Source organism: Lactuca saligna, chromosome 8, assembly GCF_052625555.1.
Source record: "Lactuca saligna cultivar CGN05327 chromosome 8, ASM5262555v1, whole genome shotgun sequence".
NCBI lineage: Eukaryota > Viridiplantae > Streptophyta > Magnoliopsida > Asterales > Asteraceae > Lactuca > Lactuca saligna.
The window spans coordinates 10682551-10754639 of NC_136424.1; the positions used below are offsets into that span (position 1 = coordinate 10682551).

Genomic DNA, 72089 nt, shown 5'->3' on the forward strand with positions numbered 1-72089 from the left:
CACACATATACATATATCGGGCACATATCAATATCATAACATCATATAAATAAACAAGAGGGAAAAGAATCATACCCGTCACTACATCGGGTGCTGCGTGTGCCTCCTCGGTGGTCAGCTGGAATGCTCGGCTCCTCACCACTAGGGCATCTGCCTTGCCCTGCCAGCCATCTGTGATCCACAGGGTCCCTGGAGTTGGCGCCTTCACCGGCGCTGAAGCTGTCAACTGGGGATAATTGGCCTTCTCGTGGCCCCTCTGGTTGCAGTGAAAACACAGCAACTCCGAGGTCTAAATAACTGTTGCCGGAGCAGTGCAATCCCTGCTATAGTGCCCAGTCTTGCCGCACTTGTAGCAGCCTGATGATCCCATCCTGCACGCCCCCTCGTGCGGCCTGCCGCATTTCCTGCAGCGGCTCGGTCCTGACTGGCCTTTCGGCCTACCATATGATCCCTTGGGCTTCTTCCCCAAAGCCCCTCCTGCCTGACCCTCTTCTGACTTCCGTTTCCGGATATGCTCCAAATCTATCTCCCTTTCCCTCGCCTTGGCAATCATGGAGTCCAGGGTGGGGCAAGCCAAAAAACTAACGTGCTCCCGGATATCGGCCCGAAGCATGTCATGATAGCGGGTCCTCCTCATGTCCTCATCACCCGCATATTGGGGCACCAACAGTGCCCTCTCCCGGAACTTGGCGGTGATCTCCGCCACCGTCTCAGTCGTCTGCCTCATATCCAAAAACTCCCTGGCCAGCTGCTGAATCTCGACAGCCGGCGCAAACTCTGCCCTGAACCTGGTCACAAAGTCCGACCAGGTCATAGCCTCGATAGCTGAGGCTCCCAAAGAATCACCCACTGACTCCCACCAATCTCAAGCTCGGTCTCGTAAACACCCTGCTGCATACCTCACCTTCGACCCATCAGGGCAGAAGCTAGTCAACTACGCAAACTCGATGTCTGCAATCCACCGCCTGTCAACAATGGGGTCCTTCACCCCATGGAAATCCGGCCCACCGCTGCCCCTGAAGTCCTTAAAAGACAACATGCGAGATCCCGACTGGCCAGATGCCATGTCGCTCCTGAACGCCCTGAGGCGATCCTCCATCAACTCGATGATCCCTTCCTTGATCGACCCGAAGATAATGGGGGTCGACTCAAGGATACCTCTGGTGATCTCTGACGCGATGAACTCGCGTAGCCTCTCATCTACTGGCTCGGAACCTGATCCCGAACCCGATCCCTCTCCTGAACTGCCAACTGCTGGTCTCGGCGTAGTACCACCATTCTGAAATACAAACAAATAACAACTGTTAGCGATACTGATACCCCTGGAGGGATCCCACCCACTACTAGCTCCCTAGTCTTATCTTAGCCTTCCTCGGTTCGGGTACGGATCCTCTGCTTTCAGTAGTACGGGCCCATACTACCTTCCACATCTATCCGTACCTTCCCCAAAGACCGCCTCGACTCGACCAGGTCCCTTCCCCTACTGCTGATCACTGCTACTCATTATCCTAGGCTTACCCTAGGAAACCTCTAACTCCACCCAACCCAGCCCTCAGCTGCTGAAGGCCTCTTGGTGATGCCAATTAACTATTACTTGAATACAATCACATGCGCTAAGGCTCGGATAATCCTTCGAGTAAGGGACTCATCTCTACAACGATTAAGACTCAAACAAGAGCTACGCAATATAGTCAAATCCAACACTCTGAGATTATTCAACCCTGATCACATGTGACTTAAACGTATTCACCTAACAGTTAACTCCCATCACTTAAAGGCACACATAGCACAAAGCAAACAACATTTGGACGTAAGAAAAACAATCTCAAGCAACTCTATCCTTGAAGAGAGAACTGAACTAGCATACAATGCTAAACTCGTACTATAAGGAATAACCTAAACAGGCTACCCTACTGCTGTCTACTTAGGTCTAGCATGCAGCTCTTTCATATACTGAAGCACATAAAGCAGGCACATAAGGCATTACTCCTAGATCCTTAGTCCTATTCTAGCATGCTGTTCTACATAAACTGATAAACATAAATAAACTTGTATGTGTACATTGGGGAATACTTACTTGAGCTTGGCCGATTGTGCACATCACACACATTATTCTTTCTTAAAACCCTTTACTTAACCCTTTTAGAAAACATTTTCTCTTTCCAAAATCTTTTAATCCCTCGATTTGAGTTCAAACACCCCTGAAGGTGTGTCCGAATCCCTCAAACCAGGGCTCTGATACCAACTTGTAACGACCCAATTTTCACGTCCAAAAATTTCGTTTTTAAAACATTACTTTAGAAAATGTTAATAAATAAAAACATTGTTTGATCAAACTACATCACAACATAAACCATGTTCAAAAGTCAAGTCATACAACCAATCGAAACATCAGAGTATAAATCCCAGGGAAATCTAGTAAATGCGGAAACCAATGTGTGCGCATGATGTGCCGCTACCGAGCCAGCTCCTTCCCCTTCGATGAAGAGGTACCTGAAACCAAAACTGTAAACTGTAAGCACAAAGCTTAGTGAGTTCCCCCATCGTACCACATACCATACAATACATATCATACATACTGCCAGGCTATTCTGGGGTGCCTGACTACCCGGTACGGCCATTCTGGGGTGCCGACTACCCGTGTCAAGCCATTCTAGGGTGCTGACCTACCCATGTCGAGCTATTCTGGGGTGCTAACTACCCTTCGGTCCTAACAACCAAACCTCGGGGACTATTTCACCCCCTACTACTACCATCACATATATCATAACACAAACGTAATATCATATATATCTGGGGTGTCTGACCACCCTTCGGTCCTAGCAACCGAACTCTACCACTATCACATACAACATATCATACCAACATATAACATATCTGATGGGTTTTGGTCATAAGACATCCTATGTGCTCATACAAACCCTAATGCTTGGATCTAGGTTTCTCTATTGTACATGCATTGAATCCAAGACTATAAACCCTAATTCTAGCATTCAAATAATCATATTAACATAAGAATGAGTTTATAATGTTACCTTGATTGTTATGTAGCAATAACAATCCCAAATCTCCTTGTATTGACTTTGGAAGGCTTAGAGTCACAAGTGTCACTCCTCTAATGGTTTACAAACACCATAAGCAAATGGAGAAGGTATAAAGAGAGAGGTGAGAGGTTAGAATTCGTATCTAGGACCTCTTGGGAAGGGATACACGAATTCATGACCCTAGGGGTGTTTATATAGGTGTAGAGATAGGGTTTCAGTCATTATCCTTATCTAGTTGATTATCCATTAAGCAACCAATAAGATAATCCTTGAATCCTTATCATACTCGAATTCTAAGGCTTTCCAACCTTAAATTCGTCCACCATATAAGTAAGATAATCCTTACCTTATTTTGTAACTATCACATAATTACAAATCAGCCCCTCTAGTTTAATTAATTACATTTGATCACAAAACTAATTCTTAATTAATTATTAACCAATATTAGTTAAACAAATATGATTTCTCCTTTAATATATTATTCTTATATCATATTAATAAATCATATTATCCTCTCTCTCTTTATTCATTTCTCCAATCAAGTTGCTTTGGTGAAGGCAACCCAAAAGGACCATGCACCATCGGGTCAAGTACATACCAAAATAGTTATGGACTTAGACACTAATCCAACAGTCTCCCACTTGGATAAGTCTAACAACTATTCTGCGTATGACTTCAGATCCTGATCTGCAATCGTAGCTTTCCAAAGCCGCTGTCAACTCTGATCATATCAGATACGCGTGTCCTTAGATAAGGGATCATATATTCCTCCATTCTAGATATCGTATGAGATATGATTTCAAATCATTCTCTTTGTACTATATCCTGATTTCCAATTTATAACAACAGACTAATTGAACAAATCAAATTAGCCCTAGCCAGGCCGAGAATTTACGTATGTCATCACTAAACCATCGAAGGGCCCAAAGATATCGCTTCTATCCTACCTTGGATAAAAGGAACGGATAAACTTTGATACAATGCTTGCTTGCACTCACTAACCAAATCACACACAACAATATGTTTTATAACACCAAGTTACTAGTGCGTTTACATATTATCAATGTGCAACCGATTAGCAAGATACAACTCACACATCTCGGTTTCAAGAATATAAGATGTTATCGTCTCACTAATCACTCGTGATACAATTCATGGAGTGATCCAAGTGAGCGTGGGTTTAATCCAATGCTCAAATCATATTCATAAGCACTCATGAACGTTGCAGCAAACATTTGCTTATGTCTAATACTCTTCTAGACAATCCACACACCAATTCACGACAGTCTTCATTCATATCTACTTCCAACATATGAACGACTGTGGCCCGTTTGAATAATTCGATTATTCTTAATAAACTCAATTATTCTGGAAGTCAAAACATGCAAAGTGAAACACAAGAATAATACTAATCCCATATGGCCTCAAACCTTTGAGTATAAACAAAACACGTTTTATTAATCACCATATCGATTACTCATTATTTGTCGTTTCAGGTAATCAACTTCTTACTTGAATTCCAACACTTGTCCCATGCTCCTGGCGTGCACACAATGTTTACCTATGGTTCTTACTTTTGTGAAATAGACAAATTGAACACGTTTCCAATCCTTCTCATTTTACAACTCCAAATCCATTTTCTTAAGTGTAAGAATATCAAATTCTTGTTACTTATAGAATATGCTAGATTCTAACACTTTATGCAACGATCCTTTTGTAATGTCACTACACCAAAGTCTCAAAGACTATTGCCAATGATATTACAAAGTCCTCTAACGTAGATTGTTACAAGAAAATTCCTTAGATATGATGTCTCTCACTCAAAGTACATTCCTTTGAACATCCTTTTGCATAAAAGTTTCTAATCTAGATTTTCAATATTTACTTCCCAATATAGATACATTTCCATACTTTCCATATGACAACTCATTTCTTAATAGAATCTTTTCTATTCATCATAATGTCAATATGGTCCATTAATACCATGCTTCCAACTACTCACAAGCAACCAATCCTTGTCGAACTTTGGATTGTTCTTTGACAGTTGTTTAATTATTTTAGTCAAAACCGATTCTAGTCCCTTTTCCCTCTAAATGCGCTAGACATTTGGAAAATTTTAGAATGGTCAAACATTAAAGCATTTACAATCGATCCTATACCCGAAGCGTATGGGACACGACGCACAATGTTTTATTTTCTATGTTCTCAAAATTCGAATTGTGAAGAGGAATGTCGTAATCATAATCGAAATTTTAAGAACACACTATGTACCCTTGACTAAGTTTATTAACATTTCACAACCTAATCCTTTAGATTTGAAATGAAGCATAATATTATCTCCCTTAATTATAGCAAAACAACCTTTCAACTCTTACAACTTTGCAAAGTATGACTCTTGTTTTCTATAATTAATATTGCCAACTATGCAATACTTGCCTTAATAATCATACAATCATAACATTTATGCTCCCACTATCATGGTGATTATTATAAAACATAACACTTATGCTCCCACTAGCTTCGAGATGTATTCATAAACATCTTAACTTCCAGAAAGACAATACCTATTGAATTTCTTAAGTCCATGTTTTTAATACTTAGTGCTTTGATAATCTTTTATCAAGACTTCTTAAACTTATACACTTTTGCCTTAGATAGTTCATATGTGTGTCTTAACAATTAAGACTAATTGCCAAACCTCACAATTCAAATTATGGAAATAGATGCCGTAACCATGATCGAATTCGAGAATGCAATTTTACAATCACTATCTTTTAAAATCTTTCTTAGTGAAAGCATTTTCTCACAATCATTTTCATGAAGGAGGAAATCTTATGACACTTAGATTTAAACGGTGTATGTGTTCCTATCCATGTGAATTTGTTAAAACCAAAGTTTACGACAAATTCAAACTCATATGGATCGAACTTCCTTTAATCTTGATTTCTTGCCTTATGGTAGCACAACTACCCACCACGTCTTCCAAGTAGTTAAGCATCTTACCTTTTTACTATCAATGCACCTTTCATTGATCAAGGTCCTTGCCTTTTACGCATTCAAATGAGAACTCATAGGACTCACATGCATAATTAACTCGATTGGATTGGCACAGAAACAAACTAATGTCTTCACGATAGGTTGTAAACCTCAACTCGTGTGCTAGTGATGATCGATAAGGTTTATTTGATTTGTTCTTGAAACTTTTCGAGACCATTAAGACTCCCACTGACTCCTTGACATATAAGATTCTTTTGTCAATAAACATTTCTTGACAAACAAATTTTCAAGAGTTAGTGTAGCTTGTATCAAAACACTTCATAAATTGGTAATAGTTGGTCTTTGTCTTATCCAAGACATCACAACTTTCCACATTTGATGAATGTTATAAACCTTTGATACTTTTCACTCATTGTCACAATCTTAACTTTAAGACTTGTTATTGGAACGAAGTATGATTGTCTTCTTGATTTGACCATTTCATCAATCTTTGATTCCTCTTCTTGGACATACAATTGTACCAAGACTCACTTAGAGGATCAATTGAGATATGGTTCTTAATCATTAAGACCTATCATAAAGCATAAAAGCTACTCTCCCTTCTTCTTAGAATGGAGAAACTCTTATCTTTCTGCCTACTTGATTCTTCTTATTCGTTTTGCTATTGATCTAAACCCTTTAATCAATTCAAAATTACACTTAATCTTGTAAGTGTAATCATATTTAGTAAGCCTTTTGTAAATCATGAAAAATATCTTTGTTACTCTTATGGTGAACTCGATCAACACACAACTTTGTGTACTCGATCTCCTAGTCCTTAACTTGACATTTCCATAAATAACATAACTAAGAATCGTTGTAGAAATATGCAAACATCAATTTTCACATAACGATTTCATTGCAAGGAAGTAAACAAATAAATAAGTCAAACAAATTTTATTTTATTTATAAAAGCAGCGGAAAAGCATTTGTCCTTACAATGCACAATCTATTGAAAACTATGTAAGAAAATTTCTAACAACTCTATCATAACTATCTAAGCTCAAAATCCAATCTTCAAGTCCATGCGATCGAGATCCATCTCTTGTGATTAGATTCATCTTGCTCTCTTATCAAGCTTCCTTTCTTTTCACCGATCCTTCAAAACATTCAAATGCAATCTTATCACATCATGTATTAAGAATCAATGAATAGGAACTTAATGGAGTTAGATAGTGGATTCTTACCTAAAGCGTAGTCATACTTTTGACTCTCCCATCTCTTAGATCTCTTAGGTATTTAGGGCAACTTCGTTTCCAATGCCCCTTCTCTTGGCAATAAAAGAAAACTGACTCCTTTGGAACAACACATGGAACTACCTCAGACATCGCCTTTCTCTTATGATCAAACTTTTCGATCATTGCATGTCTTTCATTGCCATTGTCTATATCCATAGAGGTCTTGAAGGCAGATTCACCAATCAACTTTGCTTTTCTATTGCGCCAAACCATTGTTGATTCAGCAGCAATAAGCATATAGGTCAGATCCATAAGGGTCACGTCGCGGTTCATCATATAGTACTCTCTTACGAACTCACTATATGAGTTAGGAAGTGACTGAAGAAGCCAATCAACAGCCATCGCTTCACCGACAATGGATCCCATCATTCTTAATCTATCAATGTGTGACTTCATCGCTAAGACGTGTGCACACACCGACTTGCCCTCTTTATGTTTACTTGCCAAAAGGGCTTGAGTGATATTGAACCTTTCAATTTTACAATCTTGTGGGTTAGGGAGAATAATTGGAGGAGGAGGAGGAAGTGAAGCATGATTTCTTGTTCCTCGATCGAATCGTGGAATATCATCTTCACGTGGAATGCTTGTTCCACGGGATTTGAGAAGACCATAGTTGTCGAACTTTGACATCGGGAGAAAAACGAATTCAAGTTAGTTGATTGATTGAGTCCTTGGTAAATCACCCAAATGAAATTCCAAGGCTAGGACCCAACACAATATCCTACAACTCGGGAGAGGAATGCCGTAACCCAAATCGCAGAACATTTGAAGGTAAGTGAATGACGATTCACTAATTTCCACCATGAAAAACGAAAAAGAAACTTAAGTTTTAAATCTATGAAAACTCCTAGATCCTTTGAGATTCATTGAACATTTCAATGGCATGTTTAAATCTCGATATGCCCCTCTTGTTTGTGACTGGGATGCCGAGGATCACAAAGCGGGTGTGAATAACCATGCAAACTACATGGTGCCCTCACATGTTACAATCACCTATTCGATGTGCCGGTAAACCACACACGCTCCACCGAACTATGACAAACATTGAGTCACCCTTTGCAACCTTTGCTTAGAACCATTTAGTGTGCCGGTAAACCACACACGCTCCACTAACGTCTTCGCAAGGGCACAAAGTGTAATTTCATGGAATTGCATCAATTCACTTTTGCCTAAGTAACTAAGATTGGGAATTTGAAAAACATTTAGTTACTTTGTATTTCATTATACTTATAATAGAAGGTTTCGTCCTATCCTACCCGTTCGGCTAACGACCCTCCACTAGTCAAGAGTGCGGTGGGTAAGACTGACTTTTACTCATACACATATATAATGTTAGACTTTTAATGTTATATATAGTATATGGTGCATTTTATACTTTTAAAATACTATGTGGTTAACTTTAACAATTACACTTTTAATTCAATTAAATGGTTAACCAAAACTTTTATGGATTTATTAAACCTCTTTTAGTTATACTCCTTAATTAATTAATAAAACCATAAGGGTGTGATTTGAACTTTTCAAAACATTACTAGGGTTTTAGAATTTAACATTTCTAATTAAACTTTTAATCAACTTTTAAATTCCAAAACTTGAGGGCAAGTTTTGAAACCTTTTTCAAAACATTAGGGTTTTAACTATTTAAATTTCAAAACTCCAAAACTTTTGGGTTCAAATTTAAACTATAAAACCTAAAGGGGAAAATATGAAACCTTTCATAACAACAAGGATCAAATAACAAATAATTTTAAATTAACATTTAATCACATAATTATCCATATTTGATTTATTTAATGATTTCTTGCAAAACAATTTATCAATTTACTCAAAATAATTAATCAATTATCTTATAAGGAAACAATTATCTTGTTAATTGATAATTATCTTTAATTAGATCAAGAATATAGTCATATATATCATAAAATCGGATTTATATTGATCTAATATGATAAGGTAATTATCCCAATGCAAAAACAGCAAGAAATCCCGAGATAAGCATTATCTGACGCTCGAACTCGCCGAGTACCACACTGTACTCGCCGAGTTGAGGTCTACTCGCCGAGTACACTGTGGTACTCGTCGAGTTCCTCAGCCATAAAGCCCAAAAAAAATGATTTTCCAGTTATACAATGCATCAATACAATTGAAACCAAGCTAGGCTCTGATACCACTGATGGGTTTTGGTCATAAGACATCCTATGTGCTCATACAAACCCTAATGCTTGGATCTAGGTTTCTCTATTGTACATGTTTTGAATCCAAGACTATAAACCCTAATTCTAGCATTCAAATAATCATATTAACATAAGAATGAGTTTATAATATTACCTTGATTGTTATGTAGCAATAACAATCCCAAATCTCCTTGTATTGACTTTGGAAGGCTTAGAGTCACAAGTGTCACTCCTCTAATGGTTTACAAACACCATAAGCAAATGGAGAAGGTATAAAGAGAGAGGTGAGAGGTTAGAATTCGTATCTAGGACCTCTTGGGAAGGGATACACGAATTCATGACCCTAGGGGTGTTTATATAGGTGTAGAGATAGGGTTTCAGTCATTATCCTTATCTAGTTGATTATCCATTAAGCAACCAATAAGATAATCCTTGAATCCTTATCATACTCGAATTCTAAGGCTTTCCAACCTTAAATTCTTCCACCATATAAATAAGATAATCCTTACCTTATTTTGTAACTATCACATAATTACAAATCAGCCCCTCTAGTTTAATTAATTACATTTGATCACAAAACTAATTCTTAATTAATTATTAACCAATATTAATCAAACAAATATGATTTCTCCTTTAATATATTATTCTTATAACATATTAATAAATCATATTATCCTCTCTCTCTTTATTCGTTTCTCCAATCAAGTTGCTTTGGTGAAGGCAACCCAAAAGGACCATGCACCATCGGGTCAAGTACATACCAAAATAGTTATGGACTTAGACACTAATCCAACAATATCAGGTAGTAGCAAACCTAAATGATATCACAAAGACAATCATCTAACATACAACTCCTACTGGTGGGCCGACATTATGGCCTTAGACCCACCGCTACTGGAAGGCAACTCACCTCGGAGTAGCTGCTGATATTCGTGGGAATAGTCTGACTGTTGTTGCTGCTGTTCTGGAAATCCTTCGGCTGTATTCCCACCAAACACTTAGTCAAAAACTGCTAACTGACCTTTGGGTACCATTTTACCCCTGATCATGCCCTAAGTCAAAGTCAGAGTCAACTTCCAGTTGACCCGACTCGCCGAGTCCATGTCCAAACGACTGTCCTGAATTCTGTTTCTACTCGTCGAGTTAGGCGTTGACTCGACGAGTTCTCCTTCCAAACTGATGTTCAAGTCCTTCATCCTACTCGCCGAGTTGTATGAACAACTCGCCGAGTTCATCTTCATCCGATGAACAAGTTATATTGTGACTCGCTGAGTTGTATGAACAACTCACCGAGTCTGATCTTGATCTAAGGACATTGCCTTGAACTCGCCGAGTCTGGGCATCGACTCGCCGAGTTACACTATGGGTGAGTTTTGGCTTCCAACTCACCGAGTCCCTCCTGGACTCACCACACGACTCGACATAACAAAAAGGGGACAAACCCGGAGACTCGCGACTGGACTCGCCGAGTCCGCTCCATGCAAGAGCTAAAAATGCGATTTTGCTCGAATCCAGTCCATGTCATACGTAGATCTGGGCTCCTAGAGCATGAGTAACACGTAAAGTTTCCAACTTTACATGTAAATATCCATCTATGGGGTTTTTAGGGTTCAAAATGCACCAAAAGAGTAGATCTAAGGTTTATATGCAATATGGGCTCATAAAGGTAGTGGATCTGAGCTCCTAGAGCTCAACTATGCTTGGATCTAGAGACCAATCAACTTATTTCGAAATATGATGCACATACAAGCTTGGAAATGAGCCATGATGGACTTTAATGGGGCCATAAGCATGGAGACAAGGGGGAAAACGAGCCATACCTTAGATATCACTCAGAAATTGCTCATAAGTGCTTGACCTCCTCTTCTTCTTGATCTCCTTCCCTACTCACTCCAATATCCAAGAGGACACACCAAATGGCTTCAAATCTACAAAACGAGGCTTAGAACGAGGTATATGGCTCTTAGGGTGAATGGGGGCTGGCTTGGGGGCGGAAAGGGGGATTAAATAGGGTGCAAACCCCTGAATCTTAGGGTTTCATCCAACAACGGTGACTCGCCGAGTCCAGGATATGGACTCGTCGAGCCGCCAACTTAAACGTGTCCCGGGTCCCGTCCCTATCGGAGAGTCGGACCTATGATTCGCCGAGTCCAAGGCTTAAAAAGGAAAAATACTCAATTAAGATTTACATACCAGGAACCAGGTGCTACATATCAATACAATCATCCCAATCAGAGTATCAAAATGCAGATGTTATGATTTCTGTATCATGTTTTAGGGGTTACCATCACTACATTTAATCCACAACTGTAAGTATAAAGCTTAGTGAATCATTCCCAAAATATCCAAACAACACAACATAACTAACAACTATGAGTTATCAAACAACCTTAGGGATTATAAACAATCCTAGTGAGCTAACAACACGTCTAGTGGATTACCATCATGTTTTAGGGATTATCAGCAACCCTAATGACTTCAATCCCAAAGTTATCAACAGTTTAATGCAATTCACATATAGAAACAAACAGAAACTAAGACTCGATTGGTCAACATATATAAGAACTATAGTGAGAAGACTCATCTCGTGAATAGCAACTAAAAATACAACAACTCTCACACACAGGGTAGATATGAGCAACAAGACACCTAACAACAGTAAAGAAACAATTGTATCGTGAGATCTGTTCTGGACAACTTTAAGCATTAAGCTATTAATCCCACAAGCTACTCCTTCAAACCTTCTAGAAGGTCTTCCCAACCCAAAAGACAATAAAAAGCGAAGCTTTTCAGTCATGCATGACTTGAACACTAACAAGATCAATAAAGAGAGAATGAAGCCAAAACTCATGCTTGGAGTCCAAAACCACCACCAAACCTCATATCTGAAACCTTAACTAAACAATATGCCTTAATGATCCATAAAGTTGCTAAGTTTATGGATCACATGCATGCTATCCGACCCAACCATGAAGAGAATAGAATAAAGCGTAGATCTAACATGCATAATAGAGAAAGGCAAGAACTTTAGGACCTACAAAGGTCCATAAACAATGAAAAGTAGTGGAGAAGGGACTTTATACCAAAAATGATGCACCCAAGGAGTCTCCTTCTTATTCAAAGAGCCAAAAGTAACCAAATGAGCTCTTCAAGATCACAAAGGAGGCTAATATTTATTTGGTAGGAGGAAGGTGATGGAGGTTGAGAGTGTGCAAACCCTATCCCCTCACTTCCTTTAAATAATGTGCAAATCACGAGATTAGGATAAATTCGTCTTCACGTTGTGACCCACGAAGATGGACACGCGTTTTAGCCCGATGGGGTTTTTAATTGGGGTTTTTTAATATTTAATTAAATCATACATTAAAAGATCAAATACATGCATCAGATGTTACCAAAAAACTAAAGGGAAAGGATCAATTCAGATCCTTCAATTAATGGCAGTTAACATTAGTTTTCAAATTTATCAGCATACTTAGTTTTTTTTTTTTCTTAGTTCATCAATTCAGTCTTTTGTAATTTTATTGTACTCGAGAACTGCCATCTCGAATTTGGCTTTTCTTTTTATCAAAGTTTAAATCAGTTGTCTATTTAATTTTATGGTCTTTATCAGTGTGAAGTATGTGATTATATAGGACTCATAATTTTTTTATGCATTAAGAAAATCCCACGAAAATCTATGCTAATCAAGTGGTTCTGTTTAATTGTTAATTACATTTGTTGATTATTTATAAATTAATATATTTTATGTTTTTAATCTTACTCACTAATATAAACAATGGTTTATTATGTTTTGATACTTATCATACTATTAATGAAATTTATTTATATATAAAAAATTATACTTAAAGATACATTTTATTAGGCTAAAGGATGTTGTAAAGTTTTTACCTACAAAAAAAGTGTCACATAAATGCCACATAAATTGTTATAATTTTTACCATAATTTACTTACGAGTGAGGTGTGATTATGTTTTTGCCTACTGATGTGTGTAAAACTCACTTAGTTTTAAACCTACTTTAATTATCAAATAACACACAAACGGCAGTGAACCTATCAATTGTGGTATAGCTAAATAAGCAGGGTATCGAACACAGGAAACGACAAATTAAATTAAAAACTAATTCTATCTAAGTTGATTAAGAAATAGGGGTTTTTCTCTAGTTTTACAAGACTAGAAACTTACTAACTATAACTAATTTAAGACTAGAAAATAACGATTTAACTAGATTCAATAATTGGAAAGGAACTTCTGTTTAGTTCAACTCGGTTAACTCTATGGTTGATTTTAAGGTAATAGTGCAATAGATTAATTCTTTCGTTGGTTACCGATTCAAGTGATTTGGTTCATGTTCACTACCCTAATCCTTAGCAAATAAACTAACTCAAACAGTGGCCAATTGTCTAATTTAATTATATTTACTAGATTAATTATTCGGGTTAAGTTAGACTTACAATAGCTAATTAATTTATTATGTTTAATCAACCTCTTGTTTGATGGTCATCTTACAAGCTTGCACATGAATTTACTCAATTTTCTTATTAATTCTAGTTTCATATTCATTAATCCTAGACATATAGTATAGTGGTCACATATCATATGAGGTTGATAATCAATAGATGTTCATGCTAATCAATTATCTTCCTATTAACAGAAAATTAATTATTATTCACACACAAGGTTCTTTAGCAAGCTAAAATAACAAAAATTCACCAACTTGGAATTAATCCTACCAATCAATCAAACCATATTGTCAACTTTGTATCCCCAAACAGAAGTCTAAAGATTTTAGTTCATAATTAAAGTAAATAACAGCAAACAAACAAGTTCAAGTTGCTTAATCATATTGATAAAACAAAAGAATAAGTAGAATGATGAAATTGTGCCTTAATTACTCCCGAAATTGAATTCTAGCTTTCTTCGTCGACTTCTAGGGTTTTTTCTAGCTTCTCAATCGCAGCAAAACACTTCTGAATCGTCCCAGAACTCCCTCCAATCGATCTGTGGTGTTATCTTTAAATAAGCGAATCGACTCGTCGAGTCAAGTGGTGACTCGTCGAGTCCCTCTCACATTCCCCGTATTGCGATAACTATCTGAAATTCCGAGTCATTATCTTTCTGATTCCTCGACCGGACTCGTCGAGTAGGCTATCTGACTCGACGAGTAGGTGCCTTTTTTAGTGTTTTTCTTCTTCATTCCATTCTCGAGCTCCTAACCGCTTCTCCTACTTCCTTTTGCTTCTGAGCTTCATCTTTGGACTGAAAAACATAATTTAACACTTTTAAGTACCTTTTGTCCATAATATGCGATAATTTAGCTAATATATGAATAAAAAACTATACTTAATACACACTAAATATGCACATATCACCTACCAATTTTTTCCTTTCCCTTGAAACTCAAAAATATAAGAATCACATAAAACAAAAGATAAATATTAATTAAAAAAAACATAACATTCATTAAAATTAAAAAGCAGTACATTTTTTGCTTTAATAAACATAAAACATGATTTAAATTAACTAACTTAATAACATAGAACCGCTACCAAATAACATAAAATATTTTGGTCCGAATATTCGTCAATATCATTTTCAATTGACACATTTAAATCAATTTTATTAACTTGATATATATGCTTCACATCCCGACGTTGTCTGATATATTCAGAAATGTTAGTAACCCATTCGAAAATCAACATCGGAACAAGTATTCCCCATAAACAGAATTATCGTTGAAGTGGTGTACCGTTAGACGGGTGTTTGTGACGATCTCTGAGAAACATTTTTGCGTCCTATTTTATGTAGGTTCGACTTCATCTTCTTCTTGTACCATTTCTATAATGGTTTGTCATGATTTCGCAACATTCTGACTAACGGTTAGCAACAACTTGCAAGTTTATAATAGATTTGCCATTTTATATATATATATATATATATATATATATATATATATATATATATATATATATATATATATATATATATATATATATATATATATATATATATATATATATACCGATGGTAAAAACCTTTCCGCTCTGTATAGTTACAATGCCTTCAAAATCAACTAGAGGACAAAATAAACTAACCACGTTGCGGTTTTCCTTTATAATTTCCAACGTATGTTAATTGGAATTTGGAAGTAACTGCAAGGGGTTGGTGAGGCAACTGATGCCGCGTATTAGGGTCCAAATTACCTGGAAATTACATGCAAGACAAAACGTACACGTATTTGCTTTTTTGTTCACTCGTTCCTCTATCCTCACATTTATCCATATAATTATTATTCTATATTCCATTAAACTGATTGTTGATATATAATAGAATTTTAAATCTATTTTCTTATACACTTATCATCGATAGTTTATACATGTGACAAACATGGCTTAGCAACAATCTAAACAGCTAAACTGTATTTGTTTAAATAATTAAAACATGGTACATAATTTATGGATTTGAATTAAGGAGGAATGAGAAAGTCCTTACATTTTTAAGTAATTTTCATTAGATTTTATTTTAATTTTAAAAATAAATAAATAAGTAACTAGAAATAGAAATGGTAGTCGTTGTAGTTTTGCCTTTGTGAAACTCGTGTATAGAGAAAGATAAGCTTTTAAAGAAACACGTCACCACATCACTAGAAATGTTCCTCCTCAGAACAACCACCGCCACCACCACGCCGGCCTCTCTCCCTCTCCTCTCCATCTCCTCCCACCTTTCTCTCTCTAAGCCCTCTTCTTTCCCGATAACGTCCACAAAACCTCTCTTCACCCTTCGCCACTCCTCCTCTACCCCCAAAATCATGAGCTGGCTAGGCAGGCTAGGGTTCGGTACGCGCAGCCCCGCCGATGCGTCCATGGATCAGTCCTCTATTGCTCAGGGACCCGACGATGACATTCCCGCACCCGGTCAACAGTTCGCTCAATTCGGTGCGGGTTGTTTCTGGGGCGTCGAGTTAGCGTTCCAGAGGGTTCCAGGTGTTTCGAAGACTGAAGTCGGTTATACACAAGGATTTCTCCATAATCCGACCTATAATGATATTTGCTCCGGTACTACCAACCATTCGGAGGTTGTTCGCGTTCAGTATGACCCCAAAGCTTGTAGTTTCGACAGTTTGCTTGATTGTTTCTGGGAGAGGCATGATCCTACCACACTTAATCGACAGGTTAGTAGCTCTCTTCCGAGCTCTTCAAATTTATGCAATCGCTGAGGTTTAGGGTTTTTTCGATTACATGACCAATCATGTAGTTAAATCTCACAATCGTATGCAGATCATCTGAGTTCAGGCGATGTTATCCAGTTTTTTGACTAATCAAACCTAATTTTGAGTTTGAATTGTTAGATTTGAGTGAACTGAACAAAAACGCTTTCAGTTGATCTCTTTTTTCCAATTTACATTGTTAACTTGAATTAGAATTCAACCAAAAATGGTTCAATCGATATGATTAGAGTAGTAAGTTTAAGCTTATCCAAATCTCCATTTTAGAAAAATCTGTGTAATGCTCTTGAATTACATGAACCATTAGAACTCATTTTAAGATTGATAAGCACACACTAACACACCACTCAAGAGCTTCAATCATTTGTGTACATCTATGGCGAAATTCTTTTTATACCAGTGGGTAATCCTTGTATTTGATTTGAGTAGGGGAATGATGTTGGAACACAATATAGATCTGGGATATACTTTTACACACCTGAGCAAGAGAAAGCAGCAATAGAATCAAAGGAACGACACCAGAAGAAACTGAACAGAACAGTTGTGACAGAGATCTTGCCTGCAAAGAAGTTCTACAGAGCAGAAGAGTATCATCAGCAGTATCTTGCAAAGGGAGGTCGATTTGGGTTCAGGCAATCTACTGAGAAAGGTTGCAATGACCCTATCCGTTGCTATGGCTAATCTGATATGTGTCTATATGGAACATGATAAATTTTATTATCACAGTCCTCGCTCTTGCTTATAATGAATGTATAATGATTGTTGATATGTGTCTTGAAGTTTGAATGATTTTGGGTGTCCTAGAACATATTATTTATGTGTAGTGATGGATGAAAATAAACATAAACAAAGCTTTTACTATACTGTTGTTTACCATTATGGTCTATGGATATTTAATTAACAAACTTCTAAGATGTAAATTAGATACACAGAGAAATCCTTGGTACATATCCAATGATGAAAATGATGCCACTTCTTCCCTACAAAACCAAAGGTTGTTGTTTGTTAATAAGGTCAACAACAAGTGAAGATTTACATGTCCTTTGGGATATATGTAGAGGAAACCAGAGTGGGCTGTGAAGGTTATGATGCTTAATGTTTGTGTGATATTGGTAACCTCAAGAAAAGTGAGCCATATGCTTCACTTAGAGTTCACCATATGTTTGTGAAGGAAAACACATGTCCTTTGGGATATATGTTTGTGTGAAGGAACTTGTATTAACAGCATTCACAATAGAAGGAGCATTTGGTAAAAAAAAAATCATGAAAAAACTTATTCTATCCCTTTAATATGAGAGTTTTTTCAATTTGCTTATTTATGTGGCTTACTAATATTTTATTTAATCATTTTATTGTTGTTTGTATGTATATAAGTTGGTTTTTAAAAGTCTATTTGGTTTATAAAATAAAAAAAAATAATAAATAAATAAATAAATAAAAACTAGGGGGAGTTGAGGTCGAGAGGTAAAGAGGATTAACCGGTTAACCATATTCATTAATCTTATAAATTAGCTGAATAAAATAAAATAATAGATTGTTATCTATAATGTTTATGCTTGCTTTAAGGTTTAACTAAGTTAGTTTTTTCCTCTAGAATGGGTAATTATGATTGTGTGAGTAAAATGTCGTATATATGATATTTCTTTCTTTCAGACTTATTTTTAAACTATTGTGAAATAGACTAAATGACCATATTATTTTTATATTACAAAAAATCTATTATACACATCGATTTATAACATGAGAGAAGTTAGTAGAAGTTAGTAGGAAAAATAAGGGAAATAGGTAAAGTTAGTGTCCTAATGCATTAAGCTATATTTTACTTTTTGGTTTAACCTAATAAATCATAAACTTCATATTATGGGTGTTTGAGATTACTTTTTAAACCCAAAAGTTGTTTTCTTTTTATGAAAATTATTTTCTTAAAAGGTATTTTAAGAGGTAAAAGTTAAAAGTTGGTTTTAAAAAATGTTTGGATGATATTTTTTTACTTTTAAATGTTTTTTACCTTTTAAAAGGTCAAAAATCACAAAATATACAATTTGATGACTTTTAAAAAACTTTTAGCAAAAAAGTTATTTTGAAAAGTTATTTTTTAATTCTCAAACATCTTTTAAATTTTTTAATTTTTAGAAAAGTTATTTTTTATTATTTTTTAATTCTCAAACATCTTTTAAATTTTTTAATTTTTTTGAAAAAACTAAAAATCAAAATGTTGATTTAAAAACAATCTCAAACACCCTCTAACTCAAAAGAAACAACCATATATAATTGTCAAGACTAACCACTTAACCCATTAAGCTATATTAATAACCACCGTATAGTCAATATATTAAAAACCAAACTGCTATACAGTCATTTTAGATAGAGCTGACAATGAGTCGATGTGGGTTTAATAGGGTTAAAATTTTCAACCCCACTCAACCTGTTTATTTAAAAGAGTTGATATTTACAATCCAACCCAACATTCCAAATAAATGGGTTGTCACCGAGTTGACCCGTTTATGTAGTTCCCAAGCCAACCTATTAAATAAATTAGTTAAATTTGGGTTGACTTATTTAAAATAAAAATAAATAAATTCATTAACTAAAAAGATTACACCACTTAAATTAGTTATAGATTTAAATAAATTTTCAAAGACAAAAGCACAATCTCAATTCAAATATACAAAGAAATTATTTAAATAACATTAAATATATGTAATTTTTGAGTGATTTTTTAAAATGGCTAATGTTGTCGATGCCAAGAAAATATGTAGGAATTGGGATTCCATTTTTTAAAACATAAATAATAATACGAACATTATAACTTATAAACTAATACTTAGATTAATACATGATAAAATTTAAATAATTATTGAATTAAATATAAATTAAAGTTAATTGGGTTGGTGGGTTTAAATGGATTGATAATTTTTACCCGATCTAACCTATTTAATTAAATGGGTTAGACGGGTTGACTTATTTAACTTAAATGGGTTTGAAATCTCAACCCAACTATAACATCCCGAGATTTTTGCAGGTATTTCTGAACCCCCTTTTATCATTACTTGCCCATTTGTAGTCCTTGGGCCTGGAGTGTAGAGCCAAGATAAGTATAAGGGCCAAGGTTGCAACATTGGGCCAAGAAGGAGTACGCTAAGCGTACTAAGGTCCGCTTTAGTATGTTGGGCGTACACTTGTGTATGTTAGGCGTACTTATGTCTGAATGAAACCCTAATATATAGGGTTTGGGGACTATATAAGCAACATGATGAGCACAAAACCCTCCCTTACCCCAACCTCCATTGCTTAGAGTCGTTTCCCCCAAACCCTAGCCATTTCCTTGAGTGTTTGAGCTTATTGAGTGTTTCTTGAGTGTTTTAAGAAGGTGTTGCATCAATGAGTGGGAGAAGAATAGCAAGCTTGTAGATCTGAAGTTGGGTTGTGCCCTAGAAGCTCCAGAAGGTAAAAAAGCTTCAAACTTTATGCTTATATGTATAGATCTTTCCATTTGCTTTAAAGAACTCTCTCTTGTCCGAAAAAATCTCAAGATGGTGCATGTTGTGATTTGGACGAAATGAACTGTCCTTCTAGACTCTTGAAGGGGTTTTAAGTGATAACAATGAGGTCCCAATAGCTGAATGTGTCCTATAAATGGAATAATAAGGTCTTAATGGGTTAAGACCAAGTTTTAAGAGCTTTCTGGACATCCAAAGTGTTAAAGTTCGTAACTTTATGAGTCCTAGGCACCTTAGGTCACTGGATCTGAAGTTTGGGCTTAAGGGCTTAAGCCATTAAGCACTTATTAAAGTTTTGGCAAAACCCCTCGTACGCTCAACGTAAATCCAGTACGCCCAGCGTACTGGATCAACCACCCCGATGGAGGTCAATGTTAGAACGAGTACACCCCGCGTACATCCTCTGTTGGGCCTTTGACATTTAGGCTTCGGGTTTTGGGCTGTTTATGGACTAGTTGGATTTGGGCCTTTGCTGGACTTTATGAACATGATGTTTTGGGCGAAGTTTTGATAATGAATCTTGAAATTAAGCCCAATTAGGAAGTTAAGTTGGGCCCAATTTGGTAAATTGGGCCAATAATGAGCTTTGCATAAAGACTTTCAAGATTATGGATTTGGCATTGGGCTTTGGGCCAATAAAGAGAAAGGACATGATGGATTGTGAGGACTGTAGTCAAGACTGTTATTTGTGCATTGACTTGGTATTTATTATGTAATAGTTCGGGATTTCCGGTGAGATAGTGATCAAAGATTTACAGTACTTCGTGTGACGTCCCCATTTTTACGACTAGAAAAGACCGATTTCGTTTATGCTTTTTAATAAAAATCAGAGTAACTTCAAAAAAAAGTATTGCGAAATTTGTTCCAAAAACAAAATATGATATAAATTTATCAAAGCATTTCTTAAAGAAATGTATTTTCATTTCATTACAAAAACTTGGGATGTCAATCATCGATACAGACCATAAGCATAAACCAAAAAGAAATAAACATCTTAGGCCACAAAACATAATCTGGCCTCAAATCCATAATCTCTCGTCAAGTCATCTAATTATGTTTTTGCCACTACCTGTAATACAAGAAACTGAGTGGGTCAGGTTGGAGAGTCTGGTGAACATATAGGGTTTTCAACCCACAATAAATAAGTTTATTATTTTCAACAATCAATAAACCGATTACCCGTTCTCGTTATCCTCACCTTACGCCCCTAAAAAATCTATCATAAGGTATGACATCCCCAAAATCTCGGCCAGAAAAGACCGATTTTATTTATGTTTTTTAAAATAATTTCAGAGTAAATCCTTTTGATTTAAACGAGTTGCGGAATTTGTTCCCAAAAACAAAATATGATAAAATAATATTTATCAAAGCATTTCATCAAGAGATGCAATTTCATTATATAATCAAAACTCGGGATGTCATGTTCTGATACAGATCATAAAGCATAAACGATAACGTTACAAGTCATTCAACAAATATATGCATATATAGACTTGTAAACAAAACAAGTTGATGATTCATCCATCTTATGCCCTCACGCCACTACCTATAATACAAATAAACTGAGTGGGTCAGGTTTGGGAGCCTGATGAGCATATATGGTTTTCAACCCACAATACATAATTATATTTAATTTCACCAACCAACAATAACCTGATTACCCATTCCCGTTATCCTCACTTTATGTCCCTAAAACAACATCTATCTCAAGGGACCTAATATAGGATTTTCATCGGGACGGACATTACTGTTAAGGGGTTTCCTCAACAATAGATATCGTAAAGGCAACCATGAGGGTGATAAAGTACACCGGTGAACACATCGTTCACAACACCTACAGGTTATGAACCTGCTAGCGTTCCACAAGACTATCTAGAAAGAGTGTGGTCGTCATCCATACTCCGCTAGATGACTAGGTCAACAACAAAATCGAGGCCTCTCATCAGTTTATCACACATCAACTATCTACCCAAGTTCTACCCAACATTTTGTAGATAACAATATACATATGCAACTTAAAAACTGATAAGATATTCATTTAATACTTGTTCTAAATATACAGATTCATTCAAAGTAACAGATAATATATATCTATATACACATAGCACGTATTAACTCGAAGATGCTTTATATCTATGTGTTAGAAGAAAAGGAATATACACTCACTTGATCAGAATATGATCGGACAACACTACGACTTGTAGAAATAGTTTCTTGGGTGATCTGGAAGATCTTCACAAAAATTGGGCTTCTCGCGGGCAGAACTTCAGCTCGAATTGCACTTCTCGAGATCTTCGGGGCTTCGGGACTTGCTTCGGGGCTCGGGATTAATGTTGGGGCTTCGGGATAATTCTTGCACGAAAAACGAGGTAAAACGAGAGAGAGAGAGAGAGAGAGAAGAGAAATTGAGCAAAAGAATCGGTTGCACTCGACTTTCTTTTATAGGGTCTGGATCCTCGATTTATGTTGGGCGTAAATCTAGGTACGCTGGGCGTAACCTGGATAAGGCCGCTGACGTTCACAAACACCTACAGGTTGCGAGCCTGCTAGCGTTACACTGGGCTTCCTAGAAAATTTTGTGGTCTGTCATCCATACTCCGCTAGATGAGTGGAACAACGTCAACATTGTGGTCTCTCATCATTTTTATTTCACCACACACCAACTATTTTATCTACCCATGTTCTACCCAACATATTTGTAGATATAAAATACATAAATGGTCCAGATTTGTAAATCAAAGCTTACATCTTTTATCCAACATAACTTTCAAGGCATAAAATACATATACAATCTAGATCTGAGGAAAAAGTTCAGATCTTTCATCCAACATAGATCTCAAAGTACACAGTTTAGATCTGATGAAAAAAGTGTAGATCTGAGATGAGAAAGTGTAGATCTGAAGGAAAAATTTTAAGATCTGAAAGAAAGAAGTATAGATCTTTCATCCAGCAAACATCTCGAGTAAACATATAACATATATTTACACATAGCACATAAATTATATAAAATATTTCATATCTATGTGCAAGATGAAAGTGACTATACATTCACCTAATACGGAGTGATTCGGACAGCACCTAGCTTCTAAAAATAACCTTCTTTGACGAAACCTGGAAGTTTGCTTGAAAACCGGGCTTCGTGCAGACAGAGTTTCAAACCGAAAGAATTCTTCTTGGGGGTTTCCTTCGGGTGTTAGGGGGTTTCCTTCGGGTGCTAGGGGGTTTACTTAGGCTTAGGAGGGTTTAGAAACCTTAGAGAGAGAAAGAAGTTAGAGAGAGAAGAGAATTGGTGTGAAAAACTCAAAAGAATTCACAGCATTACGTTGCGCGTAGCTTCGGATAAGGGTCCAGCTCGCATACAACTGGCTCGCTCCCGGACTCGGAAGGGATAAGGCCGAGGTACATTGAGCGTACCCAACCTCGGACGCGGGGCATAGCAAAGGGTGATGCGTTGTTCATCGGATGCAAGGCTGATCTTCATCAGACGACCCAGATTGAGCCACGCCATCACTATCGCAACAGGTTTCGCAAATTGCACCATCATTTTTAAAAATTCGTATATTTCGCATACGAGCTCCGTTTTCGACGTTCTTTATATCCACACGTAGGCGGGAACGTACTTTACAACTTTCGTTTAGACTCCGTCGGCTAATTTTGAATTTATTCTAAAAGTTATATATTTAACAGGCCGGGACAAGATTGGTCCATTAAAAATTCCTAACTTTTTCATCTGACGTCCGTTTTCGTGTGTCTTTTTGTCGTTACGCTACTATTAACGAGATATTCGATTCTCATTTAGGTTATGTCGGCTAAAAACCACTCGATCTAATATTCAAACTTTGGGTTGTACACCGCTAAGTCCAAACTTCGAAAAAATCATAACTTCCTCAAACGAAGTCAGATTTGGGTGTTCTTTTTATGGACACTCTCGGTTTAACATATTCAACGACTTTCGTTTAGATCGCTAAGGCTAAAACTTGTTCTATCGTAAATTCACTATTTCGCTTCTCGGTGTCGTGCCGGTTCCGTCGCGAAACTTCGACGGGTCATAACTTCTTCGTTATAACTCGGATTTTGACGTTCTTTATATCCCTGAAATCCTTATTTTGACCACTACAACTTTATGTAAAGATATCGGGCTTATCTCACACTTTAATTTTGATGCTTATTTTTATTCTTTATTTATTACACATTTATAAATAAGTAATAAGCATATAAATACACATAATTCACATAGTATTCAAAAAATTCTTTTTTATTACTTCAAAAAAAGTTACAATAGTTGACCTAGACTATTACATCGTCTAAAAATGCTTAGCCCCGAAACTCGAGCGTTACACTTCGACACTACTTGCAAGGTACGTTATCCTCACTATATATACTCAAGGGTCTAAGGCACCAAGGCCGAACCTTTGGAATGTTATCTGGATATGTTATGCTAATATAATATGTTAAATCGGTATCCTGGTAGATATGATAGTTTTGTGTGTTATGTGATATGATCCGTTAGATCGATTTGTTTGTCTATAGATTGTTATGTGATTTTCTGTTATATGTGCACATGTTTGTTTGGCGGTTGATGCTTATCTACTTTATGCGAAAGCCAATAGACCTGGGCATTCCAACCTGTTGGTTGTGAGCCATGAGTATTCCAACCTGATAGTTGACTGGACTCATAGTATGTGGGCATTCCAACCTGTTGGTTGTGGGCCTGGGGTATTCAATACCGAAGATGATTGGACCCGTAGTATGTTGGCATTCCAACCGGATGGTTGATTGTACTCATAGTATGCTGTTTATGATTATATGTGTAGTTTTGTGTGTATGGGTATTTTGGGGGAACTCACTAAGCTCTTGGGCTTACAGTTTCCGTTTGTTGTTTCAGGTACATCAGGGGATCGCGACAAAGCAAAGGCGTCATTTTATTGATCCTCACTTTTTATGACTTTGTTTCTGGAAGACTTTGATATAAACTATTTTGAAAACAAGTTTGTAATGACTGTTGGTTTTTAAATGTTTTAAAAAATTTTAATTTTGCATTATTTTTTTATGGGTGTTACACCAACCTGCTAATTTTGGGTTGGGTTTAGCTTGGGTTGGTGGGTTGGGTCGAGTTTTGTCAGCTCTAAGTTAGAGTTTAAGCATTTCAACACACGATGACGATTTCACACAAAGTAATAATGCAAAACGAAAAAAAAAAGTTAACTATAAGGTTCATACGATCAGTTAGTCCACATGCGAACATGAGCGAGAGATATTTATTGCTTCTATCGAATAGCTTTTTTGATACATTAGGTTAGACTATAGAGGTGAGCAGGTTTTAGGTTCTTGGATCGATATGTGATGTGTATGGTACAAGTCGATGAAGTAGTTTTTATCCAATGGTTTAGATGAGTTATTTGATACCCCCTCTTCGAGGGACATTAACTCAATGAATATGTAACCAAAGAGCTTATAACTCAACGACACTTCGAGGGACATTAACTCAATAAATATGTAACCAAATAGCTTATAACTCAACAGTATCATGTTGTACTGCTCTTCCTCCTTGAGGTCTAGAGTTCAAGTGTCGTCTGGCACATAAATGAAATTAGAAGTAAATTATGAGTAAGGTTAGATTTTTCATTCAATATATATATATATATATATATATATATATATATATATATATATATATATATATATATATATATATATATATATATAAACTCGATAAATATGAAACAAAAAACATGAAATTACATAATAAAGTAAAATACACACACTAAACTACATGTTCGGAAAGATAAACGTGAGTTATGAAAATTTAAAGAACTACACAAATTATCCGGTCACACCCCATTTCTGGTATCTGATTTAAATAAAATAATTTTCAATTCTTAAAGGGGGTACTCGACGAGTCTGTAGCCCAACTCATTGACTAGAGACGGAATTTGCACGCGGTTTAAGTTGGCTACTCGACGAGTCCATATTTTTTGGACTCGGCGAGTCTAGCAGTCTGGATGAAACCCTAATTTCAAGGGTTTACACCATATTTAAACAACATTATGCGCCCCAAACCAGCCTCCATCACCCTCAGAACGTCCCTTACTAAACCCTAGCCTTCCTTTAAGCATTCTTGGAGTATTTCTCATCTTGTGAAGGATTTTGGGGCATTTTGGAGTTAGAAGAAGAAGAGAGAGGAAGGGTTTTCAAGAGGAGCAAAGAAGATCTGAGTTTCTTGTGTCATTCCAGTTTTCATTGAGGTATAAAGCTCGAATCTTTGCTTGTCATCATGTAGATCTCTTTAAAAGCTTGCTAGTGTTGTTTTTGAGCCATTTTCTAGACATTGATGTCAATTTAAGAGTAGTTAAGATGAATGGGTTTCAAATCTAAGCCTTTCAGAACTCCTTAAGCTCAAGGTTGCCACCTTTATTGAGCTAAACTCCCATTCCAAACCTAGATGTCCTCTTTTAGCTCTTTATTGGGCATTTGAGCTTCTTATGAGCATGCATGCATGTAAAGTTAGAAACTTTACGTGTGAAATCAATCCTAGGAACCCAGATCTATGAATTGGATGCACTGGAATCAAGCAAAATCGACTGTATAGTAATGGCATGTTTGGGACTCGGCGAGTTGTTCTTCAGACTCGACGAGTCGAGTCGCAAGTCCCCGGTTTTTCCTTGTTTGAGTGTTTAGGGTGAATCAGTGAGTGGGAATGGACTCGGTGAGTTAGAGTTCAGATCTAGTATTGGAGGGACTCAGTGAGTCTATGCCCTGACTCGACGACTCTAGTCAACTGAAAGTTGACTTTGACCGGGGGTAAAATAGTCATTTTATCCTAAGAACAATTATCAGTATCTGATTTAGTGTTTATGGGATTGTAGCCGGGGAGTTCCAGAGCAGCAGTCAGCCAGCTTCAAAGTTAGCATCTCAGCAGCCAGCATTATGAGGTGAGTTTCCTTCCAGTAGGAATAGGTCTACGACCACGATGTCGGTCCGTTTATTTAACAGTAGTTCTAGACTTCGGTCCGATGCAGTAGTTCAGTGTGCTTGATGTCTTTGTGATTCAAGCATGTCTTTGTGTTATGTGTTCCAGACTTCGATCCGATGCAGTATGCAGTATATGTGTTTATGCTAGTAATTATGGTTATGCTATGTTATGTTCAGTCAGTTTCCGGACTTCGGTCTGATGTAGTTTCCAGAGTTCGGTCCGATGCATAGCGTAAGGCCCTGGTTAGTTCCGGACTTCGGTCCGATGTAGTTTCCAGACTCCGGTCCGATGCAGAGGGCTAGACTCTGGTTAGTTCCGAACTTCGGTCTGATTCAGTTTCCGGACTTCAGTTTTGAATTGATACATTTATTATGACATTTTGAGACATAAGATACATTGTTTTATTATATAACATTTGATGTTGTGGTTTTTAGTAATATTAAAACAAAAATTTTTGGGTTGTATTTTTCGGACGTTGCATATACATCATGCATAAATGCAAAATAATAATAATAATAATAATAATAATAATAATAATAATAATAATAATAATAATAATAACTTTGATATCCCGTCTTCGGGGGATTGTAACCTAATGAATATTTAACCAAAAAAATGTGAAATTACAAACATTCAGCTACACGTCGGGAAAGATATGATACTTAAAAGTGATGAGTTAAGACAATTTAAAGAATTTCACATATTACACAATATATAGAAAAGTTGAAAACCTTTCAACTTTGATACCCCATCTTTAGGGGACTGCAACTTAATGAATATGCAACCAAAAACGATGGAATTACAGCCTAAAAGAATATACAAACTAAGGGGTGAGCATTTGGATCTCTGGATCGGTTTTTTAGAATAGAGTCGGTTCTCGGTTCTATGAATCAAGCAAAATCGGCCCGGGTACAAAATCAGCCGGTCCTGGGTAAAAAACCGATTTGGACCGAATTAATAAAAGAAATCTTTAGCAAATCTTTTCTACATATCTCATTCATTTGAAGTCAGATTAGCATACAATTTTTTACAGCGTTTACTGTAATGTTTGTGCATATTTTAGATTATAATTTCGTCGTTTTTTTGTTTTATATTCAAAGACTTTGACTTAAAGTCTGACGAAGTTAGGATATAAAAGCTAGAATTTTTCAGCTTTTCAGTAATTTTTTAGACTTTTTTGCAACATCTAGTTTAAAGTTTGTACATAATTTTATAATATAACTTTGTCATTTTTGGTTTTATATTCAATGACCTACAATTCCCCAAAGTTAGGATATCAAAGCTTGAGTATTTAAGTTTTTCCACTAATTTTTAGACAATAATTTTCTTGTTTTTGGGTTTGTATTCGTTTTAAGCCTCGTAATAGATAAACTAACTTTCGGTAGGGTTTCAATGAGTTGTATTGTATGACCTAACGTTGTATCGGTCTAACGGGTGCATGAACCGGAAAACTCAGACTCAAGACCTGGACTCGATAAACCTCGGTAGGTCCAAGGTCCACCAATTCTGTCAAACCGCTCAGGTCCGATCCAGTCTAGTCCCGTTTGATCCAAATGTTCACCGCATAATATAAACACTACACTACACATCTCAACCTTCACAGGTTACTGGATATGCGGAAAAGTTGACAACCTTTCAACTTGGATATGCTATCTTGTCTTGTCTTATCTCATCTCATGTCACATCTCAGGGACGAAATTAGAGGGGACAACCGATGAAAACAATATCACATAGATTAGGATAAAAGATTTGAAAAAGATTACGCCTCTTAATATTCCTATCTGAAAACTGGAACCGGTAAAAAATGGAGTCCACGACGACACAAAGGTACCAGAGTCTAGTCTGGTCTACCGGTTCGGATGCTCAACCTTTGGTTACACAAATTTAAAGGGATATAAATACTAATTGGTTGACTAAAATGCAAATAAGGCCAAACATAGAACCACATGAAAACTTAGCCCACGACGCAAACTTAAGGGAATCTCATATAGGGAAACCATGCTTGATCTGTCTGTCTAGCGTGGGTCAAAAGGAATCAATATCTACAACTTAACAATTTAAAATAGATCTAAAAGTCTTGCTTAATAAGGAAATATAATTAAACCAAGTTTTACATAGATTCAAAAAAAGCGAAGAAAAACACTAAGTCGAAATTAGGTCAAAATTACAGCTAAGAGACTCTCAAGAACAAATATAAAATACCAACCATAGTTCAAAAAACGACATATAAGTATAACTAACTATATATAGTTAATCACTAAAGCATTTGAAAGGTGGTATGATGGTATAAAACGAAATTACCTGGTATAGCATTGACCCTTTGCTGAAAATTCGGTTGGCCAGGCACTCTATGCAATTCAAACATGAACACCATCTTCCCTTCTGAACTTCTTTTTTGTGTACAATGCTCCACAGTGTACAATCCATCATACACAAACACATTGTTGTTGTTTCCAACTCCAAAAACTTTCCTAATCACCCTAACATGATTTTTCTCAATCATACTGTTCTTCAAAGCAAGATTACCTCTTTCAAGTTTTTGATCATCGGGTGGCACCTGTGGCTTATACCCAAAGCACCCGGCCCCACCACCTTCACCACAATAAGTAAGCACATCACACGATTGACTTTTGTTTGAGTAACGATGAGAGTTAACTATACTTATAGCAAGATTCTTCTCATTAATGCTGGTGTAATCTATACCACAATGTGGTTGACAATGAAGACCTACTATATGAAGTTGTGACCTAAATCTGAACATGTCACCAGGTTGGACACCGAGGATTTCACCAAATGTCTTGTCAACATTCATCCATTTTAGCTTTTGTTTGACTATCTTTGCAGCCTCCATGGGTAGTATCCAAATAGCTCTCTTTTCTCCCTTTTGTTTTGATCCGTTGTCTTGTAATAACTGAGTGTAAATTGTTTCAAACAAGATCATTGTCTCACGGATCTTTTCACGTCTAATTTGTTCATTTCGTGATCCGATAAAGTTGGTGTCTTTTACTTTCGGGGCATTATCGTCATTTGAAGATGGGATCCTAGGATCCCAAAATTTGACTTTACCGGTTGACCTTGAACCAAAAGGTTTGCTGATCCCTGATTCTTTATGTTTGAAGCTATTGAGTTTGGTATTCTCCAAAGGATGACAACATTCCATTGACTTTGAGTCAACATTGTCTAATTTCTTGAAAGGCTTCCTTTCTTGTATGATTCCACAAACAGGATGTTGTTCCTTGGGATTCCCAAATTTCATTTTAGGTCTTGAGCCAAAAGAAGGTTTCTTGAACCCTAATCCTTCAGGTTTAAGGCAGTTATTGAGTTTATTATCTTCAAAAGGCTGAGATTTCACCATCTTATCCTTGCCATGGGAGGTCACGTTCTCAATATTTGATTCAACATTATCTAATTTCTTCAATGGATTCTTCTCTACTTTAGTCACAAGAGAATCGAGAAAGATTCCACAATCAGGAGGGAAATCACGGACTGCTTCTGCTCCTCTGATCTTATGAGGGGGATACTTTCGCATCACCATTTTAGGTTTTCTGAATTCATCAAGTTTACAGTCATCAGAATCACCCAACGGCCGTTTTGTGGATATGACAGGCTGAGATATCTTCTCCGGGAACACCATTTTTAGGTTGAAGCTTCAGTTTGAGGCTAAGTTCATAAAAAAAGAAAATTGAACGGAAAGAAGATTCTGTAATGAGTAATCGATATTTTTAGAAAAAGATTGCGTTTAAACTTCAAATAACGAAGAAATAAATCCTATGTCTGCAACTCTACATATACTAACAACCTAAAACACGATTAAGAGGGTAAAATTTAATCAATACAGCCGTTGGTAATCATTATACGAAGATGTAAACGCTGGCTCTCATAGATAAACTAATTAATTTAAATCTTAAATACGATTTACGCAATTACACTCATCATAAATGCTCTTAAAATCTCTAATTAGGCAAGAAAAAGTGGAATTATACACAAAAATAAAGTGACTTTTAAGTTTTTTCTAGCTTCCGTCAGCGTACGGATTTCGATTCCGATGCACGCAACAATGGAGCAAAACTCTGACCACAAGCCATTGTTAAGTATCTATCCGAACATGAAAACGCAAGTTTTTAAAAGGTGTATTCTACTATTCATCAAATGGGTACATGAACAATGAAAAAGATTAAACAAGAAATCCATGAAGATTCGGCAAGACTAAAAAGATACTTGAAACGAAGATACATAAATCACTTAAAAACAGAGGAAATCAACCGAAATTCTTACTAGGGTTTGGGGGAAGCAGTAGAGCAAACGGTTATATTTCGAGGAGGAGATTAAGGGGGGAGGGAGAGTGTGTGGGTTGCAAGTTTTGAAAGTCGGCGGCTTTTTGTATTTATTCTATCGAATTAAAAAAAAAATAGTATATATTGAATAAAGTGTGATTTTTTATTTATCGAAAACCAAAACAAACGGCTTAAGGCTTAAGCAAATTAAAAAACACTATGGTAAGCCGATTATATTGTTCATGTATTATTAACAACAAAACATAACTTACAAGAAAAGATTTTACCTTTCGATTTTGATAAATAGTGACTAGAGTTCAAAGTGTTTTGATAAATAGTGACTAGAGTTCAAAGTAGAACATGAGCATTGTACCTCTTAGCAAACAAGAAACCTTCTATTTGGAAACCCTAACAAAATCGTCGAGAAGGAGGACGACTTTGAGGGTTCCAAAGTTTTATAATTTTCTTTAACCCTACCTCTTTATATAGGAGATGAAATTCAAAAAATTCCTTATTTAAATTTAGAAGATACCTTATTTGAATTTAAGAATTATCTTTTAATTATATAATTTATATATTATATTATTATCCATTAATTATAAACAATTGATATAATTTTCTAGTATAATTAATTAATCTCACTTATTGATTAATAAATATTTATTAACATTTTAAATAATAAATCAACTTATTAATTTCTAATTACTTATTTATACTTCAATAAATAATAAATTAATTCATCTGGTTTAAATTCTTACTAAACAATCTTAAGCCAAATCTATAACTCATACAAACACATGCAATTATTGTATCACTAACATGATGCAACAACAAACATATTTCAAACGATACTTGTTCGAGTCATAGCATCTTTATAGTCTTTACTCATATTTACACATGACATGTCTTTTTGACAAACCAAATGGCCTTTAACCTAGCGATAAAGAGTAACTCTCTCAAATGAGCGGTCATGGGTTCAAGTCTCATTAAGAGACATATGTAGTGTTTAGGATTAGATTAGGAATAGGATAGATTGCTCTTTCAAAAAAATGTCTTTTTGACAAATACTAAGACCATCTAAACCCCTATAGATGTTTAGTCCTATGTATCACCACCACAAACATAACAAACAACATGCATAAATGAGCCTTCAGCATGACTAGACTGCATCGTAGGGCCTACAACCTATTTGGATCGCTCACGAGCCTTCGACATGACCGGACCGCCTCACAGGGCCTACAACCTGTCCAGACCACTCGCCGGGCCTTCAGCCTGACTGGAACGCCTCGCAGGGTCTACACTCTATCTGGGTCGTCCTGGATATCTTGGCCTTCAGCACAAAGTAGGACCGCCTCAACCCAACCATACATAACATGTCGACATATACAACATAACAAATAAACATATAACCAATAAACATACAAACATGCAGATGTACAGATCACTAGCACATGCTAGCATCCTATATACCAATATACAAATCTAACAGATCACTACAACGTAGCAACATACGATGAACCATGACATTAATCCAATGGGCCGGCCTTGGTGCCTTCGACCCGTAAGTATAGTGAGGAAAACTCACCTTATAGCTTGTCGAAATATTGATAACTACTCTGATCCCGAATACCTGCTCCACCCAAGTCCTGAATGTCCAAACATGTCCCATCAATAAAATAATGACAATGTCCTAAATTACCCTTAGTCAAAATTGGTCAAAATTAACATGTCCAAAGAGGTAACACATCCGAGTCGACTCATGCTTCGTACGCGGGGTGTACTTCAGCTTGACCGTAGAAGGGGTGGTTGACCGCGTACGTGCTGCATACTCAGGGTTACACAGGGTGTATGCCCAGACTTCCCAAAACTACATTAAGAGCTTAATGCATTAAGCTCTCACGTCCAACTTTTAGATCCAAGCCTAGAATACTACTAAGAGTCATCAAGTCTCAAACTTTATGACTTTGCATGTCCATAAAGTGCTTAATCCACAAAATCTCAACCTCGTAATGCTTTAAGACCTCCAGTGACATGCATCGAGCAAAACCAACCATCAAGACCATGCCTTTATGACTTAAGACCCTGCAAGGTCTGAAAGGACGACTTAATGAGTCAAGAACATATCGTGCTCAAGAATCACCATCTTAGGGACCAAAAAGTGTCTTAAAGGGATGAAATTCTTAGATCTACAAGATGAAATGGTAAAGTTACAAGCTTTTTACCTTTTGGAGGTTGTTATCAAGATAGAAATCACAGATCCAAGGTACTTCCCAATTTTAAGCTCTTCACTCTACACTCTTCTCCTTCAAGGACTCTTCTAAACACTCCAATAGGCTCCAAAAAGGCACTCTTTCACTTAGAGTTTGCTTAAGGGTCATTCACATATAGGGAGGCTGAAGTAAGAAAGGGCCATGAGGTTATAGTGACGTTTATATAGGGCCAAAACCCTAAAAATTAGGGTTTGGGCATCCTATGTGTATGCCATGTGTACGAGGTGTACACCCAACGTACTAGGGTCCGCCCTGGTATGCTCAGCATATGCTTCGTATGCCCAACGTACTAACCCAAGCCTAATTTTTTTTACCATAATGCCACTAAGGGACATTCATGCAATCTTTTCCCTTTCCAAGGGCTAAATTACAATATTATTCAAACATAGGATCGATATTGAAATTAAATTGACATCCGGATGTTACACCTCGGAAATACGAGATCATTCATAACAAGAACGCCTAAATCTGATTTCATATGAGTAAGTTATAATTTTTCGTAATGACACGATACAATAGTATGTGTCATAGAGTACAAAATATAGATTGGTCACTTGTTAGACAAAACTATACAAACGAAAGTTGATGTTTATGAAAATAGGAATCTATCGACATAGAAAACATGGAGAATGGAGCTTGCATGCGAAAAATATGGATGAAACTTTGTCCCTACTCTTCAGATGTGGTGAAATCAATACAAATTTATAAATTTGATATTGACTGAGATATAGCTAATGGAGTCTAAATGAGAGTTTTAGTACTCGTTGGTACGAAGCCATAGATATAAGGAATGTTGAAAATGGAACTCGTATTCAAAATATATAGACGAAACTTGGTCCCTACTCTTCAGACGCAACTAATTCGATACAAATTTGTAAATTTAAGATATAATGAGAATTAGCCAAAGAATTCTAAATGAAAGTTGTAGTAAGTCAGTGATATAAAGAACATTAATAATGGAGCTCGTACGAGCAAGATACAGACAAAAAATACTAGAAACATTTTCTTTATTTCTTGTTTAAAATTATTCAAACTCTCTCGGGAGTTCTTCTTTCTTTCTTGTCTGATTACTTCTAATTTTAGGGTATTTTAGCTAAGATCTGAGTCGTCAGAGATCCGACAAAAAAAAGTTTTCAAATTTGAAGTTCTACCCGCAAGCTTTCTGAACTTCTGTTAGAAAATCTGGTAAGTTAAGTTGCACTTATTATGCTTTAAGTACAACGTATATTTATGTTTATAATCATTATTATGAACTTATAAATAAGATTTATCAATAATACTAGTCGTTATATTGACCGATCTACATTTGGTAATGATACCAAGCCTATATTTTGCGAGGGTTTAAAGTGGTTTTTCCAAACAATATATCTTTATATGCCAAACAGATCATACTTCCGATACGGTCTTACCTGGTCGTTTCTTATCAGAATTAATCCAATATTCTTTTGGGACTATTGATAAATATGAGAAAGACATTATAACGATGAAACCTTATATATACAAATGAATACTAAGGCTTAGTAATATTCGCGTTTAGGTCGTTTTAAAGGGAAATCTGAAGTGTCGGTCTTCCCGCGAGTCTTCCAATTATATAATGTGAGTTCTTAGTTACTTTCATGAACATTATTTTAATACAACTATTTATTAAAAGTATTAAATATATGTTGAAATTTATACGTGAATTAAAATTGCTTATTATCTGGAATATGTGTTAAACAAAAATTTGATAAAATGCATTCTTTGAACCAGACATGGTTATTACTTAAAAATAGTAATGCATATTAAATACCTAATATTCTGTGTCGAATATATACATTGAATTTTGACAGTGTTGTTTGAATAAGGTTAGTAGCGAAGATTGATTCTAATGATTATAGCCTCGTCTAGTTTTAAACTAAGACATATTAAGGACTTTTAGATCTCATTAATTTGGATAAAAGTGTAGTCATATGATAATATAGTATAAACATGAAAACAGCTTGGAAAAATGGTTATAAGCATTATAGTATTGCTTAGTAATGAAATAATACTTATAAAGAATGTTTAGTTCAGGTTAAGTTGAAAGGATGTTAGTTGTACCCTGCATTGTAAAGATATTACATAGGCAGAAAATTTGTATTGATTATAAGTATTGTAAACTTCTTTAGTTATACCCTAAGACCATAAGAGGATGCTTAGTTCAATTAAGTTTGGATATTGGGTAGCATCATATTAAAGGTATGGGTGATATTGGTACAAAGAGGAGAATTTTGTTTCCGTACCACTATTATGAGCCCTAGGGAGGGTTCCATAAAAGTCATTTGTTGGAGTATCATACTAGTATTCATTCATTCATTTTAGATAGTCGGATAGAATGTATCTATATCAGACCACTTCTAGGTATGTCTAAGTCATCTAGAAGAGTATAGATGACCACCCTTGACTAAATTCAATCTTATGGTGTTAATGAACCATACTAATCTAGGGAAAAGGATTGTATGTTCATTCGAGTGCTCTATCCACCCTATGGTTGTCTTTGTTAACTAACGCCTACCGCCAAAGTTTCCCCAAAGCAATATAGTCAACTCGGTGTGTAACACTCGGGTCAGGTGCACATTTTTATGGAGCTTAAACTTTTGATTTTGTCCCTTCTCATGACGTGAAGAATGCTTGCTCACATCGTGAGGAGTATTTGGACTTGCACGTCATTTTGAGGCTCACGCTGTGAGAAATCCAATGCTCACAACATGAGATTAGTCTAAGGACTAAAAACCCTAATTTTTGGTATTTAAAGGAAAAAGGGGGCTAGGGTTGTTCACCCTCCATCTCTTTCACCCTCTAAGCCCCTGAGAACCTTGAGAATTATCATCCTTGTAGTCTTTAACCATTTTGGTGCTATTTCTGTCTTGAATAATAAGAGAAGAAGAGGAAAAGAGAAATCTAGTGGTGGAGTGGACAAAGTAGCAACATTATCATCACCTCTTCTTGATTTTGGAACTTTGTATGTATCAAAGATCCCAACTTTATTACATTTCATGGGTAGATCTAGGATTTTGTCCACTTTTCTTCATGATTAGCATGCTTGAGTGAAGCAAATCCATAACATTAGCAACTTTATGGATTCTAAAAGTTCCTTATCCATCAAATTGTTTAGATCTAGAAGTTGGTGAGGGATAAGAGGCATGCATGGGAGTTTGAAGCATATTTATTCACTTTTGACCTAGAATGGGTTGGATCATACTGATGGGTTTTGGTCATAAGATATCCTATGTGCTCATACAAACCCTAAAGCTTGGATCTAGGTTTCTCTATTGTACATGCTTTGAATCCAAGACTATAAACCCTAATTCTGGCATATGGCAATCAATATTAACATATAATTAGGTTTAAGATATCACCTTGATTGTTATGTAGCAATAACAATCCCAAATCTCCTTGATTTGACTTTGGAATGCTTAGAGTCACAAGTGTCACTCCTCTAATGGCTTACAAACACCAAGAGCAAATGGAGAAGGTATAAAGAGAGAGAGGAGAGAGGTTAGAATTCGTCCTTAGGACTTCTTGGGAAGGGATACACGAATTCATGAGCCAAGGGGTGTTTATATAGGTGTAGAGATAGGGTTTCAGTCATTATCCTTATCTAGTTGCTTATCCACAAAGCAACCCATAAGATAATCCTTGAATCCTTATCATAGTCGAATTCTAAGGCTTATCACTTCAAATTCGTTCATCCTATATTTAAGATAATCCTTACCTTATTTTGTAACTATCACATAATTACAAATCAACCCCTCTAGTTTAATTAAGTACACTTGATCACAAAATTAATTCCTAATTAATTATTGACCAATATTAATTAAAAAAATATGATTTCTCCTTTAATATATTATTCTTATAACATATTAATAAATCATATTATCCTCTCTCTCTCTCTCTATTTATTTCTCCAATCAAGTTGCTTTGGTGAAGGCAACCCAAAAGGACCATGCACCATCGGGTCAAGTACATACCAAAATAGTTATGGACTTAGACACTAATCCAACAGTCTCCCACTTGGATAAGTCTAATAACTATTCTGCATATGACTTCAAATCCTGATCTGCAATCGTATCTTTCCAAAGCCACTGTCAACTCTGATCCTATCAGATACGCGTGTCCTTAAGATAAGGGATCATATATTCCTCCATTCTAGATATCGTCTGAGATATGATTTCTAATCATTCTCTTTGTACTATATCTCGATCTCCGATTTATGACGACTGACTAATTGAACAAATCAAATTAGCCCTAGCCCGGCCGAGCATTTACATTTGTCATCACTAAACCATCGAGGGGCCCAAAAGATATCGTTTTTATCCTTCTTTGGATAAAAGGAATGGATAAACTTTGATACAATGCTTGCTTGCACTTACTAACCAAATCACACACAACAATATGTTTTATAACACCAAGTTACTAGTGCGTTTACATATTATCAATGTGCAACCGATTAGTAAGATACAACTCACACATCTCGGTTTCAAGAATATAAGATGTTATCGTCTCACCAATCACTCGTAATACAATTCATGGAGTGATCCAAGTGAGCGTGGGTTTAATCCAATGCTCAAATCATATTCATAAGCACTCATGAACGTTGCAGCAAACATTTGCTTATGTCTAATGCTCTTTAGACAATCCACACACCAATTCACGACAGTCTTTATTCATACCTACTTCCAACATATGAACGACTGTGGCCCGTTTAAATAATTCGATTATTCTTAATAAATTCAATTATTCTGGAAGTCAAAACATGCAAAGTGAAACACAAGAATAATACTAATCCCATATGGCCTCAACCCTTTGAGCATAAATAAAACAACTTTTATTTATCACCATATCGATTACTCATTATTTGTCGTTTCAGGTAATCAACTTCTTACTTGAATTATTACACTTGTCCCATGCTCCTAGCATGCACACAATGTTTACTTATGGTTCTTACTTTTGTGAAATAGACAAATTGAACACATTTCCAATCATTCTCATTTTACAACTCTAAATCCATTTTCTTAAGTGTAAGAATATCAAATTCTTGTTACTTATAGAATATACTAGATTCTAACACTTTATGCAACGATCCTTTCGTAATGTCACTGCACCAAAGTCACAAAGACTATTGCCAATGATATTACAAAGTCCTCTATCGGAGATTGTTACAAGACAATTCCTTAGATATGATGTCTCTCACTCAAAGTACATTCCTTTGAACATCCTTTCGCATAAAGGTTTCTAATCTAGTCATAGATTTTCAATATTCAATTCCCAATGTGGACACGCTTCCATATTTTCCATATGACAACTCATTCTTAATAGAATCTTATCTATTCGTAATGATGTCAATATGGTTCATCCAATACCATGCTTCCAACTACTCACAAGCAACCAATCCTCGTCGAACTTTGGATTGTCCTTTGATAGTTGTTTAATTATTTTAGTCAAAACCGATTCTAGTCCCTTTTCCCTCTAAATGTGCTAGACATTTGGAAAATTTTAGAATGGTCAAACATTAAAGCATTTGCAATCGATCCTATACCCGAAGCGTATGGGACACGACGCATAATGTTTTATTTTCTATGTTCTCAAAATTCGAATTGTGAAGAGGAATGCCGTAATCATAATCGAAATTTTAAGAACACACTATCTACCTTTGACTAAATTTATTAACATTCCACAACCTAATCCTTTAGATTTGAAATGAAGCATAATATTCTCTCCCTTAATTATAGCAAAACAACTATTCCATCCTTACGACTTTGCAAAGAATGACTCTTGTTTTCTATAATTAATATTGCCAATTTGCAATACTTTCCATAATAATCATACAATCATAACATTTATGCTCCCACTATCATGATGATTATTATAAAACATAACACTTATGCTCCCACTAGCTTCGACATGTATTCATAAACATCTTAACTTTCAGAAAACAATACCTATTGAATTTCTTAAGTCAATGTTTCTAATACTTAGTACTTTGATAATCTTTTATCAAGAATTCTTGAACTTATACACCTTTGCCTTAGATAGTTTATATGTGCGTCTAAACATTTAAGACTAATTGCCAAACCTCACAATTCAAATTATGGAAAGGGATACCATAACCATAATCGAATTCGAGAATGCAATTTTACAATCACTATCTTCTTAAAATCTTTCTTAGTGAAAGCATTTACTCACAATCATTTTCATGAAGGAGGAAATCTTATGACACTTAGATTTAAACGGTGTATGTGTTCCTATCCATGTGAATTTATTAAAACCAAAGTTTACGACAAATTCAAACTCATATGGACCGAACTTTGATTTCTTGCCTTATGGTAGCACAGCTGCCCACCATGTCTTCCAAGTAGTTAAGCAGCTCACCATTTCCTATCAATGTGCCTTTCATTGATCAAGATGCTTTGCTTTTTATGCGTTCAAAATGAGAACTCATAGAACTCTCATGCATAATTAACTCGATTGGATTGGCACAGAATCAAAATAATGTCATCACGATAGATTGTAAACCTTAACTCGTGTGCTAGTGATGATTGATAAGGTTTATTTGATTTGTTCTTGAAACCTTTCAAGACCATTACGACTCCCACTGACTCCTTGACATATAAGATTCTTTTGTCAATAAACATTTCTTGACAAACAAATTTTCAAGAGTTAGTGTAGCTTGTATCAAAAACACTTCATAAATTGGTCCTAGTTGGTCTTTGTCTTATTCAAGACATCACAACTTTCCACATTTGATGAATGTTATAAACCTTTAACACTTTTCACTCATTGTCACAATCTTAACTTTAATACTTGTTATTGGAACGAAGTATTATAGACTTCTTGATTTAACCATTTCTTCAATCCTTGATTCCTCTTCTTAAACATACAATTGTACTAAGACTTACTTAGAGGATCAATTGAGATATGGTTCTTAATCATTAAGACCTATCATAAAGCATAAAAGGTACTTTCCCTTCTTCTTAGAATGGAGAACCTTTTATCTTTCTGCCTACTTGATTCTTCTTATTCGTTTTGCTATTGATTTAAACCCTTTTTAATCAATTTCAAATTACACTTAATCTTATAAGTATAATCATATTTGCTAAACTTTTAGTAAATCATGACGAATGTCTTTGTTACTCTTATGGTGGACTTTGATCAACACACAACTTTGTGTGCTCGATCTCCTAGTCCTTTCATTTGACACTTTGTCAACGAATTAGTCTAATTTCCAAATATGAAATTTCTCATTCATCATGCAACCAAGTTGCGTGATTTCAAATTTCCGTCCAATTGAAATTTGGGTGATGAGAAACTCTCCCTTTTGGTAAATTCTCGACTTTTTCCATAAGAATCATATCCATTTGTTGAAAAAATATTCAAACATCAATTTTCATAACGATTTCATTGCAAGGAAGTAAACAAATAAATAAGTCAGATCAAAATTTATTTTATTTATTAAAAGCAGCGGAAAACATTTGTCCTTACAATGCAAAATCCATTGAAAACTATGTATTTCAAAATGAAAATTTCTAACAACTCTATTATAACTATCTAAGCTCAAAATCTAATCTTCAAGTCCATGCGATCAAGATCCATCTCTTGTGATTAGATTCATCTTGCTCTCTTATCAAGCTTCCTTTCTTTTCACCGATCCTTCAAAACATTCAAATGCAATCTTATCACATCATATATTAAGAATCAATGAATAGGAGCTTAACGGAGTTAGATAGTGGATTTTACCTTAAGCGTAGTCATACTTTTGACTCTCCCATCTCTTAGATCTCTTAGGTAAATAGGGCAACTTCGTCTCCAATGCCCCTTCTCTTGGCAATAAAAGCAAATTGACTCTTTTGGAACAACACATGGAACTACTTCAGACATCGCCTTTCTCTTATGATCAAACTTTTCGATCATTGCATGTATTTCGTTGCCATTGTCTATATCCATAGAGGTCTTGAAGGCAGATTCATCCATCAACTTTGCTTTTCTATTGCGCCAAACCATTGTTGATTCAGCAGCAATAAGCATATAGGTGAGATCAATAAGGGTCACGTCGTGGTTCATCATTTAGTACTCTCTTACGAACTCACTATACGAGTTAGGAAGTGACTGAAGAACCCAATCAACATCCATCGCTTCACCGACAACGGATCCCATCATTCTTAACCTATCAATGTGTGACTTCATCCCTAAGACGTGTGCACACACCGACTTGCCTTCTTTATGTTTACTTGCCAAAAGGGATTGAGTGATATTGAACCTTTCAATTTTACAATCTTGTGGGTTAGGGAGAATGATTGGAGGAGTAGGAGGAAGTGAAGCATGATTTCTTGTTCCTCGATCGAATCGTGGAATATCATCTTCATGTGGAATGCTTGTTCCACGGGATTTGGGAAGACCATAGTTGTCGAACTTTGACATCTACAAAACGGGAGAAAAAAAATTCAAGTTAGTTGATCGATTGAGTCCTTAGTAAATCACCCAAATGAGATACTAAGGCTAAGACCCAACACAATACGCTACAACCTAGAAAAGGGATGCCGTAATCTAGTTGCAGAATATTTGAAGGTAAGTGAATGACGATTCACTAATTTCCACCATGAAAAACGAAAAAGAAATCTAAGTTTTAAATCTATGAAAACTCCTAGAACCTTTGAGATTCATTGAACATTTCAATGACATGTTTAAATCTCGATATGCCCCTCTTGTTTGTGACTGGGATGCCGAGGATCACAAAGCGGGTGTGAATAACCATGCAAACTTACATGGTGCCCTCACATGTTACATTCACCTATTCGATGTGCCGGTAAACCACACACGCTCCACCGAACTATGACAAACATTGAGTAACCCTTTGCTACCTTTGCTTAGAACCATTTAGTGTGTCGGTAAACCACACACGCTCCACTAACGTCTTCGCAAGGGCACAAAGTGTAATTTCATGGAATTACATCAATTCACTTTGCCTAAGTAACTAAGATTGGGAATTTGTAAAACATTTAGTTACTTTGTATTTCATTATACTTATAATGGAAGGTTTCGTACTATCCTACCCGTTCGGCTAACGACCCTCCACTAGTCAAGAGTGCGGTGGGTAAGAGTGGATACCCATTCAATCGCCATTTTATAGGCAATTTCCTTAAACACCCCTTATAAACTAGCTTCGTGAATGAGGCCTACTAACGGTAAGACTGACTTTTACTCATACATATATATAATGTTAGACTTTTAATGTTATATATAGTATAGGGTGTATTTTATACTTTCAAAATACTAGGTGGTCTAATTTAACAATTATACTTTTAATTCAATTAAATTGTAAACCTATACTTTTATGGATTTATTAAACTTCTTTTAATTATACACCTTAATTAATTAATAAAACCATAAGGGTGTAAATTGTACTTTTCAATTCATTACTAGGGTTTTAGAATTTAACATTCCTAATTAAACTTTTAATCAACTTTTAAATTCCAAAACTTGAGGGCAAGTTTTTAAACCTTTTTCAAAACATTAGGGTTTTAACTATTTAAATTTCAAAACTTCAAAACTTTTGGGTTCAAATTTAAACTATAAAACCTAAAGGGAAAAATATGAAACTTTTCATAACAACAAGGATCAAATAACAAATAATTTTAAATTAACATTTAATCACATAATTATCCATATTTGATTTATTTAATGATGTTGTTGCAAAACAATTTATCAATTTACTCAAAATAATTAATCAATTATCTTATAAGGAAACAATTATCTTATTAATTGATAAATATCTTCATTTAGATCAAAAATATAGTCAAATATATCATATAATCGGATTAATATTGATCTAACATGATAAGGTAACTATCCATATGCAAAAACAGCAAGAAATCCCGAGATAAGCATTATCTGACGAGTTGACTCGTCGAGTCAAGCCTGGAGTCGTCGAGTCACCCTGGACTCGGCGAGTTCAGCTATGGACTCGGCGAGTCCAGCCTCCAGTACACCAAAAATCCAATTTTTTAGATATACAATGCATCAATACAATTGAAACCAAGCTAGGCTCTGATACCACTGATGGGTTTTGGTCATAAGACATCCTATGTGCTCATACAAACCCTAAAGCTTGGATCTAGGTTTCTCTATTGTACATGCTTTGAATCCAAGACTATAAACCCTAATTGTAGCATATGGAAATCAATATTAACATATAATTAGGTTTAAGATATTACCTTGATTTTTATGTAGCAATAACAATCCCAAATCTCCTTGATTTGACTTTGGAATGCTTAGAGTCACAAGTGTCAATCCTCTAATGGCTTACAAACACCAAGAGCAAATGGAGAAGGTATAAAGAGAGAGGAGAGAGGTTAGAATTCGTCCTTAGGACTTCTTGGGAAGGGATACACGAATTCATGAGCCAAGGGGTGTTTATATAGGTGTAGAGATAGTGTTTCAGTCATTATCCTTATCTAGTTGCTTATCCACAAAGCAACCCATAAGATAATCCTTGAATCCTTATCATAGTCGAATTCGAAGGCCTTATCACTTCAAATTCTTTCACCCTATATTTAAGATAATCCTTACCTTATTTTGTAACTATCACATAATTACAAATCAACCCCTCTAGTTTAATTAATTACACTTGATCACAAAATTAATTCCTAATTAATTATTGACCAATATTAATTAAACAAATATGATTTCTCCTTTAATATATTATTCTTATAACATATTAATAAATCATATTATCCTCTCTCTCTCTCTATTTATTTCTCCAATCAAGTTGCTTTGGTGAAGGCAACCCAAAAGAACCATGCACCATCGGGTCAAGTACATACCAAAATAGTTATGGACTTAGACACTAATCCAACACATACATGGTGCAAGCATGACCATAAAGGAAACATTTTTATGGACCTTAAGAGTCCCTTTTAGCTTTTAGATGTGATGGATTCGAGGACTTAATGGATTAAGGACTTAAAATGGTGACTTTTAGCTTCATATTGTGCTCACGACGTGAGACCTAAGTGTTGGATTAATTTTTAAGTCCATAACTATAATTGGTAAGACTTTACCCAATCCGGCATGGTCCATTTGGGTTGTATGGCATCGGGACAATTGGATTGACAAGATGAGGAAAAAGGATACTAGTGATTTATATTAATATATTATAAGTTCTAATATATTAATATATAATCATATAATTTAATTAGTATTGATCAAGAATTAATTTATAATTAATTAAGTGATCAAAAGGAACTAATTAAATATGGACTCTTAGATATATATGTGTGGTGGGCCAAGTTCATTTAGGTTGGGCTAAGCTTCATGGATAGTCCATGGAGTGTTTAACCCATGGATTATATGAAATGAAAGGTCATAGGTTTAACCCTAGTCTCCACACTATATAAAGATGTCCTTGGTTGGTGAAATTGGCACTTGTGTGGGTACACTAAGAGGGCGAGCCAATTTCACTAGAGATAACCAAAGTACTCTTATTTTTAAGGTTATTACAAGTGTTCATGGCGTTGTGTGAACCATTTGAGGTGTCACACTTGGGGCACTAGGCACTCCAGCTTCATGAAGACAAGTTATAACAAAGAGGTATGTATTTTAACTTGTTATATTACTATGTATCAATGTTTTGGTATGCTAGTTAGGATAATACCTTGGATATTCATATTTTCATGTATAATAGAGAAAACCTAGATCTAAGGTATTTAGGGTTACATGTACACTTAGGAGTGTTAGAATGATCATAACCCAATAGTGGTATCAGAGCCATGGGTTGTTTTCTGTTATATTGATGTCAATGTTTGATTTTCAAAGTTGAAAAAAAAAAAAAACAACATGACGTTTGTCAAATTTTAACATAATTACTTGTTTTTGTGAAAAACTAATTATTTGTAAATTTGAATCATTTGCTATATGAGTTGAATTAGGTCAAATTTAGTAAAAGATAAAATGATATGATTATTTTATAAGTTTTAAAAGTTTGATCGAAAGAGTGTTTTTTTTAAACCTCCATAAGTTATGGATATGAAAAGGTTTTTAAAAAAAATTGATTCAAAGTTTTTTATGGGGTTACAAAATTTGGTGTTAATGTTTTAAAGAATTCCATAATTTATTCTTAAGTTATGAAACATGAAAAGTTTCATCATAAAAGAAGCATTTAACTCCATAAGTAATGGATTACCAAAAGTTTTATGTTTCCTTGATTTATGAGTTAGTTTAGATTAATGAAAAAAAATTGTGTTTTAGTTGTTTTCAATCCTAATTAATCTAGAGGTAGTTCATAAAATGTGTTTTTGTAACTTGTCCTCAAGTTACATAAAAGGTCACATTTATGAATCTTAAAACTCATAAAAGTGGCATAGGTTACATAAAAAATGAAGAGTCTTTTTCATTAAATAGTATTATGACTTCATAACTTGTCCTCAAGTTATGGATGTTTAAGAGTCACTTCTTTAAAAGTGTTATTAAAGAATAAGAGCTTACATAAAAAATGAAGAGTCTTAATTTTAATGAACCATTAAACTCGTAAGTTATGAAATGAAAAGTTTTGAATAGTTTCAAAACTTGCCCTCAAGTTTTGGAATTTGAAAAGTTTTCTTTCATGAATACTTTAATTCCAAGTTAAGCCCTTAGAATTTTAAAAGTTAAAATTCAACCCTTATACTTTATAATATTATAAGTTAATAATATATATATATATATATATATATATATATATATATATATATATATATATATATATAAGAGCAATTCGTCTTACCATTCGTAGGCCTCATTCACGAAGTCGGTCTATAAGGGGAGTATAAGGTTACCGCCTATAAAATGGCAGTTTAATAGGTGTCCACCCTCACCCATCGCTTCTTTGGCCGGTGGAGGGTCGTTAGCCGAACGGGTAGGATAAGGACTCTAATTCTCCCTTCATTATAAGTATAATGATAAATACTAAGTAACTAAACACTTATAAATTCTCAATCTTAGTTACTTAGGAAAATGTGAATAATGTGCTAATCCATGAAATTACACTTTGCACTTTGTTTAAATTGATTAGTGGTGTGTGGTTAACCGTCACACTAACTCGTATTTAACAAGGTAGGCAAAGGGTAACTTAATGTTTATCATAGTATCGATGGAGCGTGTGTGGTTAACCGACACATTGATTGAAGGTAAACACTTAAGGGTACCAAGTAATTTGCATGGTTACTTCACACCTTGTTTTGTGATCCTCGGCATCCCAGTCATAAAACCTGGAGGGCACACTCGAGATTGAAACAGGCCATTGAAAAGTTTAATGAATCTCAAAAGAATCTAGGAGTTTCAAAACCAATTAAAACCTAATAATACATGTCGTTTATCTTGGTGATATTGGTGAATCGTGATTCACCTACCTTCAAATATTTTATAGCTTGGATTACGGCATCCCTCTTCTATGTTATAAAATAGTTTGTTGGGTCTTAGCCTTAATATTTCATATTGGGTGTTATATTAAGGACTTTAAATCAACTATATTGACTACCTCCCAAAAGTTGTCTAATTCAGACATCTTTGATCTTCAGAAATCTCTTGGAACTTCACTTCCCCCATTTCCTCCATTTATTCTCCCTAACCCACAAGTTCAAGGTCACTCAATCCCTATTGGCAAGCAAAGTCTATGTGTGCTCACATTTTGGAGATAAAGTCACATATTGATAAGCCGGGAGATTTGGGTGTAAAAGTCTTAAGAAAGTTGGATGTTCAATCACTTTCTATGTCATATTGTGAGTTCCTTTGGGACTAATATGGAATAGACTATGACATTACCCTTAATGATCTTATCTATTTGCTTGGTGCTTCTAAATCAACAATGATTAGGAGGACTAGTAAAGCAAATTTTATTAGAAGATAAAGTTCCCAGACATCCATGGACATTGACAATGGTACATGGTAAGGGGCATTGGTTACGAAGCTACCCAATTTACCTGAAAGATCTTCAGGTAAAGTCCACAATCAAACTCTGTTAAGTTTCTATTATGAGATTCTTATTACATGATGTGACTGGGTCACATATTGATGTTTTAAGAGTTAAATAAAAAGTGAAGAAGGAAGTATATATTGATTCTGATCACGAAGATGGATTTCGATCGCATGGTTCGGTGATTAGAATTTTGAGTTGTTACTTAGGAGTTATGTAATATTGCTTAGGAATAGATAACAACAAGTTTTTCATATGCTTTTGCGTTGTAAGGATAAGTTTTCTGCAAAGTTTTAAAATAAAATTTTTGGTTTTATTTATTCTAAGTATCCTTACAATGGGATTTGTGAAAAATTGGTGTTTATATGATTCCATTGATAGCAATATTGGAAAGTGGATTTGATTCTTTCATTTGTGGTAGTGTCTAAATTTACCAAACACGGAAAGATTCTCATCACCCAAGTTTCAGTTGGATAGAAACTTGGAATCATGCAAGTTGTATGATGAATGAGAATTTTCATCTTTGGAAAATTAAGACTAATTCCTTGTTCACATGTTTAAGTGAATCAAATGAAGGACTAAGGGATCGAGTACACATTCTTGTGTATTGGTCAGGTCCACTACAAAAGATCGATAAGACTATTTGTCATGATTTACTAAAGCTTAGTAAATATGGTTATACTTACAAGTTTAAAGTATAATTCTGAAACATTGGAAAAGTTTCGATGTATGGCAGAACGAATGAGAAGAATCAACTTAGGCAAAAAGATAAAAGTTTCTCAAATCTGAAAAGATGGGAGAGTACTTTAGCATCATGTTTTGTGATCATCTTAATGATTTAGAAATCATGTCACAAATAGTCCTCTAAAGTCATCTTAGTGTATTCTTATGACTAAGAAGAGGAATCCTGAATTGTTGAAATGACGAAATTAAGAAGATGAGTCATGCTTTATTCCAAAAACAATTCTTAGAGTCATACTCCAAGATTGTAACTTGAGTGACATATCTTAAATAAAGGTTTCTTAACGCTAGTCAAATGTAAGAGTAGAAGTATCCTACTCTTGTACATTTTAAATTGATAAGTTGTGATGTTTTGGATAAAACAAAGACCAAATAAGACCAATTGTGTGAAGTGTTTATCTTGATAAAGAATCCAAACTATCTCTTGAATATTTGGAAAGTGAGTCTTATGTGTCAAGAGGATAGTGGGAGTCTTAAAGGTCCTGGAAGAATTTCAAGATCTAATCAAGAATAAAAAAACATGTAGTTTAACATTAGCACACAACGTGAGGTTTATAACCTATCGTGTTGACATATTCTGTGCCCATTCCAGTTGAAGTTGGCTATACATTTGAAGTTCTGCATGTTCTCAATTGTTTGCATAACTACTTGGAAGCAATGGAAGGCCCTTGTGCGGTCAGGTGGCAAGAATTTAAGATTGCACAAGTTCAATCCATATGAATTTGGAATTGTCACTAATCTTGTCTTGTGATTATGGTTTTGACAAAAGTTCACATGGAAAGGAACACATATACCATAAAGTCTAAGGGTTATAAGTTTTCTCTCCAATTCATGAAAATGATGGTGAGGAAGCACTTCCACCAAGTAGATTTTAAGTAGATAGCAATCTTTGCATTCTCTTAGTCGTTAGTGGAGCTTGCGTGGTTAACCGGCACACTAACATGGACTTATGAGAAATAGAAAAGGTCTAAACAATTGAGACTATGATTACGACATCCCTTTTCATAGTTCTTAAATTGTTTAAACACACCTGTGAGTTATCTAAGATAAGGTGTATGGTATTGATAAAGTCTTATCAAAGCAATATCGTATCATAAATCTAAACTTTGTTAAGAAAGTCAACAAAGTATTGACTTCTAGAAGTCCAATTGTTTTCTGGATACATGTCAAAGCTAGTAGGAGTATAAGTGTTATGCTAATAATCATCATATTGATGGGAGCATGATAATTATGATAAGTATTGCAAGTTAGCAATGTTAATTATAGAAAACAAAGGTTTCAATTCACGAGGTTGTAGGGGTTGAAAAAGTAGTTTTGCTATAATTAAGGGAGAGGAAATTATACTTCATTTCAATTCTAAAAGCTTAGATTGAGGTTTTAATCATCTTAGTCAAGGATATATATATATATATATATATATATATATATATATATATATATATATATATATATATATATATATATATATATATATGAATTTTGTGTTGAAATGGCTCAACATAAAGATATTCTATATATGGGTCCATTATTTGCGTTCTAAAAATTCGATTATGATTACGAAATCCCTTTCATAATCTGAATTATGAGAACTTGGCAAAAGCAATGGCAAATAAAAAATATTGTAGCAAAAGACTGGTCTAGAATCATGTCTTTACGTGAGACATCATGAATCGTGTCCCATTTAAATTGGGTACAGGATCGACTGCATGTGCTATAATATTTATCCTTTCTAAATTTTCCAAATGCCTGGGGCGTTAAGGAGGGAAAAGGTCTAGAATTGGATATGACTAAAGTGATTAAGCAATTGTCGAGGACAATCTAAGGTTTACCAAAGATTGATTGATCAGGGACAGTTAGAAGTATAGTGTTAATTTTGGAAGGACCATATTGACATATTCTGAAAAAAGGTAACCCTTGTTCAGGAATGATAGTCAAAATGGGAATATGGAGTTGTCTCCATATGTGGAAGTTATCTGTGTAAGATTAAGAAACTTAATGCAAGAAGAATGTTCAAAGGCAATGAACTTTGAATATGAGACTTCGATTCCATGGATTTGATCTCCATTGTAATACTCTGTAATGTTTGTTGACAAGTCTTTGTGACTTTGTGCATAATCGTTACAAGAGGACCAATGCATATAAGTTTAAAATCGAACAAATTTCGATAAATGATAAGGATTTGGAATTCTTACATTTAGAATAAGGATTTGGGGGTGTGAAATTAGAATCATGGTTCAATTGGTTTATTTCACAATGTAAAGATCATAGACAAACATAGTGTGCATACTTGGTGGATGACATGACTAGTGTTTAGAAAACATAGTGTACATGCTTGGAGCATGGGACAACTATTATTTTAATTCAAGAATAAAGTTGATAGTTGAAACAGTATGCAATGAATAATGTGTAATCATATGGTGATCAATAAAAGGTGTTTTATTTATATTCAAAAGTTCTGAGACCATATTGGATTCAATTATTCTTGTGTTTCATTTTGCATGTTTTGACTTCCAGAATAACTAGGTCGTTCTTCCTAAATGACTAAGTTATTCAAACCATCCACAGTCGGTCATATGCAGTAGATATGAATCAAGACTATCATGGGTTGGGCTTGTAGAGGTCTAAGATGTTGGACAAGGTGATGCTACAACACTCATGAGTGCTCATAAGTTCCGAGTATTGGATTAAACCCACGTTCATTGGAATCACTTCATGGATTTTATCACGAGTGATCATGAGACGATAATATCTTATATTCTTCAAACCTAGAGATATGAGTTGTTACTATGAATTGGTTGTACATTGATTGCACGAAAACGCATTGGTAACTCGATGTTATAAAACGTGCCTATATGTATGATTCAACAAGTAGTAGAACAAGCCATATGAGTCAAAGTTTATCCATTCCTTTTACCTTCGGGATAAAAATGATATATGTGGGCCCTTCGATGATTTAATACATGTGAGTGCTTGGGCAAGCCAAGATTGATTTGATATGTTCAATCAGTCAGTCGTCATGAAACGGAAATCGGGAAACAACAGATGGGTAGAGAGAATGATGACAATCCATGTCTCAGTCCATATGATATCTAGAATGGAGGAATATATGATCCCTTATCTAATGGACAAGTCATTGACAAAGGTCAGAGATCATCGGCAAGGTCAGAGTTCGACAGAAGCTTTTGAGAGTTGCGATTGCTAGTCGGGTTATGAAGTCATACTTGAAATAATAGTTTTAGACTTATCCAAGTGGGAGACTGTTGGATTAATGTCTAATTCCATAACTATAATTGGTAAGACTTGACCCGACCTGGCATGGTCCATTTAGGTTGCATGGCATCGGGACAATTGGATTGACAAGATGAGGAAATAGGATACTAGTGATTTATACTAATATATTATAAGTTCTAATATATTAATATATAATCATAATATAAGTTCTAATATATTAATATATAATCACATATATATATATATATATATATATATATATATATATATATATGTGTGTGTGTGTGTGTGTGGTGGGCCAAGTTTATTTAGGTTGGGCTAAGCTTCATGGATAGTCCATGGAGTGTTTAACCCATGGATCGCATGGAATGAAACATCATGGGTTTAACACTAGTCTCCACACTATATAAAGATGTCCTTGGTTGGTGAAATTGGCACTTGTGTGGATACACTAAGAGGGCTAGCCTATTTTACTAGAGAGAACCAAAGTATTCTTATTCTCAAGGTTATTCCAAGTGTTCATGGTGTTGTGTGAACCATTTGAGGTGTCACACTTGGGGCACTAGGAACTCAAGCTTCGTGAAGACAAGTTACAACAAAGAGGTATGTATTCCAACTTGTTATATTACTATGTATCAATGCTTTGGTATGCTAGTTAGGATAATACCTTGGATATTCATATTTGCATGTATAATAGAGAAAACATAGATCCAAGGTATTTAGGGTTGCATGTATACTTAGGAGTGTTAGAATGCTCATAACCCAACACTAAGATCTCATGACGTGAGGTTTGAATAATCACACGTTTCCTGTTAGGATCCTTAGAGATCACATGTAACAACTGGTTTTGAAAGTTCTTTGTTACTCGGGGTTGAGGCCCAATGTAACATCCTAAAAATTTCCATCCAATTTAAGATTTTCAAAAACAATCTATGTTCCATTAGTTATTACAAAGAGGTTTATGAATATTATATTATCAGAGTATCCCGGAAACAACATCATAAAAATGAGGAGCGGTACGATCATGCCTTTGCCATGCCACAATCTCCTGATGTACCTGAAACAATAACTGAAAACTGTAAGCCCAAAAGCTTAGTGAGTTACCCCCAAAATACCCATACACATACAACCATACACCTAAAGAAATGAACACCATACTATGGGTCCATTCAACCATCGAGTTGGAATACCCCTTGCCCTCGACCATCGGGTTGGAATGCCAATATACTACGAGTCCAATCATCCTCGGGATGGGATATTCTCGGCCCACAACCATTGGGTTGGAATGCCCACACTCATACACATATAATAACTACTACGGGTCCAATCATCCATCAGGACGAAATACCGCATACCCTCAACCATCGGGTTGGAATGCCCACCTACTATGAGTCCAATCATCCTACCGGGATGGAATACTCCTGGCCCACAACCATCAGGTTGGAATGCCCACCTAATATCAAACATGTCCACCTATCGGATAACCATATAACAGTCTATAGAGACAACATACTAGGTCCCTATCATCCTCGGGATGGAATACCCTCCACTACCAATCAACCAAGTGCACATATAACAGGTAATCTCCTACCAGCATATAGACAGTCAGACCTAACTATAGGTCACTAAGCATAACCACATCTAATCTACCAGGATACTGATCTATAATGTCACAAATGTAACTATCTCAAATACAAATCAAAGGGATGACCTTGTGTAACGCCCGTAGATCCGGGCTAGTCAATTAGAGACGTTAAGCGTCAAAAATGACTTTTTGATGGAAGATTATTTTGAAGGAATAATCTTAATTAAGTTATAGTATATGTTACAAGGTTTCTATGCATATAAAGAACGCCGAAATCCGAGTTATAACGAAGAAGTTATGACCTGTCGAAGTTTCGCGACAGAACCGGCACGACACAACACGACGTAAAAAGTGAATTTACGTTAGAGAGATATTTAGCCTTAGCAATCTAAATGAAAGTCGTAGAATACGTTAAACCATGAGCGTGCATAAAAAAGATTGCCCAAATCTGACTTCGTATGAGGAAGATATGATTTTTCGAAGTTTCGACTTAGCGGTATGCAGCCCGAATGCTCGATTTGAGACCGAGCGGTTTTTAGCCGAAACAATCTAAATGAGAATTGAAGATCTCATTAATTGTAGTAAAACGATAAAAATCTAGGCGAAAACGGACGTCGGATGAAGAAGTTATGATTTTATAATGGAGTTTTCCTGTCCCGACCTACTAAAAATAAATAATAAAAATAAAGTCAAAATTAGCCGACGGAGTCTAAACGAAAGTTGTATATCGTAGTCTCACCTACGTGGGGATATAAAGATCGTCGAAAACGGAGTTCGTATGAAGAAGATATGAATTTTTGAAGTTTATTTAATAAATTCGATATTTAATTTAAATAAAAATTGGCTGATATTATCCATGGGGGGAGTCACCGACCTTATCCCCGTTACGCCCCGCGTACATAAATTACACCCCGCGTAAATCGCAGATCCAGCCCCTATAAAAGCCTTGCGAGGGCAGCCGAAAGTTTTGTTCATTTCTTCTCTTCTCTCTCCCGTTTTGCATCGTTTTGCGTGCTAGAAATACCCCGAAGCCCCGGTAATATTCCCGAGTCCCGAAGCGAGTCCCGAGATCCCGAAGATCCCGAGAAGTGCGATTCCCGAGCCGAAGCTCTGCCCGCGAGGAGTCCGGTTTTTGTGAAGATCTTCCAGATCTGCCGAAGAATACTACTTCTACAAGTCGTAGTGCTGTCCGATCATCTTCGAATCAGGTGAGTGTGTGGTTACTTTCTTCTAACGCATAATTATCAAGTATTTAATATAAAATACGTGTTATGTGTATATTTTTTTGTTATATTCGTGAATGTATATTCACTTTCTTCTATCTCATAGATCTGATTTATTCTCTATGAAATACGTGTTATGTGGGTATGCCTCATCTGTTATTTGGAATAGGTATTGAATGAGAATGCTATACATGTTTTAAAATATGTATAAAAATATATATTTATATCTACAAATATGTTGGGTAGAACATGGGTAGATGAGATAGTTGGTGTGTGATAAAAGGATGAGTTGGATAATGAGATCAAGAGGCTAGTTTTAGATCCGGGAGTATGGATTAGACCAAGAGGTAAATTTTAGATCCGGGAGTATGGATCAGGTAAAGAGATAAAACTTGTTATTAGTCCGGGAGTATGGATTAAGACTAAGTTAATTGTCCCTTGTCCGGGAGTATGGATTAGGTACAGTTATTGATCCGGGAGTATGGATCAGATCAGGATTAAGGTATAGTTAATTGTCCCTAGTCCGGGAGTATGGATTGGGCACAGTTATTGATCCGGGAGTATGGATCATATCAGGTTAAGGTATAGTTAATTGTCCTTATTCCGGGAGTATGGATTGGGTACAGTTATTGATTTGGGAGTATGGATCAGATCAGGATGTTAGTTTTAGATCCGTGGGTATGGATAAGGGGAAAAGGTTAGTTTTAGATCTGTGAGTATGGATGAGGTGAAAAGGTTAGTTTTAGATCCGTGAGTATGGATCGGGTGAAGATAATAGTTTTAGATCCATGAGTAGGGATCGGGTAAAGAGGAAAATTTTAGATACGAGAGTTTAGATCATGTCGTTGTGAGGATCGATGGGGGTGGGATAAGAGTTGCCTTTATATGGTGAAATTGTACAAGTTTGAATGTTCTATATTTATAAATATATGATATAACATTGTGGGATGAAAACCCTATATGCTCACCAGGCTCCCAAGCCTGACCCACTCAGTTTTCTTTGTATCACAGGTATTAATACGAAGACATATTTCACAGAGAGATTTAAAGGAGATATAAATCAATTGTGTAATTAAATGTAAGTTCTGTTTATGCTTATATGTCTGTATCGGAACATGACATCCCGAGGTTTTATTATTAAATGAAAATACATTCTCTTCGACAAATGTTTTGATAAGTTATTATCATATCTTGTTTTGGGAACAAATTCCGCAACCGTTTTCTTTAAAAGATTACTCTGATTTTATAAAACAAAGCATAAACAAATCGGTCTTTTCTGGCCGAGAAATTGGGGATGTTACAGTTGGTATCAGAGCATTAGTTTAAGCGAACTAGGAATTTGTAGGAAATTTCTAGACTTAAACTTAGAATGTTAAGTAATGATTATGAGGAGTGTGTCTAAAATATGTTAGGTAGTACACCTAAATTGACACAAGCACTAGTTTATTTTAGGAATGATGCCTAAAAAGCTTTTGTGTGCAAAATGTTTTGTGTGATATCTATATTGATGCTATTATTTGTTCGGATCTATGGTCTGTTGCCGATCGGATCTGGAAACCTTATGTGTTTAGGATTCTAAGCGTATGTCTACGATATTAGAACTAGCATGTAAACATTTCGGAGTGATAAGGATGATTTGAATATCTATCGTGAATAAGGATCTAATTTCACCTTATTCGGTGTATAGATCAAAAATGGTGAGAACAAGAAGTGGAGTTGGAAATGCTGATGAAAATAGGAATCAACCACCAGTGATTGAGCAAATACCTGTCATAGCAGCAGCACCTGAGCCGATAACAATGGCCGGTGTACAATTGATGATTCAGACGATGTTGGATCGTCAGATGGATGAGACGAGACGTCTGCTTCAACAGAATCGTGAAGAACTGATAATTCAAGTGGAGGAGCCCGAAGTGAATGAAGGGCACTCGGAAGGTGGAAACTTTAGTGGATCTGTTGGTCAAGCCAACCCACCGATAGTTAGGCAAAACAACCAGAATGGAAGGAATGATGGAATGGGATGCAAGTATAAGGATTTTCTGACTTGCAAACCATCGACCTTCACTGGTAAGGAAGATCCGATCGGAGTTATGGATTGGATATCGGAAATGGAGCTAGCCTTCATGACTTGTGGCTGCAGAGGCAGGTTGCAGACTATCTATGCAGTGCGTCAGTTCCGAGGTGGAGCCGTTCGATGGTGGAACACTCTAGGGAAGATCCTAAGCCCTAACGAGCCACTGCAACTGTCTTGGGCAGAATTCTTGGTACAATTCAAGCGCAAGTTCTGCTCGGCCCAAAACCTGCTAGAGTTGGAGAACAAATTTTTGATATTGAAGAAAGGCAGCATGTCAGTGGATGAATACACGAATGACTTCACAGACAAGATGGAGTTTGCTTTGCGCATCGTCCCAGACGAACTGACAAAAGTCGACCGGTACGCAAAGGGATTCCCTTGGGAGTATGCGGTGCCAGTGCGTCAGGCACCTACTCTAGATCCACTGGGCTCTGCTATAACACTAAGCTATCTTTCTCCTGTCAAAACTGACGACAACTCAGGTAACTTACAATATTAGAAAATCATCCAGTTCTCTTCTGGAATCTAATCCCTTTCCGTGCTGAAAGGATGATGCATCCTTCAGCTTCCGAACAACTCTCAAGAACAACCAGCTTAATCAAATAATACTCATACCTGGCCCAATCAGCCTCAGGCGGGAATACCAGGTACGTTTATGACAGGTCTATTCATCCCTAGGATGGTATACCCACGCATCCTTACGCATGTTTGGCGCAATCTACCCTCGGGTTGGAATACCAAACATATCAGTCCCAATCATTCATAGGGTCCGATTATCCTCAGGATGAAATACCCTAGATTGGAATACCACTACATACATAACCCATGTCTACAACCATACTTGGTATCTAAGGATCTATCCTTGCATTTCCTTCAAACTTCTCTGATTCGATACAACCGAGCACAACTCACCCACATCTCAACAATACGTCCAATCCGAATGCGCTCCTACAACAAACATAATCATACAATCCCTAAGCCCACAACCCATGACTGGAATACCCTCACATGGTCCTCAACATAGGTCTGAATTGATTCCGAGTCTGTCCAAAACTCCATTCTGGAGATACTCACCTCCTTCAACTTCAAGGAGGCTTAACCCTCCTGACCTTGTAGCATCAGTCATTGACAAAACATCGAAGCTTCTCTCTACACTATCCACTTGTAGATCACGATGCCATTCCATAACACATATACTCAACACCTGAACACACAACTGATAACCTATACAAAGTCCTCATCACACTTCCTCAACATATCCATCACTTGAAGACAGACCCACTGATTGCTATTAGCATAGCAGTATACTTCATACATGCACATAGATCTACCATTCATACAGAGTCTTTAACATAACTGGGTCGCCTCATTGCACCATTCTAGTAGCTGTCATCCAAACTGCATCAGGCATCATCTTCCAAAGCGAACGTCCCATCCGAGAATTTCCAATTCTCCGCCACTTAGAACACTAACTATTGATTACTGGTGGCGAAACTGGTACATGACTCAATTGTCCTTATCCAAGGCAGCGAACTTCAAATTATCCGAGTTCCTGCTAATGATTTTTGAATCCGTAAATCCCGACTGCTCGATCTGGTCTAACGATTCTCTATCCTATCTCTTCCTCTTGAACGCACCACTAGAGCCTACCATTTATGTGATGGGTTTTGAGCATAACATTAATCCTATGGTGTTCATGCAACCCTAATTGCTTGGATCTAGTTTTTCTACTTTAAACATGCAATAAACTTCCAAGACTTATAAACCCTAGATCTAGCATACAATTAATCATATTAAAATTAAATAGGGTTTAGATTTGACCTTATATTGTTATATAGCAATAACAATCAATCCCTAGCTTAAGAAAGCTTAGTGCCTCAAGTGTTGCACCTCTAATGGAGTCACAAACACCACTAAGCAACAAGATGAAGAAGAGAAGAAAGGGGAGGCACCAAAACCGGCTGGAAACCCTAATCCAAGTTTTCATCACGTTTTTGGTGCATAGAGGGCATTTATATACATGTAGGCTATTAGGGTTTACAACTAGGAAACCCTAATCTGGATGCTTAAGCCCTAAGCAGCCCATGGACTCTTTTAACATATCCCTTGGATGAATTCTTTATGGGCTTCCCATAGAATTCGTCCAAACTATATTATTTAGGTAATCCATAGCCCAATTGCAATTATCTTATAATTACAAATCCAATCCCCTAAGTTTAATTAATCTCTTTTAGCCACAAAATTAATTCTTAATTAATTTTTTACTAATATTAATTAAACATTATGATTTCTCCTTTAATACATTATTCTCATAATATATTAATAAATCATAATTAAACCTTTCTCTCCTTAATCCATCCTACATATTGCTATGGTGAAGGCAACCCAAAAGGACCATGCTCATAATCGGGTCAAGTACATACCAAAATAGTTATGGACTTAGACACTAATCCAACACTATGATCCCCTAACAATAAATCCTCCCTTGAATCTTTTATGCCCTAATAACTTACGCAGAAAGAAACAGAAACTCATGATACAAATACGAACGAAAGATAAGAGAAAAGACATACCGACCGTCACCTCTAGCGATGTCCCGGTCTCCTCGGCCATAAGCTGATAAGCACATCCTTGTGCCTTCGGAGGCTCTGCTCTGCCTTAACCCCTATTAGTAAGTCTCAAAGTGGTTGGCGTTGGGGCCTGCACCGGCCTGGCGGCCAAAAGAGGACACGGGGTCTTCATATGGCCCACCTGATCGCAATGATAACAAAGTCAGACTCCGGCAGCTGGAGTCTACTATCTGCAGTCCCTGGCTATGTGACCCTCCTTGCCACACTTGTGGTACCCAGAAGAAGACTGACAACCTCCATCATGCACCTTGCCGCACTTCCCACAAGTGCGACTCCCCTGACTTCCCTGTCGATAATCAGTGGCACTCAACCGTTTCGGCGCAGGCTGAGACTACACCGAGGCCTGCCTCTACTCCCTCAACTGGAGCTCGATCTCTAACTTGCGCCGCCTGGAGGCCTCCTGCAGCTCCAACAAGGTATCACATCTCTGCGTGGACACGAACTGCCTGATATCCCTCTTGATCATACTCAGATACCGGGTCATCTGAGCATGCTCCGAAGAAAACTCAGGGTAAAACATCACCCTTTTCCGTGAACATTCTGGTGATTTCTGTCACCGACTCTAAATCCTGCTTCAGCTCCAAAAACTCTTGAGCCAACCTCTCCCGCTTAACTCGCAGAACGTAATGAGTGTTGACCATGTCCTGGAATCGATCCCAAGTAACTATAGCCCGCTGCGCGTCGGAGTACAATCTTGTAGTCAATCTCCACCAATCCTTTGCCTCGAGCCTCAACAGGTTCAGAGCACACCTCACCCTCTGATCAGTAGGGCATGAACACGTGAAGAAGCATCCCTCCACATCCAACAACCATCTCATAGCAACAATCGGATCCTGAACCCCGTCGAAAGTAGGGGCTTCGTATTGTTGAAGTCCCGATACTGAAATCCCCTACCGGCTCCTCCCCCTGTGCTGCTACAGTCGCGGTAGCTGCCGCGGCAGCCGTCTCTGCAAGAGCTGCATAACGCTCATCAAAGTACTCAACCATGGTGGTCTTGATCGACCCAAAAATTTCCGGTAACTAAGCCCGGAACATAGCAGCAGCCTCATCATGCAGGATCTCATGGATCTTGGCATCCAACTCATCCGTCCTCCTCTAACCAATGACCTCAGGTGGTGCTGATCCATCTTGACCACCCTCTCCTGACCCCGATCCTGAACCGGATCCTGCCCCGAAGCGTCTCGTAACCACCATACTGAAATACATCCAAAAAGGACATTAGACATTCCTCATAACAGCCTGGAAACTAACTCCCAACCAAAACCCTAGGGGTTGTGACTTTCTTGATACGCGTATGAGTCCTGTGCTTTCAATAGTACGGGCCCATACTACCTTCCACACCTACCCATATTTGTTTCAAGTATCATCACAACACCCTAACAACATACACAGACATAGAAAGCGCTCAATCCTCGCTCCTAGAGGAGTTCTAAATATCTCATAACCGACCTATCGGTCCCACAACCCACCCATCCATGAAACTTCCACCAACCCTGCAACACTAGTATATGCTATTCATACACTAAATAACTACATTAATTATGTCAATTACATATAAAGAGAACCCTAGGCTAGCAGGCATCATGTAATCAGGAAATTCTATCATTCAATTCCTGAAGATCCCTAGCCTAGTACTAGTATGTTGTTCCATCACATCACAAAATCAAATAACTATATGGTATTTTAGGGTCTACTTTCTCACTCCGGCTGATCGTACACCTTGCATCCTCTTTTACTTATTTTGAAAGCCCTTTTTAGAAATCATTTTGAAAACTCCCCATGATTTGAGACTAGATTCACACGAATATTCCTCCAATTCACTCAAACCAAGGCTCTGATACCAACTTGTAACATTCTAAAAATTTCCAACCAATTTAAACTTTTCAAAAACAATCCATGTTCCATTAGTTATTACAAAGAGGTTACCAAATATTATATTATTAGAGTATCCCAGAAACAACATCATAAAAATGAGGAGCGATATGATCACGCCTTTACATTGCCACAATCTCCTGATGTACCTGAAACAATAACTGAAAACTATAAGCCCGAAAGCTTAGTGAGTTACCCCCAAAATACCCATACTCATACAACCATACACCTAAAGAAATAAACACCATACTATGGGTCCATTCAACCATCGGGTTAGAATACCAATATACTATGAGACCAATCATCCTCGTGATGGGATATTCTCGGCCCACAATCATCGGGTTTGAATGCCCACACTCCTACACATACAATAACTACTACGGTTCCAATCATCCATCAGGACGGAATACACCAGACCCTCAACCATCGGGTTGGAATGCCCACCTACTATGAGTCCAATCATCCTACCGGGATGGAATACTCCTGGCCCACAACCATCGGGTTGGAATGCCCACCTACTATCAAACATGTCCACCTATCGGATAACCATATAATAGTCTATAGAGACAACATACTAGGTCCCTATCATCCTCTGGATGGAATACCCTCCACTACCAATCAACCAAGTACACATATAACAGGTAATCTCCTACAAGCATACATACAGTCATACCTAACTATAGGTCACTAAGCATAACCACATCTAATCTACCAGGATACTGATCTGTCATGTCACAAATGTAACTATCTTAAATACAAATCAAAGGGACGACCTTGGTGCCTTAGACCCTTGAGTATAGTGAGGATAACTCAGATTGCAAATGTCGAACTGAAGAGATGAGATCAAAACTCCCGATCACCGCCATGAACACCACCGCCTAAAACTTTATTGAAACCATAACCATCAAAGCCCAAATTACCAAAATACCCTTTGAAGTCAAACTGGTCAACTCTTGGTCAAAGTCACAGTCCTGGTCAAAGTCAACCTTCCTGGTTGACCCTACTCGACGAGTCATCCTAGTGACTCGTCGAGTTCTTGAACTCAGAACCCACAGTTTGCGACTGGACTCGCCAAGTCACCCCATGACTCGTCGAGTCCTTCAATCCAAGTCCTAGCCTATCCAACTCACTGAGTCACCACTCAACTCACTCTACTAGCTGGGTTTGGGTTTGCGACCCAACTCGTCGAGTCCAAGAATAGACTTGTCGAGTCTACTTAAGCCATCCCTATTCAGACAATTTCAGACCATCTCACTGCTTCCAACTCATAGATCTGGACTCCTAGGGCTAGTTTCACACGCAAAGTTTCCAACTTTACGTGCATGCAAGGCGATATAGGCTCAACATAAGCTAGAAAGAAAGTTCAAGACAAGAATGCTCTTATACATGCACAAAGGCTGATGCTTTATTCTTCCATGGACCAAAACCAGCCTAGATTTGATGTTGCAACCTCAGATCTAGTCCTTACACTTGAAATGGATCCCATCAAGCTAAAAATCCTAAAAACCTTAACCATGAATAGATCTAAAAGGGAAAAGCTCAAGGTAACATCTTGTTACCTCATAAACGCGCCCAAAATGAAGTAGATTTCGGATCTACAAGAATTATTTGATGCTAGCCTCTTGATCTACAAGCTTCCTTCTCCATATTCCTACTCCAAAGCTCAAATATCTTCAACAATGGAAGCTCACATGATTTTAGGGTTTACTGATTCTCAAGGGTAACAAGGAGGCTGAGGGGAGGACATAAGGTCCTTTAAATAGGGTGCAAACCCTAAGATTTAGGGTTTTCTCTTCCTAGCACTGACTCATTGAGTCCAGCCACCGACTCGGCGAGTTAGGTCACGTATCACATGCCCATTGCATGTTCTGACTCGACGAATTAAAGCTCCAACTCGCCAAGTCTACTTTTCCATTCACATTTTACACCCTTGAACTCTTGTTTCTGAACTTGGAATATTACACCCAATCATTAGTTGTCATGAGGTTTAGGGCCTAGGGAAAGGAAGGATTTGGCCCATCTCGGATGTGGGTGTTAGGGTATACGTGATCCAAGTGTTTGATTGTGTCTTCAGGGGCCAAGAGTGTAATCGTAATTTGATATCTCGGTCTTCTAGGGTTTTGGTTTCTCGTTTGGAAAGTTTTTAGGCAACGTTGAGTTGCTAGAAGCGTAGGGCTTCTCGTCACCTTTCCATGGATATAAAGTTCATCTGAAACGGACCTAGAACGAAGAAGTTATAGCCAAACTAAGAATTAGGGTTTTGGGATAAACGCTAGTACGCGGGGCGTACCAAGGTGGTACGCAAGCGATACCGAGGAAAAACAGTACGCGAGGTGTAGCTAGGAGGAACGCGGGTGTAGTAGGCTGCATGGTCGCAAGTGGTTTGTGAGTACGCCGTGCGTACTAAGAGATACGTGGGGCGTACTCCATTCAGAACAAAACCCTAAATTTTAGGGTTTGGCAATATATAAGGAACATTATTCCCCAAAACCCAACCACCCTCTCTCCCTTAGACGGTTTTCACAGAACCCTAATCCCTTTTTTGTGTGTTTTGAGCTTAGAATATAATTTTGGAGTGTATCTTGGTGTTTTAAAGGAAGGTGGCCATTGTTGAAGCATCATCAAAGGAGCAAAGGCTTATAGATCCAGAACCTTATCAACTTTTGGAATTCATATAAGGTATAAAGCTTTTAACTTGGTGTTTACTTTCTTAGATCTCTTGAAGTATGGGTTTTTTGGACCTTTTTGGTCCCAAGGATGAAGCTTTATTGTCCCAATCCATCTCCCTAGGCGTAGAGTTGCCACTCTCAGTGTTATTTGAGTTCTAGAATCATAAAATTGTCATTTTTGGGGTCGACATCCACCCATGCATGAGTTAAGTTCCCTTTCATGGAAGTAGAATGTCATTTTTGGAGCTTGGGATTATTTGGGGCATGCTAAGTCACCAAGTCACGGACTTTATGGATCAAGACGTCTAGTAGAGCTCAAATACGTGGTTTGGACCAATTGTTGGAAGCAATAAGTTCTTAATGACCAAAAAGACTTAACAGAAGAGTACGTTGGGCGTAAAAGTTGGTACGCGCAGTGTACCAGTCACGAACCCAATACACGCTGCATACAGCTGATTACGCCCCACGTACTCAGTCATAATGGGTTTCGAACAAGTGAGCCTCGATCTAGGCCATTCGTTGGACTTCTTAGCTTTGGGCCTTAGTGGGCCATCAGAAATCAAATATTTTAGGCTAAGAATATGTTTTGGCTTTAGGGTAAGGCCTATTAGAGGGGTTGGGCCCAATTTATAAAATTGGACCATTAGTGGGCTACTAGTAGGCTTGGGAAGGCTAACTAGTAATTGGTTCATTGTGTGTGGATTTGGGCCTAAGTCATGGACTAGTTTAGATCAAGGGTAAAATGGTCATTTTACCCTAAGAAGCATTATTGGGTTTTGACTAAGTGTTATTTTGGTAATGATAGCTCGGGGAGTCATCAGAGCAGCCGCTAGAGATTTCTTACCGTGAGATTCATCACTGAGGTGAGTTTCCTCCTATTTGAACAGGCCGAAGGCACCAATGTCAGCACGTATGTATGACTGTATGTGTTTTGGACCAAGGTCTGATGTCGGGGGGTGCCCGATGTAGGTTTATATGTTTTCCAGATTTCAGTTTAATGTTGGGTCGTGCCCAAGGAATGTTTGTATGTTTGATGTCTTCGTGATTCTTGCATGTGTCTGTATTTGCATGCTTTCAGATTACGGTCTGATTTCAGGCAGGGCCCAAGGAATGTTTATATGTATGTTTCTAGACTACGGTTCAATGTCGGGCAGTGCCCGAGGAATACTTATATGTATGTTTCCGGACTACGGTTTGATACTGGGTGGTACCTGATGAATGTATGCATGTTTAGTTATACTTGTTGTATGTGTGATAGTTGTATGTGCCTGGTAGGGAGGTGAGTGTGGGTTGGGTCCCATATCTCATCACTAGCTGAGTGTGGACGGGGTTTCACATCTCATCATTAGCAGAGTAGGGGTGGGGCCCATGACAGGCGAGGCCTTAGGACTGGAACATATAGTATTGTGTGAGATTATTTATGTGCTAGCATGATTATATGATATTGTTTGTATGTGTATAGCAGGCGATGCATAGTGGTAGGCAGGGCCTGGGAGAAACAGATTTGTATACCAAGAAATGCTTGATGTCAGGCGGGGCCTAATGTCGGGCAGGGACCGATGAAGGGGCAGGGCCCCAATATATATGACTATGTGTATGGTATGTGGTAGTATGGGGAACTCACTAAGCTTCATGCTTACAGTTTTCAGTTTGGGTTTCAAGTACTTCCAATTGCAAAGAGAAGAGCTCGGGATGACTGCATTGCACACACCATGATGTTTAACCTGGGATGTTTTACTCTGATGTTTGATATGATACTCTGATTTTATGTTTGGAATAGTATGACTTATGTTTTGATGGAATGATTTTAATAAATATGGTTTTATTTAATGGTTTAAAAATGAATTTTTTGGTCATGAATTTTTGGGATGTTACAAGTTGGTATTAGAGCCTTGGTTTGTGGGATTCGTGCACACTCTCGGGTGTGTCTGAACTCAAAGTGAGGACTTGGTATGAAAATTTGTAAAAGAAAACTATTTGTATAAAAATGATTTTAAAAAGATAAAAAGGGTGGGGTTCGTGCAATCAGCCGAGCTCAAGTATGTTCTTCCAAATTACCCATACATGTTTATGTTATGATATGAATTGTGAATATGTGAACAACATGCTAGATTAGGGCTAAGGATCTAGAAAGGATGCCTTGTATGCCTAACATATGAGCTATTTTAACTGCATACTAGTACTGATTAGTCAGTGGTAGGATGGCTTGCGTAGGTTATGCCTGATTGTATTAGCCTTCGAATTGCATGCTAGTACAAATTCCTGATTAGATGAAAGAATGGTTTGATTGGAGTATGTTGGTTAGACATTCCATGGTCTGAATGTTGCTTGCTTTGTGCTTTGTGGGACTCTTAGCAATGTAAGCTAGCTACTAAGCGAATATGATAAGTCACATGTGGCACGGGCGTAACGACCCAAAAATCAGGGGTAAAAATTTCATTTTTAATATAGCTAAACATTGACACCATTTATTTCAAACATTTCAAATCATCATTAAGTAATATATTTATCAGAGTTTATCCCAAAATCATTCATTGCAGAAATCATAGGCGTGTGCACTGCGATCAATCCGAGCCCTTCTTTTCCAAATTGATGATACATGAAACCATAAAGAAAATTGTAAGCACAAAGCTTAGTGAGTTCCCCAGAGCATACCCCACATAATCCACGTAACCACATAATCCATACCAACTATAACAACTATATAAGCCATAACAATCGCATAAGCATGCATATACACATATAAAGATGCCATGGAAATCCTCCAAGGTCTCATTCACATACCCATGTAAATCATATCAACTACACCAAACATGCATATAAACATATAGGGAAGCCTTGGAAACCCTCCAATGTCTTACACCGGGTACCCTGGAAACTCTCCAAGGTCTTAGCCCACTACCTTGGGAACCCCAACATGGTCTTCACTAACGACCAATCAAACCATACATACAAACATATAAGCTAAAACTGCAAACACATATGGATTCCCTGGATACCCTCCAGGATCTTACACCGGGTGCCATGGGAACCCCCATATGGTCTTAGCCCAATACCATAGGAACCCCGACTTGGTTTTAACTAAGGATGCCATGGAAAACCTCCAAGGTCTTACACCCTAGTGCCTACGGAACCCCCCTAGTTCTTTACCTAGAATGTTGTGGAAACCTTCCAAGGTCTTACACCTAAGTGCACCGGGAACCCCCCGAGGTCTTCCATGCAAGTATCACAAAGACAACTAGCATATCACGTACCACATAATCAATTCGCATACCACATAGCACACAACCAACTAGCATATCATGTAATACATAATGGGCCAGCCTTGGTGCCTTTGACCCATTGGTATGGTGAGGAGACTCACCTGACACTGCTGAGTCCCGCAGATGAACTCCAGCTACTGGTTGATAGGTTTCCGAACTGCCAACATCAAACAACACCCAATTAATAATTATGTTCTAGTGCATAACCACAACTCCATACCTAGGGTAAAAGACTACTCTACTCTAACTTAGCTTTATTCGGTCCAAGGCCCAATCCAAAGGCCCAAAAGTCAAACCATGGACCAAACCCAACATATGGCCCAATTTTCCAAATTAGGCTGAAACCTTTATATGGGCTTATCTTAAGGCCCAACAAATTATTCTAGTCCAAACAATTGGCATTCTGATGGCCCAATAGCTAATAATCCTCAAGGTCCATCTATAGCCCGCTTATGGCCTAATTTTCCAAATTGGGCCCAAGCCTTTCTAATGGGTATTATCCTGAAGCCCAATAATTTCCCTTAGTCCATAAATATGTTTCCAAATTGGCCCACAAAGTCTCACAACAGCATAGTCCAATAAATGGCCCAACAAGCATCCAAACCCAATTAGGGTTTTTCACATAAAATGACGGTTAGGGTTAAGTGTTCCTACTTAACCCATTAAGGACTTAATCCATTAAGTCCAAACATGCAAAGAAATCGGGCTTGAGTCATAACTTCACTCCAATGGTCCAAATTGCGGGTCCCAATAAGTCCAAACCACTAATCCCAAAATTAGGGTTTTCTAAACCCTAATTAGGGGTTTCAACCCAATAATAGCTCAATAGGCCCAAAATTAACTCCTTAGACCAGTTAGGGATTCATTAGGCCTACTAGGGTCTCATAAGATGGGCACCACGCACTACCACCTCGGGTAGTGATGGTCAACGGCGGCTCATGGCGGCGGTCACCACCTCACGGTGGTGGTTACGAGTTTCTTTTATTATTATTCCGGGCACCATTTACAATCTACAACTCAATAACACACACATACACTAATATAGACATACACACACACACACTAATATAAACATACACACAACCACCCTAATGGTGGCCGACGGTGGCACATGGTGGCAGCCACCACCTCACGGTGGTGGCGGTGGCTTCCTTGATTTTCTAGCTAGACAAAACACATAAATAGATAAACAAACAAATGGTACAATGTGCGAGATGCACTCTAGCATCAATCCAAATGCACCCGAAAGCCCACAGCCACCCGAGATAGTGGCTAGCAGTGGCGGAACGGCGGCACCATGTGTCAGTATGGCGGCAGCAGGTGGCAGTGACGAGTTCTCTTCGTTTTTTTTCCTGTCCAAGAATATCCATACCACATTAAACTCATGAACTAGGCTCACAATACACCAAATCACGCACACAGCCACGTCCTCATGGTGGCTGGTGGCGGCAGAAAAGGATGTTATGGCGGCAGCCACCATTTCCAATGGTGGTGGTGGGTTTTCTGGCTATCAATTTCGTAAACAACTCTCGACACTCACTCGATGAACAAAACATGTTTCCTCAGTCCTTGATGGTCCTTCGGTTACCTACGACATCTCCGACAATAGGCGTCGCGAGGGCGACGTTCGACAGTTTTGTAGCCGCGGTGACATAGCTTGTGTTGTAAGCGGTGGATGAAGTTTCAAAGTCGGAGGCTGGAAGATAAGGCTAGGGTTAGGGTTAGACACATCTAAAGAAAAACGATATGGAAGGAAATGACGAGTTTAAGTCCTGTGTTCATTCAAAACATTTTACCAAGTTCAGTCCCTCCCCACAACATTTGTTTTCAATTTAACTCCAAAAGTTACCCTTTAACCCCCTTTCCATAATTCCTTTCATAAATAATCCTAATAATTACCAAGTAGCCCTTAGCACTTCAATATCTTTTCATTTTAAGTCCCAATCTTACCAAACAACCCATGACTTCTGAAAATCTTCACAAAATAAATCCCAGATATACACTTTAGCCCCAGGTAATCCAATTTATATCATTTGACTCCCCAAAACCAACACTCCACTAAATAATATGTATTTAGGGTGACTATTCGTTCATCAATTTTATTTATTCATTTATTTAATAAACATGATGTTACAACGGGATGGATAATCTCAGAGTGATGGACTTGGCCATATTACACAACTCTTGTCCGAGTCCAACCGTTCTAGGATTAAGTCTTTTACTCGAAGGATTATATGATCTCTTTTGCATGTGGCTATATTTATGAGGTAGCTAGTTGACATTAATAGGAAATACTTTAGCATCTGAGGATTGGGTGGGTTCGGGATTACCCTGGGGCAAGCCTAGGATGAAATTAGCGCTGAGAGCAGTAATAGTGAAAGAGACTTGGTGGTGTCAAGGAAATTCTTGAGGAAAGTACGGATAGACGTGGAAGGTAGTATGGGCATGTACTACTGAAAGAAGAGGATCCGTACTCGAGTCAAGAAGGGCCGAGATGAAACCAGTGAGCTTGTAGTGTGTGAGATCCCTTGAGTTATGATAAGTATCCTGATGATTGTTATGGTGTATTTTCAGTATGGTGACGCTACGTGGTAGATCAGTTGGTAGTCCTAGTACCGATGAGGGAACAGGCTCGGGATTTGGATCCGAACAGCTTGATGATCAGATGAGGGAGTTTATTTCATCTGAGATTACGCGCGGAATCATTGACCAGACTCCTGTGATCTTCAGTATGGTCAAGGAGGGTATCTTGGAGATTCTTGATGCGAGGTTGAGTGCGTTCCGTACTGAGATGGTGCCCATGATGGGGGTGTGCACATTGGCATTCCGGGAGTTCAGAGCTTGTGGAGCTCTAGACTATCATGGGGCTAAGGACCCCATTTCTAGCAGTCGGTGGTTGGCAGATGTCGCCAACGCTTTTCGTACTAGCCAGTGTCTCGAGGGGGACAAGATCTGACTCGCCTCTTGTATTCTAAAGGACAGAGCACGTGCTTGGTAGGAGGTGGTTGGACACTCTATTAGAGATGATGTCGTTATTGATGCGATGACATGGAGTGACTTCTCAGCTAGGTTTAGGGTCGAGTTTGCACCAGTGATTGAGGTGCAACAGCTAGCACGGGAATTCCAGGACCTCCAGCAGACTACGGAGACGGTGGCTGAGATCACCTTTATGTTTAAGGAGAACAATCTTCTTGTCCTGCAGTATGTGGTGGACGAGGAGATGAAGAAGGTCTGATATCACGAGATACCGAGGAGCAAAATCAGGCAGTTTGTGAGCTGGTCCAGCTGCAAGACGCTGGAGGATATGATCACTCGAGCCAGGGAGAGGGAGATTGACTTGGAGGCAGAGAGGAAGAGAAAGACAAATAGGGTTCAAACATCCACAGGATCGGGCAGGAGGCCCAAGGTATCAGAATCTTGAGTGAGGAATCATCAAGACCTTAGTCATTATCGCAAGTGCGGCAGGACACACGTGGGTACGTCTAGGAGTGGTAGTGGTGGTGATTATGGACTCTTCAAGTGCGACCGGATCGATCATTATAGCATGGATTGTACTGCTACCACCACCCAGGGATCAGACTTAATTTGTTTTCATTACAGTCAGCGGGGCCACAAGAAGTCCAAATGTTTGAGTTTGGTTGCAGTGGGACAGGTGATAGCACCTACCCCTGCGATATTGAGAATGATTGACGACCGTTAGGGCCAGACAGAGCCGCCTACGGCGAGGAGTAGGGCTTTCCTGTTGATTATAGAGGAGGCGTGAGCGGCTTCCGATGTTGCAGGTGTGTATATTTTAATCTTTTATAAGTTATTATCTATGATTTTATTGCTATTGTCTTGAATCAGTATCAGTAAGTGTATCTTGGAGTTATATTTACTGGTTATGTTTGGGTTATATGCCATCTACATGCCATGAAACTTAGAGTAGTGGTTAGAGATCGTCTCCGTATATAGTGGCTTCCTAGGATGCGGTAGTTGTAGCAAGTATGATTGGAACTCGAGAGGTGTTCTGTTAGTCTTTAAGAGTTGTACTGCTTTAGTGTTGGTTAGTTTTAGAACACTAACAGTGATAAGCGTTGGTTTCCAGCAGATTGATCATTGGATGGTATGAAGGATTGGGAATCCTTCCAATCTTGTGTGTTGTAAGATTTTAGTTGAATCAAAGTGGGGGAGAATCGTTCAGGTATCCAGGAACAGAAGTAGGTGCGAAACTAGTATGAGTTTGTATTCTCGATGGGGAGGAAGACGGTCCCAGTGGTTGTTTGGGTCGAGGAGTGTGTGAGTTGGGAGTTTGGGAAACTTCCTAACATTGGGTTCGCATCTTCGTGATGTTTGACAGCTGGTGTTGGGGAATCAAGGATGGAATTCCTGTCAAGACACGAGTTCAGTCAGGATGCTAGACCGCATGACTGCTCGACTTTGGATGAGTTCAAATTGGTAATCAGCGGTAAGACCATTGTCAGTGGTTAAGTTAGCATGGAAAGTGTTGTAAGACAGCGGGATAGTCGTAGCATTCACCAGCAGCTAGATAGCATGGAAAGTATAGTACGACTGTGGGGCAGCCGTAGCATTCTTCATGCGGTCTGGTAGTATGGGAGAGTGTTGTTAGACTGCGGAATGAGCCGTAACATTCACAGATTCATTCAGATAAGTTAGGTCATGGAGGGTCAGTTTGTAAGATCATGGAAAAGGCCACAACATGATTGGAATCAGGAAGGGATAGGTCGTTGGGATTCGAGGAGGAGTTGGGCCTGTGTAGCCCTAGATAGGTGGGACATGTGGGCAAGGTCGCTCCGTGATATGGTTTGGGTGGGACCCGTGGGTGAGGCTCGTGTGATTATAGCAATGTAGGTGGGACCTGGCAGAGACCGTTGGGTTAAGGTATGGGATCGGGGATCCCAAGATTGATAGAGCTAGGAGTGGCAATGTCGATAGAGCAGTTTTGATAGTCGAAGTTTTCTTCGGAAGTCACGGGGAGCAACTAAGAGGGTGTTCATTGACTCATCAACCGGGCGGGAATCCGGTATTCCAGATAGTTGGCAGATAAGTTGGGACCTAGGAGGTCCCGGATCATTTGGAAAGTGGATAAGAGGCAGGAAGAT

General features: G+C 37.3%; 2 protein-coding genes across 4 annotated transcripts; one reads left to right on the plus strand and one right to left on the minus strand.

Annotated features, from left to right (window-relative positions):
• Positions 1 to 14397: 14397 nt before the first annotated feature.
• LOC145012125 (histone-lysine N-methyltransferase, H3 lysine-9 specific SUVH7-like) lies at positions 14398 to 31910 on the minus strand. 3 transcript variants are annotated; one of them, XM_078970905.1, is made up of 3 exons: positions 31468 to 31565; positions 29494 to 30852; positions 14398 to 14753 (listed from the first exon to the last, which is right to left on the minus strand). In XM_078970905.1, exons 2-3 carry the CDS (start codon positions 30824 to 30826, stop codon positions 14743 to 14745), a joined length of 1344 nt encoding a protein of 447 aa, XP_078827031.1. In that variant the 5' UTR covers positions 30827 to 30852; positions 31468 to 31565; the 3' UTR covers positions 14398 to 14742. The 3 variants fall into 3 exon arrangements, with proteins under 3 accessions (XP_078827031.1, XP_078827030.1, XP_078827029.1); XM_078970904.1 differs by lacking the exons at positions 14398 to 14753; positions 31468 to 31565 and adding exons at positions 21165 to 21288; positions 31840 to 31910; XM_078970903.1 differs by lacking the exon at positions 14398 to 14753 and adding an exon at positions 21165 to 21288.
• LOC145010733 (peptide methionine sulfoxide reductase) lies at positions 16059 to 17580 on the plus strand. Its single transcript, XM_078969253.1, has 2 exons — positions 16059 to 16665; positions 17149 to 17580. The coding sequence occupies exons 1-2, from the start codon at positions 16144 to 16146 to the stop codon at positions 17398 to 17400; spliced, it is 774 nt and encodes a 257-aa protein (XP_078825379.1). The 5' UTR covers positions 16059 to 16143; the 3' UTR covers positions 17401 to 17580.
• Positions 31911 to 72089: the final 40179 nt, after the last annotated feature.

Excerpts from the sequence above, each read along its gene's own strand:
- LOC145010733 (XM_078969253.1), top strand. The coding sequence starts at position 16,144 with ATGTTCCTCCTCAGAACAACCACCGCCACCACCACGCCGGCCTCTCTC. Across the intron at positions 16,666-17,148 it reads CTACCACACTTAATCGACAG|GGGAATGATGTTGGAACACA; the intron begins GTTAGTAGCTCT and ends TGATTTGAGTAG.
- LOC145012125 (XM_078970904.1), bottom strand. The coding sequence starts at position 30,826 with ATGGTGTTCCCGGAGAAGATATCTCAGCCTGTCATATCCACAAAACGG. Across the intron at positions 21,289-29,493 it reads AAGGGTCAATGCTATACCAG|GTAGTGGCAAAAACATAATT; the intron begins GTAATTTCGTTT and ends CTTGTATTACAG.